This window comes from Scleropages formosus, chromosome 12, assembly GCF_900964775.1.
Source record: "Scleropages formosus chromosome 12, fSclFor1.1, whole genome shotgun sequence".
In the NCBI taxonomy this organism is placed as follows: domain Eukaryota; kingdom Metazoa; phylum Chordata; class Actinopteri; order Osteoglossiformes; family Osteoglossidae; genus Scleropages; species Scleropages formosus.
Window position 1 is genome coordinate 11,499,280 of NC_041817.1, and position 72,089 is coordinate 11,571,368.

At 45.2% G+C, this 72,089-nt stretch overlaps 2 protein-coding genes across 3 annotated transcripts; both read left to right on the forward strand.

The window, feature by feature from the left end:
- The first annotated feature begins 14,535 nt into the window (after nucleotides 1–14,535).
- On the forward strand, nucleotides 14,536–32,371 carry adrb3a (adrenoceptor beta 3a). Of its 2 annotated transcripts, XM_029256852.1 has the most exons (5): nucleotides 14,536–14,910; nucleotides 15,066–15,150; nucleotides 15,288–16,605; nucleotides 25,590–25,663; nucleotides 30,297–32,371. In XM_029256852.1, the coding sequence occupies exons 3-5, from the start codon at nucleotides 15,293–15,295 to the stop codon at nucleotides 30,341–30,343; spliced, it is 1,434 nt and encodes a 477-aa protein (XP_029112685.1). In that variant the 5' UTR covers nucleotides 14,536–14,910; nucleotides 15,066–15,150; nucleotides 15,288–15,292; the 3' UTR covers nucleotides 30,344–32,371. The 2 variants fall into 2 exon arrangements, with proteins under 2 accessions (XP_029112685.1, XP_018599679.1); XM_018744163.2 differs by lacking the exon at nucleotides 25,590–25,663 and having other exon boundaries at nucleotides 15,066–16,605.
- A 10,610-nt stretch (nucleotides 32,372–42,981) lies between these two features.
- On the forward strand, nucleotides 42,982–48,407 carry LOC108929471 (aspartate aminotransferase, cytoplasmic). Its single transcript, XM_074559713.1, is given in 9 exon segments — nucleotides 42,982–43,149; nucleotides 44,875–45,056; nucleotides 45,272–45,395; nucleotides 46,303–46,520; nucleotides 46,852–47,002; nucleotides 47,143–47,308; nucleotides 47,840–47,982; nucleotides 48,199–48,257; nucleotides 48,259–48,407. Coding segments are annotated over 9 exon segments (1,242 nt in total). The 5' UTR covers nucleotides 42,982–43,031; the 3' UTR covers nucleotides 48,340–48,407.
- The last annotated feature ends 23,682 nt before the right edge of the window (nucleotides 48,408–72,089 follow it).

Sequence of the window (72,089 nt, forward strand, 5' to 3'; positions counted from 1 at the left end):
TTGAGGTATCGGGTATGAGGTGTGATGCACACAAACACACCCTTACACACACAGTCACATACAAGGGAAGGCAGAAGCATGCAAACAAATCTTCCGCTGCCTGTAGGGAGCGCAGTGGTTAGGTATCTGGACTTGTAGCATTGCTTATTAAACGCCTGCTGTTGTACCCTCAAGAAATGCACCTACTGCAGAATTGCTTTAGACAAGAGAGGGAGACACAGATTGAAAGCTGCCTTGGCCTTACAGGCGTTTCCAGTCGCCACAGTTAAGTTATGAATTGGCTATTGTCTCGGTAAGGAATACAATGCACAGAAAATACTAGTGTTGTATTAATTACAGTTGTTTTCAGGCCCTTTTGCAGATGTGGTAATGTGTGCTATATTTCTCCTTCTCTTCCACACAGGAGATGTCAGAAAGTGTTTCTTCAAGCCTAGCAGCACGTTTGTTCTATCCTGGGCTGTTTCGTTATCAAAGTGACCCTCGTTTTTAGTTCTCTGCGGGAGCACTTTATCAGAGATAGTACGGTTGACATCTCATTCCAGAATACATTACATTCTAAGCCCAAAAACACAAAAGAAGCCTTTGCTTTATCGAAAAGCATTGTGTCTCAGTTTAAATAGCTGTGACCTTTTAAAGTGAAGTATTTTCGCAATGAAATAAAAACAGGTGGAACAGCTTAGCTCTTAGTGGTATACTTCATAGCTTTTATCATTTTGTGTATTTAAGATACATGATTTTGGATAAATGATCAAATTTGTATTTTCTACACTGGGATAGCATGGCTTTTCTGAATTCTTGCTACTTGGTGTCAGTTCCAACTAGGTTTTAGGGGATGACATCTTCCATAATGAATACTCTACTTGCACAAATATAATAAAATACAGTAATTATATTGTACATCCAAAAGAGTGACACCACAATGCAGCTCGGATGGCTGGTAAGGTAGTAGTTAGAGCTGCTACCTTTGGCCCCAAAAGTTCCAGGTTTGATTCCCACCTTTTGCTATAGTACCCTTGAGAAAGATACTTACTCTAAATTACTCCAGTAAAATTACCCAGCTGTATAAAATGGATAAATAATTCTAAATACCTTAACATTCTGTATCACATGAGAGAAAAGCATCAGCTAAATAAGTTAATGTAATGCTGGGGTTCACAGTGCTTCACTTGTCTGTTTGAGTACAGGCTAGAATCTGACTCACGGTGTGTGGAGCTGTTGGGTTCTCCCCCATTCTTGCAGTCCAAGGACACTTGTAGAAAAAGGCAATGATAGGACACTTGTGTCCTCCCTTACCACAAAACCAGACAAGTGGTCCCTATAAGTTGAACTTAACCACACATACCTTACCCTAGCCTATGTCCATAAGACATAAAGATGCTTGGTTAAAATGGCCTTCAACTGTCCTTTCTGTTTCACTTTGACAGACGCCTTCACTAAATGCCATCATGAGTGACAGCACAGAGGTGTGGTTCAGGGCTCAAGATGGTTTATCTCTCTGCTCTTAAGTCCCAGTGATCCAGTTAGGCTAAAGAACCTCATTAGCAATTATGATGATGAACACCCACAGAAGCTCAAGTGCAGGGGTGATGGATGGAGGAGTCACTGTGGAAGTACCAAACCCTACCCTCCTGTCCTCTCTCCTTCACTCTCTTCCTCTCTCCATACTTCTACTGGCGCCAGATCAGAAAAGTCTGCCCTCTCGCCTCATACTACCGTTCTTCAAAGCACTTGCTCTCCCTGAGGCATTATAGGTGGCCTGTTCCCATCAGACAGCTTGCTAAAGTCCAACCCATGCGGCAGGAAAGCCCCTGGCTGAGGAACCCCGCAAGCCAGCCAGTGGACAGGGCCTCGCTCAGAGTCATAACCTGTCCACAGAATGCAGGGCTCTGTATTAAAATTCTTTCTCTGCCTGCAAGACAGTTCTATCACCAGGGAAGGTGAAGTGTGTCTGCTTTAAGGCAGTAAAGGAGACACATAAACAACCAGCAGGCCTACGGAACAGGTACTGCTGAGCGTGGGCTTGTGCATTCATCTCCCTTGCAGTTAGTAGGTAAATGTTTATCATGGGTGAGAACAAAACATCAGTCATACATCATGATCAAAGTAATCAGCTGCACTACAGGTTGACATGGTCCATTTCCAAAATATACCCTGGTAAATCCATGTGGGCTGAAAACAACCAAAAAAAAAAAAAAAAAAAAAGAAAACACTTCAGAACCTGTAATACATCATGCTCAGATTTCACCTGAGAATGAGGACTATATCTCTGTTTCCATCTATACTAAGCACCATTTTTCACAATGTATCACCTTGCAAGCAGCACCGTTGAACCTGTTGGTTTTGTACGGTACTTCTGGCATCTGACTGATAGCTGTTTTAAGGAAGAGGGTCTTTTCCTCTACGGGGGGGTTTGGATGAAGCAAAGAAAGACAAAAAGGCAGCATCAATCACATACGATTTATTTGACGCACCAGCCCCGGAGAAACAATGCTTTCGGGCCGAGGACCCCGTTTCCTTCAGGACCTATGCCTACAGACAGCCTACTTAGCACCCCCAGACTCTCTCCCAACATGCTCCTAGGCACAGTCACCGCATCATTTCCACCAGAAGTGCCCCCAGTGGTTACACACGCTATTTACAAGTTACCCACAATGCAACTATTTAAACGAAACATCTTCCCACCTAAACACAGTAACGCGGGTCGTTACAGTACACAGCTGTAATTACAGATAGAATAATACCAAATAAAATGTTTACTGCCTTATCCTTCATTCCTTTTTATCCCATTTGCTTTTATTTTTCTTTAAATTTCTGATTTATACCCATCTCGTGTCTCCCCTGCCTTCTCTAAATGTTGACATTTAAAAGATCTCACCTGTTGAGATTTATGCAGGTGACATGCGTTCGACATGCAATGAGTAACATGGTAACACAATATGAAGATAAACTCATTGGAAGATGGTCACTGCAACATGTGACTACATAACTGTATGCCGTGGGCAACTCAGCTTCAAAGCAATACTCCACGTCCTGAGGAAAACAAAACCAATTGTTATAAAACAGAACTAACCCAGAAGTAATATTTGCTTGCTGATGAAAATATCACCTTTAACAAGGGGATGCATTCACTTGGCTGTGCTGATCAGGCATACTCACACTTACATACACAGACATGCATGAACACTGCCTTGCTGAAAACCAATAATGGGTAGCAAAACAAACCTCCAGTATGTTTGCATCTGCCCTGATGTGGTTTCAGGCTGTTAAATTATTTGTATGCATTTATCAACTATCAGGGCTTTGTGGGGTGTGGTGTTGAACAAAAGTTCATCTATTCTCATTCACAACCTCTCTGTATGGAGGTCCATGGGGGCAAGCCAGTGGCTCCTGGGGATCCACCGTCTTGCGTGGAACACACAGCCCTTACTGGAGCTGCATTATGAAGCAGCATGTGGTTGTACTCACAGAGTAATTAGGGTGATTTCCAGCACAGCTCAATAGCTGTGGAGCAGTGAGTGTTGATGCCCCACAGCGGGGTGGCAAAGCACTGGTGAGATCTGGAGGGTTGTGTGATGGGATGGAGATGGAGGAAGAGGTGGGGCAGCCTTTGCGATCTCACTCAGAACTGGATACCACTGGAGTCATTCCTCTTTGAATTCAACCTTTTCTATAGATGTATGACACAAGGATGAAGATAGGCTCTTCAGTGCTACTCCACAATAAATACCCCAGAAACAGCAAGAGACGTGCAGGCTTTCTGGAATAATCATCTGGAGAGGAGACAAAATAACAGAAACAGCACATGGAAAAATAGTTTAAAATTGAAGTCAATAAATCGCAATTACAAATTCAGCGGCAAAGGTGAGTCTTATTTGGTTGATTGACAATTAGCAGTTCGTGTCAGATAAAGAAGAAGTTTCTGACAATTACCATGTTGATATGTGAGTTTTCTGGATTAGAGTTCTACAGAGGCCAAATAGCCAATGCCTCAATTGCAGGTGCATCAGTCACAAACACTGCAAACTTACTTAATGTGTCAAGGGGAATGGTCTCAAGAATAATGAGAGCATATGCCAAACATGGAAAAACAGCATCAGTAGAGAGGAACAGTGGCTGCAAGTCAAAGTTCACCGATAGGGCTAGATGGACACTTCGCAGGATGGTTGCTAAATGCCCCAGGATTACAACTGAACTGAATCAGCAGCTCTGCAACCCAGACACACAATTGCTTGTCCCAAGCAGGGACCCAGAGAGCCAGAGCCTAATCTGGCAGCACAGGGTGCAAGGCCTGGGTGGGGAGGGGACACATCCAGGATGGGACACCAATGCACTGCAAGGCACACAAAGCAGAACTCAAACCCCAGATCCATCACAGAGGATGCCCCGGCCAAACTCGCTGCATCACTGCTCCCCCCTTGCTCTGTGACCCCTTTTCAGCAAAAACTATCTGTTGTCAGCTTTAAAAAGCTGGAATTAATGCAAGGGCTACCATTCCAAAACTGCTTGTATCCAAGACCAATGCACAAAGATGCATAACCTCTTGTGAGGAGGGCAAAATCTGAACCACTGAGTGATGGAAAAAAGTAGTATGGCCTGATGAGATCCTTCTCACTATTTCCTGTATCTAGATGGGTTTACACATGGAGAAAGCCCTCAACCCGCAACGTCTGCTGCCAGGTGCATATCCATAATGGTTTGGGCAGCCATTTTGTCATTAGTCATTATGAGGCCGTTTCAGGACCAGGTGCGCACTATGCCGCAAATACTGAATCACAATTCCCCCATGTTTCAGGAACATAATTCCCCCACACACACTGTTTAACAAATTCAAGAGTGGTTTCATGAAGACCACGATGACTCAGATGCCCTCCATGGCTTTCCTAATCACCAGGTCCTTCTTCAATAATCACAGAACCTTTATGGGAAATTCTGGAGCTGTTCTAAAGGCAAAAGGGTTTGTGTGTGTGTGTATTTTCCATTCAGTTTAGTGCTACTGCATGAAAACCTGAACTTTGAAATAGCTTGAAAAAGTATGTTTATTTTTTCAACTAAGGCCGTGATCAACGGAAGTCTTTATAGTGTAAGAAGCAACTGATAAAGAAGCAACATTTTCTTATAACCAGCTGAGCATATCTGACCTACTGTATAACTCCCACTTTACATTTAATTGTTTAGAAGATGCTTTTCTCCAAAGCAGTCTGCAACAATTATCACCCAGTATTTAGCTGACCCCTTTGTCTAAGGTGACTTATAATGTTAGAGACAACATAACTTCTTACAGTCATTAAGGGGAGCAGTGCAATGGAACACATACATACACAGACTAGGTGACCCAGAGTCATCAGTCTTCCTGAAACATGTATCTTTGGACTGTGGAAGGAAACCGGAAACCCATGTGAAAATGGTGAGAACACAAACTGAGTTGGATTCAAACCTACATCCCAACACATAACTCAGGAGCTGTGAGGCACTAGAAGTATCAGCTGTGCTACTTTAAAAGAAGTTTTTAGTTTAAACAGTATTTTTCATTTACATTTTAGTTGTTTTTTTTTTTTTTGCATTGAAATCAATTACTCTACCGTAAGGGGGTGCGGTGGCGCAGTGGGTTGGATCGCAGTCCTGCTGTCCGGTGGGTCTGGGGTTCGAGTCCCGCTTGGGGTACCTTGCGACGGACTGGCGTCCCGTCCTGGGTGTGTCCCCTTCCCCCTCCGGCCTTGCGCCCTGTGTTGCCGGGTAGGCTCCGGTTCCCCGTGACCCCGTAAGGGACGAGCGGTTCTGAAAATGTGTGTGTGTGTGTGTGTACTCTACCGTAGAAAAATCTTGTGAGATATACTGTATTTTAAATATAGAAGTCCATAGTTCCTCACAGACAAGGCAGCCTGACAGATAAACTCAAACTGTTTGCTTTCCATGCACAATGATGAAAGAGTCAAGTCCATTGACACATCACAGTTGTCCACTTCTTAGGTGATAAAGCCCTGGGCACTGTTGAGTAATATGTGACTAATGTAACTTAAAAAGCATTTAATCCATGGATTGGTCATCATTCCCTAAGGAGCAACCCTGAAAAGGAGGAAGTTCTTCTTTAGGACTTCATATACTCTCGCCTGCTGCTAAGCAAGGAATGGAGAGCCCAGCTTTCTGGAAGTCTGAGAGCCCAGGCTTGGAGGAACACTGTTAGCCTTAGGCAAGAGAGTAGGGCTGGTGGTTCCTCTGTGAGCCCATGGGATACCCACAACAGTCCTATCATGAAACCCCATGCCAAGGGAAGTGCACCAAGTAGGGGTGGGAAGCTTACTCTGTTTTCCACTGGCAGTTTCCTCCATCCCTCGTCCCCTTGATTAGCCCCTCCGGCTAATGGAGAATTTCCTGTGAAAAGAAAAAGCCTTCAGACAAAATGAGACGGGGCATTGGAAGGCTGGAGATAAGCAGCAAAGTCACGACAAGCTAGAAATACCCATGGAAGTGGGCAAAAATGGATGCCCTGTGCTACGGCTGTCCGAGGTGTTCCCACAAACTGATGGGAACATTGGCAATGGAATTCAAATGAGCTCATACCTGCTGCTGGAGGAACAGCCTGAAGTTGTTGAACAAGGCTGCCGTCACACTTGGCTGTGTTGCTGAGTTTAAGCTCCCTTTGATTTCAACATGAGAATGCAGTGCCTCTGTAGAAATACATTTAATCCAATTCAAATCAAACCCCTGTGCTCCAATTTTTAATACAAATCTCTATTTGCTATAGTTCTTGCTGCACAACTCCAACAACTTTGAAACAGTTTTGACAATCCAACACTTAACTGTCGGAACAACAATTGTTTGTGAATCCCAGTGACCCATTTTGAAGCACAGATTGAGATGAATTTTGAGTACATGTGTTTTCACCTTGCATATCACGGTCCTGTATATCCAGCATCTCATAATAGATCCATACAGTGAAAGTTAAACTGCACTGTTTCATGGACCTTTTCGACTCAGTACTTAGTTATATTTATAATCTGTACTTTCTCTCTGGAACCAGGAATGGCACAACGGAAATGAAAGACCTCAGCATGCAGATTGTACTTCTACTTTAAATTTCACATGCAGGGGACACAAATGTTTTCATGAGGTGAAATCAGGATTTCCATAGCATGCCCAGCATATATATAACAAAATGCAACAGCTGGCCTACCTCATTGTCTGAGTCTATCTTTTCTTAAGGTTAGGCTCTCATCAGCCTACTGTCAGGGCTAAGCATCATCCATGGTCAGTGAGTGAATGTTGGCAATAGATTCTTCTCATCCCAAACATTTCCATGAGTATTAAAGAAACATTCCTGAGACAAACTGGTGAAAGGTGCACGATAAACAGATCTCCTGGCATCATGCACAGGCTCCTATGTTTCAGGACCCAGCAGATGCAATTGACCAGTTCCTGTTGGGATCTGGACCCTATAAACTGCATTTCCTGCTTTGAATTGCAGGGTGGCTCATGAGCTCCAATAACACTTCCCCTTACGGGCCTCCAAGGGTCTGTTAGAAAGATGAGGAGAGGAAGAAACAGGGTTCGCAGAGTGTGCTATGACAGGAAGCCACTTTTGATGGGCACTGGAAGTTGATGTGTATGTGGATTTTCCAAAGCATGTTTGGATCAATGACTGGAATGCACATCATGGGCCCAGTTACGCTGATCTTTATTTAAAGAGTAAGCCAACAAACTAAATAAGGCCTTTGAAAATGTTCCCTTGAAGGGCTCTATGGGTGACTTTCAAACTCTTTAACAGCCATCATAAATCAATATGTACAGTCATTTAATGTTTTACATCATGTCACATAGCAAGAAATGCAGCAAAGTGATCGGTGGAGCAAAGAGAGGAGTTTTACTGCCTGTAGCTGCTCATCCATCCAGAAGGAGAAAACAGAAAATGGATGAATAGGACAGAAGACCAGATGTGTGAGGCAATATTTGTCTAGCTGACAAATCATTGTAAGGTGAATCAACATAGGGAGATACAAATTAATCACAGTCAACAGACATACTGGTATACTGCTGAAGTGTAATGCATTCAAGATTTAAAAAAATTTTAACTTAATAAAATACAACCAAGCAGAAAAAAGATATTACAAATATAGAGATAGAGAAATATCTCCTGGTATAACTTGTAGCTGTGATAGAAAAGTATATTTAAAAAAAACTAAATTTAAATGCTTTTTAAATACCTCTGGCTAGCCGTCTCTCAAACTCCATGTAGTTTAGAATTTACAGCAAAATGAAAATAAGTCCATCACCTTTAAATAACTATTTCCTTTCATGATTGGGCAAGACTGTTACAGTTACTGCACTATAAGTATCAGGAACCACTCTCGGGCTGTAGTTGCTCTCAACCCAGGGTCTCCAAGTTTATTCAGTCCTTGATAAAGCGAATCAGTGACTGGTGAGTTCGTGCACGAAACAAGAGATGGACACACAGGGCTTGGAAAGATGCTTGACACAGATGAGAAGGGAAGGGGACACAAGGGAAGTCAACACTGGGGACGTTGTAGTCTTCAGAGACTGGGACATGTGGACGCTCTCTTGAGGTTATGGAAGAAGGGTGTTGGTGCTGGGGCTGTCTGTGCTGTCCTGACTGTACTCAGGTGCAAGTGTTCACGTTGGGACCATCTCCGACAGTGTGACAAAAAGTAAATTAACAAAAGTTCAGAAGATTTAGTTTTTTATTTTTTATTTTATTGAGTGCACATTTCTACAATATATACGTACAACACACTTATAGAGGAACAAAGCATCTCAATATATCATGATTGTCTCTTCAGAAACTTTTACTTTTAATGATTCTTGATACGGGGGCACGGTGCCGCAGTGGGTTGGACCGGATCCTGCTCCCCAGTGGGTCTGGGGTTCGAGTCCCGCTTGGGGTGCCTTGTGACGGACTGGCGTCCCGTCCTGGGTGTGCCCCTCCCCCTCTGGCTTTATGCCCTGTGTTGCTGGGTAGGCTCCGGTTCCCTGCGACCCCGTATAGGGCAAGCGGTTCAGAAAATGTGTGTGTGTGATTCTTGATATATAAGGAGAAAAAAATACACTTTGCCCTCAGTTAATGGGTCTCTGTACAATGAAAAACAACTACAATGACTTATGAAGATATATCCTTTGTTCAAACAGCTGGCTTATTATGCTGTACAATGACATTTTGTCTCTGATGCGGTCATTTTACTTCTAGATCAAGTATTTTATTCTGTACAATGGCTTGTATCAGACTTTTAGAGATAAGCATGAAAGGCTTCTCTCCTCAGTGGCACCAATCTCAGCATTTTACAGACAAATCCTGCATATGAACTTCCACTACTCTGAAAACAATGGTGGTCTTCCATAACATTATACTTCCTACTTCTGACAGTTCCGGTAATGTGGTTCAGGTGACTGTATGTGGGTGTATTTTACAAGCTTATATCAGTTGTTGTGAAGTAGAAAAAGAGAAAGTAACATGCATGGCTCTCTTTCTAGATTCAGTGCTTGCTCTGAGTTGCGCAAGTGAGGCAGCATCTGCACTTTCCAACACATGTGCCAGCACAACAGCCATGCTGACTTTCTTCAGCCCTTATATTGGCTGGGTGACTAAGGCGGCTAGCTGGCACTCAGCCTGCGGACCCTGTCGCCGCCTGCGGTGGAAGAACTGCTCCGATGTGCTGAAAAGCTGAGTCCTACTCCGAGTCTCCCTCCTCCTCTGTCAGCACCTCATCCTGTTCCAGTCAATCCCTCCCTCCTCATCCACCCTGGAACATCGCCCAGCTCCTCCCCATGACACCCCATATCACGCACAAGGCAAATGACCAGCTGTTGTGCTGACAACTCTTCTGCAGCCCCCACCTTCATCCAAAAGCTCACAGTCTTGCTCTGATCTCTACCCAGCCTCCACTTCTTCTCCATGCAAACTTGCTCCGTCTCTACCTGTCTCAGCCTTGCCTCTACAATTTTTCTCTTAGTGGTCCCATCTCTACCCACATCCACTCATTCTTGGCTCCATATCAGGTCTCTATCCCAACTCTGCCTAATTTCAGTCTGACTGCACAGCCAGGTTGATCCCCTTCTGTTCCTCTGGTTTTCTTTCCATGTCACGTAAGTAGGATGTTCCATTAAGCTGCAATGGCAGGAGGCTGTCATATAAATGTACCATAATGACAGCAAGTACTTAATGCCTGATGAAATTTAAACCCAGAAGGTGCCGGTTAACTGCCCTCTAATGGGTCGCCAGTTGCCAGAACCCACTCTCTCATCACCAGCAGACGAGAACCGTGGCAAAGATCCTTATTCTTTATAGACCTTCAGTGACACCATATCTGCCAGAGTCTATTCCACTTGGGTGTCACAGTGTGATGGAGTGAGAGGCAGGGGAAAAGCAGTAGTGCGAGAGCTAAAGTGCTGGTCCTAAGGCTTGACACATGAAAGGACCCTAAGCCTGCCCACACATAGCAACTCCCTTCTAAAATAAACTGCCAGCTGTGGGTTCGTGAAACAAGCTCCGCCTCAACAGAGACAGAACTGGACAGTCACCTTCTTGGCACCCACCTCCTTAAATGTTCACCACTGATATGAGTACCAGCTGGCACACAACCCCGCGAGCTATACGTGTGTGCATCATAATCAACTTTTTCCTTCTCAGTAAATGTTTAAATTTTAAATCTTAAATCTTAAACTTATGAAATGAATAAATGAGTATGATTTACGCACCTGATTCTACTTACTTGCTTGAATTATCCAATTCAACATATTCACTTATTTTTGTACCTGCACTCTTTCCATTTTTCTACTGCACAAGTGATTTCCTCTATACCAACATATGGAATTGGTCATTATACAACTATTATGTCAGATGAGAAAGACTGCTTCTTATCTGAATAACTATTTTGTGATAAAACTAAGGGACTCAATGGGTTCATGCACTTTCAAGCAGCATTGTACATTCATGAGTGACAAAATAGCGAAATTCTCCAATTTAAAGGAGACCACTGGTGCAAGAAAAACAGCAGAAACTGCAACCAAGTTTTCATTCATTCACAGGGCAAAGACATATTTCCAAGCAAAATAATTATGCAAAACTTTGAATTCTTACATTTACATTTACGTTTAATCATTTAGCAGACTCTTTTGCCCAAAGCGACGTACATCTCAGTAAAAGTACAATTTATGCATTACATTGAGAGAAAGAGACATAGCTGCAGACATGTGACTCAAGTAAACCTAGTTTGTTCCCTACCACTTGCTGCACAGAGGTTCATCGTTCAAGTAGATGCATAAAACACAGGATAGACAAATCCTGATACCCTCCTACCAAATTTCTTTTATTTATAATATTAAGAAACACAAGCAAGCAAATAGAATGCCGGAGAAGTGGCTGACAAAAGGCTTTATCTGGTGATGCTCATGAAGTTACGGCGCATGAACATTTACACCGTACGTGAGCTGGAGAGATCTTGGGCGAAATGGGTCCGGAAAAGGCGAGTTTTCAGACCCTTCTTAAAAGTCTTCTTAAATTCTTAAAAGTCAAAACAACAAATGGCATAAATAGCTTAAGAGACAAGAAGTGGATAGCAAAGCACCTGGGCCTTTCCTGTCCATGTGTGAAGAGGGGCAGCAAGGAACATGCAAAGTGTGCTGTTGAGGAACTGTTTCAGAGGAAACCGGTTACTGCTGTGCCATGGCGATGTACAATTGTTATAGGCCACTGGCATGCAAAGTATTTGCTTGATTGTTCTTCCTCATTGTAAAGGGCCTGGCGTGAGTTTGAGAGCGATAACGATCAACAACATTTCAGCACTGGTGTTCATACACAGTGGGAGGGAGGGGATGGACCGGTTGGCGACAGGGTGTCTTGTGTGTCAGCACTTACTAGCAAGAGAGGCCGTACACTCGCTCCAAGCTTCCTTTTGCGTCCAGGCAGACGCTGACAAGAGCCAATCCGCAATCACGTTTGCCAATGACCTGTGCGGAAAAAGAATGTTGTTTTCACAGCAGCAGTCAACAGAAGCCACGGCTTCTCTACGACAGCTTATTTTTCTTTGTCCTTTGCCCACAGCACACCACGGTGTAGCAACTGTCACCGAGTATTTCTCGTTGATCTTCTGTTGCGTCGCACGCACATTTAAACAAAGTCCCTTGTGTGTTTTACTGTTTACATTTACATTAATTAGTATAGCTGACACTTTCCTCTGTTCACGTCAGAGAACAATACAAAGAGTGCATTACATCAATGGAAAGAGAGATTTGGATGCAGACACATGATTGTTGAGTACAGTCAATTTGTCACATTCCACCATAAGAATCAGTTTACATATAGTTATTATTAGTAACAAATATCTTTTATTTATTTTATTTTTACACACACACTGACTGAAACCCCTTGCCCTGAGCAGGGTCATGGCAAGCTGAAGCCTAACGCAGCAACACAGGGCGTAAAGCTGGAGGGGGAGGGGACCCACCCAGGACGGGACACCAGTCCATCGCAAGGTACCCCAAGTGGGACTCAAACCCAAGACCCACCAGAGAGCAGGCACAAGCCAAACCCACTGCACCATCGTGCCCCCCTTTATTTTGTTTTTATTTTTATTAATTTTATTTTTTTAAATACACACACACATTTTCAGAACCGCTTGTCCCATACGGGGTCACGGGGAACCGGAGCCTAACCCGGCAACTCAGGGCGGAAGGCTGGAGGGGGAGGGGACACACCCAGGACGGGATGCCAGTCCGTCGCAAGGCACCCCAAGCGGGACTTGAACCCCAGACCCACCGAAGAGCAGGACTGTGGTTCAACCCACTGCGCCACCGCACCCCCACTTTTTTTAAATATTTTATTTATTTATTTATTTATTTATTTATTTATTTATTTATCAGTAACAAATTAATTTTTTTTATTGCACTAACAGTGAGCACTGACACTGAGCACCAATGACTCTCGGCCCAGTCAGTCTGCCATTGCTATACTCTGGTCCCCAGATTGGTCCGCTTCTTCAGTCTTACTTGAACAGTTTTCTCTTTCTGGGGCTAACAACAATGACCAGGGGCTTTTAGACTACTATTATATCTACCTTTATCTGCACTGTTTTGTTGTTCCTTTTTCTGCTGGTTTTTTCCCAAACTTGGACATTTTCTACCGAGACCTCAAGGAGCAGCCCCTTCTGAAGGGGACCGCTTGATCTGAAGCTCCCAGCACAGGCCCCAAGTAGAAAAGGGCTCTGATCTGTCTTTGTGATTGCAACTTAACAAAGACCAAAAATTGCTTTGCATTCTGAGAAAGGTATGTCACATGAGTAGCTGCATAAAGGTTTGACCATTATTCAAGAATTTCTTCTGAAAATGAAACGCAAATATTTGCATGTTTATTCTGCACTTAAGAGATCAGGGCAGAAGATCTACCATGCAAAGAGCGGGAATGAAATAAAAAAAAAAAGGTTGAAATCAATAGTTTGGAGTTATAAAGGCAATAACAGAACTTTGGGTAAGATTTCCAAGTTCTTCAGCACCACCTGGGATGCTGTTCAAATAAAGGAATGTAACATTATGTACCTCATCTAATGCTTTTAATCCAAAGCATTTTATAACTTCATCCATTTCTATAAGTAGCTGTTTTACTCCACAAATTATGGTTAACCGATTTGATCATGGGTGATGGAGTAGGGCCCCATGAGGAAATGGAGAAAACAAGTTCAGTATTTCAAGGCTGTGCTCCTAATCACAATACTACCTGCCACCCTACGGTAAGAACCCTTTACAATAAGAGGTACATGTCTCATGTTCCAGGGTAAAAAGCTGTAGCAATAACTCATGTACGATACAAGTACAATACTGGTAGATGCTGGGATAAAAAAACCTGTAAAGGCAAACATCTTGGCAGAAGGCACAGCAACCCACATGAGAAGAAGGACCTGCCACTCCTGTGTGAAGATCTGTTGAGCATCGCAAACATCGCAGGACAGAACTTGCGCTTGCAAATTATTTTTGCGGCACTCTTACATAACTTTGGCAACAAGGAAAACAAGAGATGGCTATCGGTGCAAGGCGCAGAGAACTGCTCATTTGGGCTATCTCAACAAACGCTGCATGTTCAGGTGACACCCACATGGGCAGGTAAGATAACCGTCACACCAGATCCAGAAATATTGCCTACGAACCACAGCTAGCTCCGCCCTCAGCGGCTCTCAGCTCTGGGTTCGAACCACTCGGGATTATGGATACTCTCCTGTTTTACATACGCTGAGCCTGCTCGGATGAGGTTTTATTCTACAGGATACTCAGCATTCAGTCGAGTTCCTGTGAATGACGGCCACCCCGGGGCAACTGTATGCGATGTGAACAAAAGTGGGAGGGCAACCTGTGAAGTGCGGTGCTTCCCCTTTCCGCAGAGCCACAATTACAGACCACAGACCATGTCCCTCCCTTTCTTTTTATGATGCAGGATTTCTGCGTAAGGCTCCCTTCAGAGCTCCGCCCCCAGGAGGAGGGGCACGCAGACAGCACGGGCGGACAGGGCCCAGCACTGGAGTCCAGCCTTGCAGAGAGAGAGCGAGGGAGCGAGCGAGCGAGAGAGGCAGCTGATGTGTGCGCAGTCCTGGCTCGTACAGCTGTGCCACCAGTCCGCCTGTCCTGCCAGTGTCACAGCTGTCACCCGGCGTGGGGTCCTCCACTTTGAACCAGACACTGCACTACTTCACCCAGAAGAAGGGTCCACCTTAAAGAGAGCTGGAATACCCTGCAGATGACTTCTGACTCAGTTGCTCAAGTATAATCTCTCCTTTCCTCCCGAAGGACATTTGAAAAGGGAACATAAATAACCAGAACGGATTTAATTTTTCTTTTTTTTTTTTTTTGGTTAACAAACGAAATCCGCTGGTTGGATAAACATGGTGTCTCCAGACAAAAATCGGAATTCAAAAGAAGGTATGCTCATTTTTGAAAGTGAAATTAAAAAATCATTAAATATCAGTAAGTAACCATTCAATTTGCTTGTTTAAAATGCACACATTCTTTTTTACTTGATCCAGTACAAAATCAGACGTGTCACCATGTGCTGTTTAACTCTCTTTCATTTTAAGGGCACCGCTGAAGTGCGGAATAAAGAGAGAGGGCAGCTGAAGTCTCGGCAGCTTGAACTCCGCTGACCCGCAATCAGCTGGACATGTAAATAATGAGCTGACAAAAGATCGGTCATATCACCTTTTCTCTGCTTCACGTGTAGTGTAGGCTAAAAACGCTGGCGAAAATTTGAGCGCTTCCTGTGAGAACGTGCACTGATCTGCAGCATAAACTCTCTCCAGAAAAGATGGAGACCATCCCAAACAGCACTTCTGGCTACCCTCTGAACAGCACCGTGGATCACATCAACCCACCGCTGCAACCGCAGCCGCTGCTGGTGGTCATCATGGTCATCATCATCCTTACCATTGTGGTGGGGAACCTGCTGGTCATTGTCGCCATCACTCGGACATCCCAACTGCAAACCACCACCAACATCTTCATCATGTCCCTGGCCTGCGCTGACCTCATCATGGGCGTCTTGGTGGTGCCCCTGGGAGCCACCATAGTGGTGACAGGCGGTTGGCTGCTGAGTGACACCTCCTGTGAACTGTGGACCTCGGTGGATGTGCTGTGCGTGACAGCGAGCATCGAGACGCTGTGCGTAATCGCCGTGGACCGCTATGTGGCCATCACTCGGCCACTCAGGCACAAGGTGCTACTCAGCAAGTGGCGTGCACGGCTCATCGTGTGCATTGTGTGGGCTGTGTCGGCACTCATCTCCTTCGTGCCCATCATGAACCAGTACTGGCGCGCCCCTGACAACGACCCAGTGGCCCAGCAGTGCTATAACGATCCCACCTGCTGTGACTTTGTCACAAATATGACCTTTGCCATTGTCTCCTCTGTAGTGTCCTTCTACATTCCCCTGCTGATCATGATCTTTGTTTATGCCCGCGTCTTCATCATTGCCACGCGCCAGGTGCGGCTCATAGACAAAAACCGGCAGCGCTTCCAGAACGAATATCTCCCGCCACCAGCCCATCGACACCACCAGGGCAACAACAACCTTCCGGCCTGCGCCGGACCTCAGAGGAGGAAAAGCAACAAACGCAGGCCCTCGCGCCTCACTGTAGTCAAGGAACACAAGGCCCTCAAGACGCTGGGCATCATCATGGGCATCTTCACCCTCTGCTGGCTGCCATTCTTTGTGGCAAACATAATCAATGTCTTCGACCGGACTGTCTTCCTGGAGCAGGCCTGGATCTTCCGCCTGCTCAACTGGCTGGGGTACATCAACTCCGGCCTCAACCCCATCATCTATTGCCGCAGTCCAGAGTTCCGTGTTGCTTTCAAAAGCCTCCTGGGCTGCCCCTGGCTACCCACCCCACGCCTCAATGCCCTCTATAAAGAACTGAGGACCCGCTGTCCCTGCTTCCTGGGCCCGGTCGAGGCAGGGCTGGGGGCTTCCTTCCAGAAGCCCCCGGCAGCCCAGTCTGAGGGGGATGAGAGTCTGGGCAGCAGTCAGAGCAGCTATAGGAGCGAGGAGCCCTCGCCCAGACCTCCACACTCGAACGGCAGCGTGCAGTTCAGCGACTTCTCCGAGCCCGACACTGAGCAGTAAGTGTTACCCCTCATTTCCTTCAGAGCCCTTTCCTCAGTATTTTTAAAGTCTTTCCTTCCGTGGTAGCTGCCCTGCAAGAAGTAAACGTGATGTATTTCATAACTGATTAGGTTCTTCTGCAAAATACAGTTGTTTCAGCAAGCATTTTTGTATGAATGACAGAGGTTTCTACAGCAGACTTTTTACTGCTCAAAATAGCTTAATCTGCATACAGCTCAATGTACTATGCAGTCAAAATCAATGATTTCTGGCCAAGGATGGAGACAGTAGGGGATGGGGACCCAGCTGTTCATCACAAACATTCTGTTTTACGTTGATCTGTGATGACCGCACAAGTTTCACCTTTAGCCTGTCATACCAACTGCACGGCCTTTCCATCCCATGTAGCTGATGGATACAAAGCATTTTAAGCCTGTTTTCCCGTTAAAATCCTCTATTAGAGTAATATGAACGGTGGCACTTTTTCTTTTGGGTTCAGTGGGAGCACCCAGATCCATACCTCTTTGCTTCTGTCACTCGCTGATGTACTAACACTGGCAATAATAAACAGTGATAGTGCACTGAAAAAATGTGGGGAAATTACCTGCATAGCCAGTCCATATAAAGAGCAAACGGCAACAGACACAGAACTCCACACATGCATCCATCGTACTAGTTTAAACCTTCAGGAAAAATAATCAAAGGAGTTCACTGCAAAATCAACGGTTAACAGTTATTTTTCAAAATGATTGTGTAATGAAAATAAACAGCATTCAGTATTTTAAAAGATACAGTACTGAATGGAAATTAAATGGAATTTTGTTTAAATTGCATATTCGAACTCCGTAGAAATCTTAGTAAAAAATTTTTAAAAATTAGATTTCAAATGGATAGTAAACCTGTAAAACATGAAAGTACCAGTAATAAGCACAAGTCACTTCTGAGTCAATGAAGTATATTTTTCAAAACAGATGTAAAAATCAGATGTAGATCAAAACTGGATGTACAGTTACTATAAGGCATCCATGAAAATATGGAAATACGCTTGTATTTTTTGCTGTTTGAGCAGCACTTAAGTTGTGTCCAATTTTCTGAATGTGTAAATTTGTTTCTCCTAAGCCTCTGTCATTATTAATATCACAATATCACTTCAATATTAAAAAATATTGAGAATAGTTCCAGATAAATATACGTTAAAACCTAAAACTAAATTCTTCAGTTTAACATTAGCAAGGGTTTAAAAAAAATTATCTGCAAATTCAAATGTTTCCTTCTTTAGACCAATACCGAACAGCGTCACTATATCAAAAAGTACTCACAGGAAAGTTTGGTATTTTATTTTGTGTAGGAAAATGTAATTTCCTCTATGAAAAACAGGTTGTCGCTGCAAAATCTTGTGACACACCCAAAGTACTTCTAAATATTGAATAATAATTGGCTTAAATATTACGTGAAGTATAGTAAATGTCTTGACACATTTTGTATCCTTTCTAAATTTTTAATTCAAGCTGTGCAGTTTTTTTAGGGAGAAAAGCTATATATATGCTAAAGAACTTTATCTCTGAAAAGCATTTATGCCTGGTTGGTGTATCAAGCCTTGTTGCCTTGTACAGATATTTGGAAGTTCATGTTTAAGTTACTATTAATTAACACTATGTGTTGCTTAACGGGAGAGGATTTCTAACGCATCATTCTGGAGCAGTTATTACACTTAAGCTAAAAGGATGGGAAATTTAGACACTCAATGGAACTGTCAAAGAGCAGCATTTTATATGTTTTTCCATCAAAACAAGTTTCATTCACTACTTTACATTAGTGAATATTAATTATGAAAAGTAAAAAAAAAATTGAAGTATCAAGAAGAAAAACACAGTCCAAAGGACTGAACAACCGGAATTAGAAACATCTTGGAAGGTGAACAATTTTTCAAAAAATCCCTTTTACTACCCAAAGCGAAGACAGAAGACTGACCGGGCTTTATATAAAAATGTTTTGTAGAAAACACTCATTTTAGAAAGATCTTTCATCTGAAGTACCTGCACCTTTGCTGTCCCAAAATATGAAATATGGCTTGGGTGAAAACTCTACACATACCTTCAAGAACATCATCTTTTTATCTGAACCATAACTGACACCGACATTTAAAGAAATCTACAGATACATCAGCTACTCCAAAAAGCTGACAGTATTATTCTCATCATGTAGCGCAATAGTTCATTTTGGTTTAATAACTTACGGATAAATGTTCTTTATGTGACTTGCGTTCGCATACCGCGATTGCATATCAGAAGGCTACGATTTTTTACGGCTCATCAGAAAAATTTCAGACCTTAAAGTAAAACTTGAGTCACTTTTCTACAAATTATTTCAGTTGTGGTTTTATTCTGATAGAAATTCACAGATTCACTGTGTCAGCCTAAAAAAATGTATTATTGTGTGAGCGCGGCAGAGGGTCTCGAAGAAAGTTTCACAGCGAAAAAATGCATTTCAGGAAAACTGCATGGCAAAGACCAAGCCCTAAATGAAGTGTAAAGGAATACAGAATCAATCAAAATATGGGCAGTTCTTGGACGTTTTGGTATCTGAGCATTTTCTGCAAAGTCTGTGTTGCCGGAGGAGCTACGTGCTCTGTGCCGCGTGCAGTCGAGCTGCGTCCTGTTCACTGTACGCCGTGCATATGCAGGGCACTATATGCAGGGCACTATATGCAGGGCACTATACACTCTGTGCGGCGTGCTTTGTGCTGTACGCTGTGCCCAGCTGACTGTACGCCGTGCACGCCGTGTTATGCACCGTACACTGTGCTGTGCGCTGTTCAAGGCACTTTCTTCTTCAGACTGTAACACACACACACAGTTTATGTTACAGACAGGGCCCCTCTTTGGCTGGTATGACACCACCCCCCCCAGCAGCTGATAAACTTTATCATTAGGGTACCATGCTTCCGCTGTTTACGAGCTTAGCCCTAACGGGTGCCCTTCAGGAATGGCACCAGGCTGCGACACGCCTCTCACGGTCCCTCCTCCCCCACCTTCCTTTGCCCCCCGACCCCATCCACGAGCATGTGGTAGCACCCCAACTCGCACCCTCAAAGAGAGGTTGTTGGAAAAGGTTGGAACCACTGCAACTGAGGGGGTGCGTGAGCGCGATGAGCTCCGTGAGAGCAGTGTGCCGATCGCCGGGCCAGGGGCTGCAGTGTTTTCACAATCAGAATAACAACAGGGCTGTTGAATAATGCTGCCCTTTTAATAATTTACCACATGATTCAAAACATCTACCAGCAACCAGGCAGACTGACTACAATTAATGTTTTCCACTAAATAACTTGAAAAGGCCTCTTTATTTAATATGCCACCATAATCTGCCTCGAGCTATTTAGTGTGTACAGTACACTAACTATTTTGTTGAATCCAAAACGTTAGCAATAACGATGAATACCATATGATCACACATCCGTTACATTAAGAATCCCTCTAGATCCAACCACCAAATTCATGCCAGTGAATTCACCTGTGCCTGTGCTGGTGACAACCTGGTGTCAAAGAAGTTTGTTGGCTGGTATAAAATACAGCAGCCAACCTGAACGCCAGTCAGCGGTCTTTAGCTACCACCTCGAGGGTAAACCCAGTGGACAGGAAATTCAAAGTGTTTTGCAGCATATATGTGTTCAACCGGGCAATTTATTAAATTTTATTTCACATTGCAGCTCCAGCCCCACCCTGGTACCAAGCCAAGAACATTTTAAAAATAAATGCATTTAGCAAGAAGCGTCAGTTAACGCTGATAACATCCATCAGGGTCATTGAGGGGTATCCTGGTATCTCAAGCCACATGCTGGTTAGACAGCATGTCTTCAAAGGTATGGGCTTGGAGGGAAAGGGGCTTCTCTCTCTGTCACGTTTGAAGTGCGAGAGATTTCTGGCGGTGAGACATGCTTTGACTTGTCCAGAGGGCGCTCGCTGAAGGAGGCCAAGTTCAGAACATAAAAGGCTGGACCTGCTGAGCCGAGAGCCCTGGGCTTATCTGTCCACGGCAGCTTTCAGCATCGCATCAAGTGGCTGCCCTTACTTCCAGCTTGGAAAGTGTGGATCGGAGCAACTGAGGCTCATCTTATGTTTCGTGCACACCACTGGTCCCACTGGCTATTGGTTGACACATGGACCAGGCCCCTCAGGGCAGCTGGTCTCAACATCTCAAAATGCAAAAGCAGAGTGGAGGTAGGCACAGTGATCTGGGCAAGAGTTCTGGACATGAAGACTAGTGTTACCAGCACTACTCAGACATGAGAGAGGAACCAGAAGAATAGAGGAAGGGAATGAGGATGAGAGGAAGAAGGAGCGGCTGTTTTTCATGGCCTCCATAGTAAAAGGTTAAAAGCTTTCTACATTACTCACTCTTCATTCACTCATTCAGCACCCATATGTTTCACAGCAAACACTACTGCTTTAAAATGAAGTGCATGTCAGCAGGATGGACTGTGTCCAATATGTATCCAATACGCGACTCACTAATCACCGTGACTCCGTTTTTAAATCATGTTATTAATGACTGATTGTAGAGTTGAGGATGGGAACTACACTGCTATAGGAAACGTCTGAACTTTTTCATTTGAGTGCAAAAAAGTCTTCCTGGATATTGTTCGGTCTTTTCATCTTCCTCTCACGTGCAACACGCACTATGGGATGTTGACTAGACCATAATCAATCCCTCTGCAGCACATGAGACACTTTGGAGCCTTCAGAACGATTCCATAAAAGGAGTACAGTACGCTGTGGATTCATCTGTTCGAGGAGAGGGCATGTTGTTCTCATGCTGCTATGATTTAAGCTGGATTCACAGAAATGTGAGGGAGATCGTATGAGGTGCAAGTACATTTTTTTTCATTTTGTAAATTAGGTTACACTTAATGATTGGGAACTGTGCCATTCCGCCTCGGGGAACACAAAACGTGTGTGAGGAAGCGCGTGCAGCTCATTAGGAGCCAGACTTCTGGGGTTCTGCTGGACTGAGGGGTCTAAGCGAGAATGAAGGCTGATGTAGTGGCTGGTGGGAACCGGTGGGGGGGATGTAAACAGAGACCCCAAGCAGCAACGCATGAGCTCTCACTGGGTGGCCACTCAGCTAACAACAGCAGGAGGCCAGAGCATCCAAGTCTTCGCTGACCAGGTAGGAGTTGTGCGTCACGACCGCTGGCTCCTACCGCCACTCTCCTCCGTTCCGTGCAGCTCCGAGTGCAGTTCTGCACGCAGGCCGGGGGCAGCGATGCATTAGGGCTGCAGAAGGACAGGCGGGGAAATGGAAGCGGACACTTAATGATTAAAAACCACCTCCAAAAACAAAACGGAGAGAGAAGCGTTGCCGTGCCTCTGACGTTGTACGGGGTACGGAGAGAGAAAAACGACGGCTGCAGGCAATGGAATAAATCAAGGGATCAAAGGCTAACGTTCGAGGGAAAGCTACCGATGAAAAATAAACGAGCAGTTCAGGAAAGACAGATAGACGGCTGGGTAGTTTCAGAGGAGGGCGGTTTGCTACCTCTCCCAGGCGATCGCTGGTTTGTCTTGGAGGAACGCGCTGTTTTCAGACTGCATGACTGTCTGTGTTTCTCTCTGCTGTAACTGAAAGGTCTTTGGACCAGCTGAAGAAAGAAACCTTACACTGGTCTTAATGGCGATCCATGCTCATGTAGAGACCTATCCTTCGCATGACTTTTGGAAACATCTGAGCGGGGAGTTTGCCTAATGCATGAAAATTGCTTTCCAAATGCTCACTTGAAATGATTTTCATCATATCTAATTTGGTTCATTTGGGAAAAGTTTTCCAGAGGGCCGACACAGAACGTTCAGCACGGAGTCTGAAAACAGTGGCTCTGTCTGCAGCCTGCCTGGACGCTCTATTTTCATGACAAGAAATCAGGGTGTTTGAGCAATACCCGCATAAACAGGCATGGTGGCTTAGTGACTCCGTCACGTATACACCACATGGGCGTCTCCTTCCCCTTCGCTGCTCTCACTGTCCCTTCCAGCAGCGATATGGTTCAGGTGCCTACTCTACCCGGGCATTTAGTCAATTCTTTGGAATTTCAGAGGGACTCGACGTGACAGTAGCACAAATGGAAAATAGAGTTCGCAAGGCTTCGAAAACAAAAAGAAATATGAAAATTGCTTTCACTGAATTTTTAAACAGGCTGCTCAAATGAACCAATGAACACCATATGAAGCCCTGTAACCGTTGTGTACCGTTAGTGGCAGGGAACAAAGCTGTCCACAGCCAATGAAAATGAGCACTTAAAGTTCAACCGGCTGAATTCTTGCGTCTAGAATTTCATACCTCCTTCATGGCACACGCTCTACACCAGTCCAGGTTGGGCGTGATAAAGTTATGTGAACTGACAGGTCATCTGTCACTCATGCCCCTAGAGGAATGATATCTGAATTATACCTGCATTGAGTTTTTGGGAAAGGAAAACTGAGCAACCCTCTCAACAGCCCACCTAATAGACACTTTCAATTCATTTAACTCACTTCATCAACAAGGGCTAATAATGAAAAGGGAAACACGGGAGGCACTTGAGGTAGCTTGACACGACGCAGTTGAAACGAGACGGCATTCAAGGTGGTGAATATGTATGATTAAAGAGCCTCTGGAAGGAGAAGTCATTGACGGAGATGGATGAGGGACAGTACGTCAAGGACAGGCGGTTGTGGCTGGTAGCTAGAAAGGGGAAGATGGGAAGAGACTTAGAGGAGTTGGAGAGGAAGAAGGCTGCAGCCATCCGATTACATGGCACATCAAGAAAAAAAACCTTTTCCTCCGATTACAGGTCAGAGGTTACGAACCCATTACTGATATCATCTCTGTGAGTGATCTAAAAAACCCAAGTTAGGTCCACTAAAACGAATGATTTACAAGGGAGAGCACATGTTAATTTAAGTGGCATTACATCAAATTTTCAAGGTGTATTTAACAACCGGTTTAGCCCCGACATCTTCCATTTTCTCACGTATCAGAGGAATGCCTTTTTTTTAAATAGCTCTCCATCACTGATCTGTAGCTATCAACAGGTCTTACTCGATGACTGTTCGTTTTGCCAGCTCCGAGTGCCGAACATGAGGAAGAAGGCGAAACCAGAACACGCTCTTCAGTCTCCAACATGTTCTATTCTCCGTGTGTGTTACAGCGGTCCGACTGTTTTGAGTACAAGCTTTGCAACTCGTTTGCTTGCCATGCAAGGCTGAAAGACCCACAGATGATAACAAGTTGTGGCATGGCTGTTTTCCCTGGTTTCACCCTGCGCTTCAGATTTTTCAAGTGCAAAATGTCAGCACAGGGAAACAACATAATTCCTGAGTACACCACTGACGGCACCCAGGGGAGCTGGGGTAAGGGGGGGCCTTCCCTTTCCGTCCAGCCCTCAGATGTGTCACACAGACCGGTGAAGCACGCAAGGATCGGGCGGCCGATTCTCCGAATCCCAAACTGGCGCAAACAGAGTGCAGTGGGAGACCTGGGCTGGTCAGCGCCGGCGAAGAAGAGGGCTTCTCCTGGGAAAAGGCTGATGTGCACTTGCACTACCCAGGGTCATGGGAAAGGAGGGGGCTGGCTGCCTGGATGGCTGATAGAGAAAATATTGCAAAACAAGAGGTATTCACACCTCTGCTGTTGTTACAGATGGAACGGCCTTTTACACCATCAGACCTGACTGTACCATGTGGCAGCTGAGTCATACTTAAGGTATTAAAAATACCTCATGCATCCATTCTATCTGCCACCCTGGTCACAGTGAGAGTCTGGCAATGGGGCAGATGTGCTCTTCCTTGTAGAGAGATTCTGGCACAGAAGGCTTATTGATCTTATATACAGGGAAATCCACTCTTGTATTGGGGCATAGGGGGTTGTGGTGGTGCAGTGGGTTAGACTGGGTCCTACTCTCCAGTGGGTCTGGGGTTCAAGTCCCGCTTGGGGTGCCTTGCGACGGACTGGCGTCCCGTTCTGGGTGTGTCCCTTATGCCCTGAGTTGCCGGGTTGGGCTCCAGCTCCCCCCAACCCTGTATGGGACAAGCAGTTCAGAAAGTGTGCGTGTGTGCTGGGGCATGACTGCCTTATATAAGGGGCTTTAATAGTCCTCAAGATCTTGTTACTTTAGATCACAGGGCAACGCAAGCAATATACAGGGGCATGCTGGTTCTGCGCAAAGGCCTAATCCTGTTGTGTAGCACTTTCACGGGACTAATGAATTGAACCATTTATGCCAGAATAAGCTCCACATCTGTGGACAGTCATCACCCAAGTACCCAGTCCATAAATATACATGCTTCTATGTTATAACTGAGAAAGCAGGTGGCCCACTGCCTCCCGGGAAAAAGGCAAAGAGGTCATGTTTTTTTATTTATTTATTTATTTATTTAACATTAGGCTCTTGTGTCACAGACCTGGGCACTGAGTGAGGAGGCAGAAAAGATCAGTGTATTTTATTTATTTTTTTTTAAAAGAAAACTGGGTTCGCAAACACAATAACCCTACAGCCAGGTAACGTTAAGCGACTAAAACTAGAAGCTTTAGTCAAAATGTTTCTGTGAATTGTCCCATTTAGCAAAAAAAAAAAAAAATAAAGAAAGAAAATTCAAGCCCATTTTTGGGAGGCTTAGGGGAAACACTACTAATGCATGTGGAAACAGAGTGAACAATTAAAACAAACAAGACGCTGCGGAAGTGTATAAACACTGCCCTCCATGACGGCGTTTGAAGTGTACTCTGCAACAGATGCACGGGTCTGTCACTGTGCCTATTCCTTTCCATGACACACTGAAACGAGGCGCGGAGGTCTTCGCCAGGCATCCATTAACGAGGCAGTGTCACGGTTAGCATCAATTACTTTAGCAGAATGATCCTGAACACTGAAATACAATATTATCACAGTAAACTGAAATTACTGCACGGACTGTTCTCATACCTCACATTATGGAATCGGTTATTGTTTCCACTTCCATTTGTTTGGCAGGGCAGGCAGGAGAGAAAAAGAGAAGCAGATTCTGGACAGTGTCCATGATGCGGGTGGAAAAGTGTCCGTCCACAGTATGTACTAATATACGGCTGGCTCGCCGCTTAAAATTACTCCGCAAACATTTGCACACAAAAACTGTTTAATTATTCAGGGTGAGGGCTCTCAATTTTAAGGACATTACAAGCATTAAATAAGGCACCACTGTATTGTAAATGCAACAGCACAATGCGGTTTTTCAAAAATTATTATTTAGGGTGTAGTCCAGAACTGAGAAAAGCCTAATGGCAGAGCACCTTCCCTTGAAGTGATAAACCTTTCGTACATTTTACAATATACCAGGAAGGTTTTTCTTGTGTAACTGGGCAGCAGACTTCCATTTAACATAGACAATTAAAAGATTAATACGTCACTGTTCCTTCGTAGAAGCATAACTATTATATAACAGGCACACAGGATTTCCAGAAAAACATACTCAGAAATTTAGCTCAGCAGGAAATTGATACGATGACAGATGAACGAACCAAACTTTTCTATTTGGTCACATAAATCACAGCAGCCTGTGGCCATTACTCACGTTGGCACACAATACCCTGCTTTTCCTCTTAGCTGCAGCTGAAGACAAGCATTGTATGAAAAATATATGCCTTTGATTGTCCAAAATTAAACATATAAGAAAAGAAAACAAACGTCAACTTTAAATGAGTGAGGCGATTGATGGAACAGCTGAACTTAAATACACTATGAATGTACATGGATTTTAGTCCTATTTACTATGGCGCATTCAGGAGTCGCGCTGAAGATTATTTTTAGCTCTCCCTGTCCTGAAATGTTTTGTTGGCGTTCTTAAACAGGCAGCGCAATGTGTCCTTTTCATGGGCAGTCTGCCGTGACAGAGTTAATATTTCCATAAAAATGCAAACACCATTACTGACAGGGAGCTTAACATGCTGCACCCCGTGTGTGCCTCTTGTAGAAAGACGAAAGCGTCGAGCCTCAAGAAGAGCAGATGTGCTTACCAGAAGACGGAGTGCTATAATGGCACATCAGAATTTTTTTTTTTCACGCTTCTCGAAGGCCGCGACGAGTATTGCTAGTGTACGGCACTGCAAAAGGCAACGGAAAAGATCAGAGAGGGAGGGACAGAGTTGAGTAAAAATCTCATCCGAATCGATGTCGTTTACATTCATTCATTTAGCTGATGCTTTTCTCTAAAGTGACTTAGAGCGTTGAGCTACTTGCAGTTATTTACGCATTTACACAGCTGGGAAATTTTACTGGATCAATTTAGGATAAACATCTTGCTCAAGGGTACTACGGCCAGAGGTGGGATTCGAACCTGTGACCATCATGCTACCAGCCACCCCCTGTCAGCTCCTAGACAGAGGAGACCCTGTCCAAAACGCACTGTCTCATGTTTTGACTCATAAAAAAACCTGCATGTCAGGGCAAGCTCAGAGTATTTCAACCAACCAACCCACCAACCAACAACGCCAACAGCCACTTGTCCCGAGCGGGGTCGCGGCGAACCGGGGCCTTTCCAGAAGCACAGGGCTCAGGGCTGAGGGGAGAGGGGGACACATCCTGGATGGGGCGCCAGGCCATTGCAAGGCACTCCAGATAGGACTCAAACCCCAGACCCTCCACACAGCAGGCATTGGCCAAACCTGCTGTGCCAGCACACACCCCCCCCACCCCCCAGACTATACAAATATTATGTAAACAAATTAATGTAGTTAAATGTCACATAACTTTGCAATGGCTGAAAGCAAACCTGTAAAAGTTCCAGTGTTCAGATATAAATATAAATATGGCACGACTGTACGAAAAAGTTGATGGTCGGACGCGTCGCTACATAATGCTAAGAGCACATAATCTTCACATTCCTCCAGACCTTCGGGAGATGGAAGGAAGCCCCAGGGGATTGTGGGCAGTTTATAGGGAACGTGGTCATTACTGGCGGAAAGCACCGAGAACAAAGTGCATAAGTCCCATTTAGCTTTCAATTCCTTGCTGGTGAGTTCCGCAAAGTCCCTCCTGGGTTTGAAACCTGCAACTGTCCGGTCACAAGACTATTCATTCACAGCAACTGCTAACTGTTTACAAGGGAGAAACATGCCAAGCTTTTGCTCTGAGTAGCAGTAATTACAGTGCTAATATGTAACTCATGACCCGAAACACTCAGTACCATTAGTGAAATGCTTTGAAGCTCAAATGAAGCTCTGCTTGGTGTCCAGTAATACGTTTCTGCTTCTTCCAATGCTGTACTAAAATTCAGAATAAAAAATATGGTGTCGGCGTTTTTTTAATGCAGAGAAATAACATGTTCCAGGAGGTCTGTAAGCTCCGACTGCCCATTAGCACTTGATTAAAGTGTGTTTGGGAAATCACTGGCATCAATGTGTGCCCTGCATGATTCTCACCTCGACAGAATTACTAAATAAACCATCGATTTCGACAGTGTCGAGGCCCCAAAGAGGATCCGTTGTTGACCACAAATTGACCCTTTTCCTCCTATGATGAGCTCTTGTACAGAAAATACTGCATAGAGCATTAAAATGACACACACGAGCCCACGCGCTCTGTTCCCTGTCTAGCACAGCGCTCTCCGGCACACCTCCTAGACGCGTTCGGGTCTGGTCGAGTGGGAAGTTGAGTATCACGAACACAATGGTTCAGGACAAATATGGTCCCAGCCTGCAATACAGAAAGAAGCAGCGAAACGCTGCATCCGAATCCAACGCCACGCCAAGTTAAGAAATGTTTCCGTTTCCGGAAATAAGCGACGCTGACACTTGAGGAAAAATACACAATGTCATGAAAATAGGTGAAGCAGGTGCAAAAAGTCAGCAGCAGCTCCTTGTCGCGCTTGCGGGTTGTGATTAACTTGTCGTGTCAGTTTCCAAACGCCAGAGCTTGAACACCACCGATGTGGATTTCGCAAGCGGCGAGCGCGGCAGAGTCCCGGAGCAAGCGGGGTCTGTCGGCTGAGAGCAGTCCGTCGGCAGCCGCAAATAAATGCTCGTGGATCCTCTTGCGGGGCATATAAAACGCTGCCTCCTCGCGTGCAGCCCAGGGGCTTCCCAGCATGCCGCAGTCTGAGCGAAAACAGGTTAAACGACATGTCAGCATGGTCTCTGAGACAGCCTTGCGTCATTTCAGTTTTCCAGCCCCCGGTGTCATCCGATGAGCTCGGGACTTTATCTCCCCTCCGAACGGCCGCTTTTTAAACGAAGGGCCAGGTTGCAGTGCCAATTATGAGCTCTGGCTGAAAGGCACAGTCCGCTCCATCAGCCAGCAGGCCGGGACACTCTGTGCGTTTTCTGTTCTCTGTTTTGTTTTTTCCTCTTTCCAAGATAGCAAACAAAGTGGTCCGTGTTGTTTATATATTCCTGTGGAGGCATGTACAGTTCCATCGATAGGATCAGAATCTTAGGCATTTTGTACAGGAAGAGAGGTACGAGATGAGAACACGCAGGAGGTACTTTTCCCCATATAATCTACGTTAAAATGGCCAAGAAGGGGAATATTTTGTTTGCATTAAAGCAGCGAAATTCAGAGTAAACAGAATGACTCAGAGTGAATTAAGTAAGGACCGGACGTAATAACCTCATAACGTAATTGCAACGAGAGTTAAAAAAAGGCCGTAGGAGCTAGACATGTTTGTGCCCTGGAAGGTTCGAGAATATTGGTAAAAACAGAAGTAACGAGGAATATTAACTAATCAGAGAGAAATGTAAAGGAACCAAAAAAGCAAGGAACATGTTCAGAAAGCGTTACTCACAGCGGTGTTTAAATTACACCAGCGACTGGCAGGAAACCAGTCCGGTAGTTTGGAAAAACCCTGTAAAGTGTGTAAAGTCTTATTCTGTCGCGTCCTGCCCAAGTTTTACTCCAGTTCATTCGCACGTCACTAAATCCGGTCCGAAGTGAGACAGGACCTGGACAATATCACCACACATTATGTGCTTGGAGGTTTCACTTCACATCATCATCAGAAATGATAAGCATTTACATAGGTGCTACTACAAAGCTGTATTGTATCTAAATGTTTGTGTACCCTTTTTTAAAAAACAAAAAATGTAGGAAGGCGATCAGGATTCATCTACCCCGCATTTTATGCACCTACTCGAGCGATGAACATTAAGTGCATCAAGTGGACGGTAAACTAGGTTTACTTAAGAATCACGTCTGCAGCTATGTCTCTTTCTCCTAATGTAATGTACAAATTGTATTTTCTCTGAGATGTACATCGCTTTGGAGAAAAGCGTCTGCTAAATGAATAAATGTAAATATAAATGTAAATGTAGATGTAAGTGTAAACGTCCCTTTTAGTGCCCTTCAGAATGTGAGCAAGAGACCTCTTCAAATATTGTCCCTCTCACAGAGCAACTCCATTACGACACCGAAGACTTTTCAAAAACATTTTTACACACTTGTATTTCGACATCAGCCGGCACGGAAAAAAAAAATGTATCAATTTTACAATAAATCAATATTTTCTTCTAAAAAATTTAAATATTAACATTCCCAGCACATTTCAGCAGCATTTCACATGTCTATGATATTAATGCATGCCATGTTTTGATGTAAGATAAAATCTTTCCTGTAACTAAGGGTTAGCGAAAAGCTAATCCTTTGTGTAAAGGTTTAATTCTGTGCTGCTGACACAAGGCAGAAAAACTAACACCGCACATGTGTTTCCAGTTTCTCTTTGCAGGAAAAAGACTGATGAAGGGGAGCCACATAGCTGAAATCTATTACTACGAAAAGGAACGGACTGAACGGCTATCGGTGTGCCGGGCCAGCTATCGCTCCATCGAACCGATAACACTGCAGGGAGGAGTGTGAGCGGAGGCGGGCAGCGACAGGAGGCCGGTGGAGCTCATCCCGTGAGCTTCTTTCCCGGGGATTCACGCAGAGCTGGCCAGCGATCGACGGCGCCCCGGAGACAGGGTGCAAGAGTCCGACCGGCTGCGGCAGGGGGACGCGGCCTGAGCCCACCCAGGTCTCGAGGACACGAGTTTGAGCGAGGGACCCCCGGGCGCTCCCCTGGCGCGTCGAGCGGGACGGAGCGACGTGCCTCAGCCGATCCACGTCGGAGCCAGGTGGCCGGCAGGCACACGGTGTCCCGGCCTCACGCTCAGCCCTCAAACCAGCTGCTCGTTTCCACCCAGCTGTGTTGAGTACCACAGGACACTTTCATCCACCACTGTCATTAAGGAATCCATGGTAGCATTTAAAATGTGTAAGATATTCGACGTGGACTTTGTCGCTTCCAGTATGTCTATGTGGCATTTTGAGATATATTTTGTACTTAAACTTAATTTATTCTATTTATTTTCCATCCCCACTATATCTGTGAATGTACAGCTGTGGAAGCACACAGGCAATCCAGAAACCCGGTTCAGTATCAGCATGCCCCGCACACGCACCGCAGACTCACGGCGACTTGCGCACAGCCACGTTAGAGAATCCAGACTTTCGGCCTGTCTGAACTTAGGAACTCATCGCTTGACACGGGGTGTGTCACACAGCAAGACAGCAGCCTAAAAATCTCACCATTTTCGAATCTACAGAACATCTAAGAGGATTTCCATTCATGTTTTGCAAAACAATTCAGATATAAATCTAAAATTGTTCCTATCCTCATGCAGAAAAGCTTTACCGAACTTCCAACATGGAAGAAATTTTTATTTATTGAATACAAAGTCTCTTCAGAGCGTGAAGCACTTATTCGTTGTGGGATCCAGTAAAACATTATCAACACACATTTTTAGATTCGTTCTTCTTTCAAGCATTACCGTCCCACTGTAGCACAGTAGAAGTTACGTTTGGGTTTCAGTGTGGGGGGCAGGTCAAGAAAGGATCTCCGGCTGCTGCCAGCGTCCACTGGTAACGTGTTGTAGCACATTAGCTTGACCAAAGGTGGACTGGTGAAGCCTTTCGGTTTGAGCCCGAGTACTTAAATACAGAAACGTGTGAAAAGCTGTAAGCAGTCGATGTCGATTTCGGGAACGTTGTCTGGTGCAAGCGTCCTATGGCAGATTTGCGTTAACATTTCTGAAACGCTCAAGAGACAAGACAGGGGAGCTTATAGTCCAGTGTGTGTTCCCCTCTGCTGTTCTCCTTCCTTCCTCATTCATTCACTTGTGTTGCTGCTATAAAACAGTTTTGTCAGAGCTAGCAAAGATTTCAGAGAAAAGTACAATTCCATGATGCATATGAAGTCTGAAGATGTAACAGGCATGTATATTGTACACGTAATGTACAGGACACAACGCACAATATTACTTTTTGAAGACCATTTAAAATAATAAAAAAGTTGTGACATTTTTTCACTTGTCCTAGGGTTTCCATAACAAACTTCTAAGAAGTCATGCTCACAAGTCATTAATCACAAACATCCATGGCAGACTTAGACAGTGTCACCTTTTCTATTTTCTCAGCTTTCAGTTCCATTTTGGTATGACACTGTGAAAAATTTTCCGCTTAAACTATTTGCGTATGCAAGATAGTCAGTAAGTTCTAAGGCCGGCCGCTGCGTGACGCTGCTGCGGTTGCAACCCAGCAGTGATAAGAGTTCAGCGGGCAGTCTGAGAACTTATTGACCGTAACAGGTATTCTTGTATCGCTGCGCAGGAAAGTAAATTGCATGTCTTTCCTTCATATGGTGCCTGCAAGGGATTGCGATTTAATAGCAATGTCTTAAGGCCATCACATCTAAATAAACACAGAATATATTTATTATTGTACATGAGAGGCATTCTGTTCTGTTTCTAGCGGACCCCTTGCGTGTGTTGTGTTTTGTCTCATTTCCGAGGTGCATAAATAAGTACGCTTTGAGATGTTGAAACAATGTCAACGCAAACCCATTGCTCATATCATGTTAAACCGTATTCGGATGTGTTATTGAAGGAATATCTTTTACGAAGTATCAGAAAAGCTGTTTACTGAGAGTTAATTTAATGGTGTTTATCAAGAGTCAATTGACCGGCTTTTAATGCCAGTATGTACACAGCCTATTTCATTAAAAGTTAAAAGGGTAGATAAAAGAGTAATTGAGAAGTGGTTAGGGACTAATTCATTCCGTTCTCCTTCATGACGCACCTAAATGATTGCAGTACTCTGCTGACACACCTCTAACCGTTTTCTTAGACCGGCGCAAATTTGATTTTATATGACCGACAAAGTATTAATTCCTATGCAACTTGCTCAGTCAACAGATGCAATGCTGAATTAAGTGGGAACTGTGCAACCCAGCACACACAGGGCCCTGCCAGGACCAGAGCTGAGGAACTTTTGTCTACATCTATGGTCATAGCATCAGTTGGTAAATCAGTAAGTTACGTTCTGCACCAGATCTGTTTGCATATTGCAGATGAACATGGACAGTGTGGCAGTATTACACATATACATAAATCCACAAAAAATTTATTTTTCACAACATTTCCATTGGCATGTCCTAATAAGTCCACTGCACAGGGGCTATTAGGGTTTTACGGAACACGAAACGGTCTGAAAAAGCAATGGGATGAACATCGGTCTTTACTAAAAAATAGACTTTTGACTAAAACGGAACAGTTCCGACATGATTGGCTAGTAAAGGTTATCATTATTGAAACAATGCTAAGATTAGTACCTGTGTAATATAGCTCAAGACCAAGAAGTCTTCCCATCAAAAGGAAAATGACATTCATTGGGGAAAAAATTCAGCCCTTGCCATGCCCCTCATTGAGAGTAATCAATCAGGGCAGACGGTGCCTGAAATCAGGACAAGAAGAATAAACCTTATAATAAAAGCGGGGGCATTATAGAGAACAGTGTGGCAAGATGGCAAAGTGGGTAGTGCTGGTGCATCACAACTTCTGGCCCATAGTTTCAGATCTGGATGTGAACCTGGCTCAGCCTGTGTGCAGTTTGCATGTTCTTCACGTGTTCCGTGGGTTTTAAAGACATTCACAGAAGAAAACAGCAGTAAACCGCTTCAGTAGCCTCCCTTACCGTGAAAACCACACACGTGGTCGCTGTGACTCGACTTCAGCTCAACAGCACTTGGCTCCCTTACTTTAACCATAGTATTACTCAGCAGGGGGGCCGATTCCTTCTCTGCTCTATGCCCCCCACCATCCAAAATGTTTTACCACTGGAGAGTTGATGTGCTGGCCTTGGCATTCTGGAAAAGCCACGTACACTGTTACTTGTGTAGATCTCACTGTCGAACTGTGTGGCGCAGCAGCAGCTAGACCACTGAGAAACATTTTCTTGCATGGCCACTGCCGATGCACTAATTCCCTCATGAATTTTGCAAGTTCTACTGCATAACCCCCCCTGCCCCCCCGACATAATTACTTTTAAAACAAGTCTAAATTAGCAAAAAACCACAACAAAACCCAAGGATGCTTAGAGCAGTTTACCCAGTGCTGAGATGCCAATGCGGTGAATGCAAGCTGTAACGAAAGACTGTTTAAGATTAAAGCTAAAGTAGGGCAAGAAATATATATGAGATTAAACATTAAACAAAAAACTACAGGTGTTCTGTGTCTTCATTTCAATGGTCAGTTTCAGACACCGGGGAAGGAAAAAGCAAACGCACTAAGTCCAACTGTCATATGGGCAAAAGGTGTGGGAAAAAGATCTGCGGTAGGTAACGCAAAGATCGGTGCCACAATCAGGATGGATGGTAACTTATGAAAACGCAACGCTGTTCTTTATGAATATATCCATGGGAGTGTGTGAAACGGCATTGACAGTGGAACTGGCATGTTCGCTGTGGGAAACGTTCTGGACAGGCTCAGCTGTCAGCGCTGGTCTCTTAGGTTAGAAACGTCCGTGCTGCACAAACACTCTTATCAACAGCGCTCCTGTAGATGGAAACTATTAGCTGGGGTCCAACTCCAGGGGAGTTCAGCTCAACTCGATTCCTATCAGGTAATTCCTGTTACTTTTTAAAGTGTGTGTGCTGGGGGTGGAAAAGTCATGTTAATCATACATAACCATCTAAGATGGACACTGACCTCCCACAGCTCTAGGATTTGTACAAAAGGCAGTGAGATTGAAGGCAGTCGGGCTGGTCGGGTATTGCGGACGGTACACGGCTGCCCTGTTGGGTCCACGTGTCTCACAGAGGCAGTCGGAGCCAGTGTAAACGGGCCATTAAATACCAGAGGGCTGGATGGTCCATATGGCCTCTGTCCAAAGAACATTTGTTTAATGTTTCGGTAAATCCCACATCCCGCAACACGGAATACGTTGTCTTGAACGTGGTAAAAGTGGCACAAGCGCGGTTCTACGCCTCTCCAAGGATTAATAAATGGTAAAAGGGGCATTTAACAGCAGATAAAACTGTCAGCAGTTAATTGGCTGGTGCTTTTAAAAAAAATAAATAAATAAACACGTATTACTGTAGAATCCAGATTTAAAAGACCGCAACAGCGTTAAGTTACACATGCTGCGGAAGGAGAGAGGGTATTACCTTATTACGATTATTTGTGGCCACATCACAGACGTGAGGAACGAGCCACCAAGAGCGGCGCATCCAGTTTAAGTTAAGCCCAGAAAATTTTTAATTTAACACATATTTCAGAGAGAAGGCCTGCTGGCTTGGCTTCGCTGCTTGGCCACGCTGTGTAGCCAGGCATAAGGATTATTTCTGTTCTCCACCACATTTCCACATTTCCTGGCACTCTTTGCCTTGTGTTGAGAACCTCAGGTGCCAAACGGGTTCACCTTTTCTTGAGAAAGTCGTCAAAGGGCTTTGTGAGCAGCTAGCAACTGGTGATGGCTCATGTAAGGGCAGGAAAAAGACATGGAGCTGGCTGACGGGCTCCCTCCATCCAACGCAGCAGAGGAAACACGGGGCACGCTGAAAGGAAACCTGCAGAAAACAGCACTACTTGTCACCATACCCAACATCTGGACATGAACTCACCATCGCCAGTATGGCAAGATACAGACGGAACGCCCCCAAGACGAGTCATTTCGTGAAAACGTGCTCGCGGAGGTCCGGGCACTCCCTGCAGAGCATTAACGGCAGAACGAGGGCGGATGAGAGCGTGACTGGTGCAGGTCCGCTGGCCTTGAGTGCAATGATGAGATATTGCCATTAACACCGTCGCTCCACAGACACGCAACATTTGCACTGGATTATTACCAGCTGTAGGCAGATACATTGATCGTCCTTGTAATTTTCAAAATAAATAAAATCTGCCAGGAGCAAAACTGATTTTAAGCACTATACACTGCAGTATCTACGGTATGCGCCTATATGTATATAAGTAAAACACATAAGTATGTATACAAGTAAAATTACGGCGTGACTGGGATGCTGTGATGGTTTGACTGAATAGAAACTTGCTTCGGGCAACACACATTCGTGTCTTTTATGACAGCTTTGAGTCGTTAGCGTCTTTCGAGGAACGCGGAACCATTAAAATTAGGCGCGAATTCACCGGGGGAGCTGAAAAATACCATTTTACTAACAGCGTTCGAATTAGCAGCTCCGTCAACGTCGCTCACGCAGCGCGCTCGTCTGCAGGGGATGACGCGAGGATTAAAGCAAGAGGATTCGTTATCATCGCACAGAAGGAGACTGAAGATCCTTTATACTTCAGATCTCAGACGTCTGTCTAATAACAAGGCTCGCTTGAGCTAGCAGCCTCGGAGGAAAACTCGGAAATCCCGGCCCTCTGCCGACGAATCCCGACATCTTCAAATAAACACGCGCGGTCGGCGGGGAGCAGCGCAATCGAGAAACGCCGCAGGTGAAAAAATAAGGGGAGAAAAACAAGAGAAAGATCCGATTTATGTATACGGGTGCATCTGCACGCGCGCGTCTGTAGCGCGGCGCTGTAGCTAACGCGCGCGTTGCAGAGAGAGGGCCCACGCCTAGCTAGCAGTTGGCACTCCCGACAGGACACCTCTGCCCATGTCCAAGAGCCTTGTTACGGCGTAAGAAGCACAAGCGATCAAAGCTCCTTTTGTCTTTTAGAGCTCCGGCCGTAATTGGGCCCAGCCTGCTTTCCTGTGGGTTGTAACCTGGGCCTTGTGGGTAACGCTAACACTCGTAGCCTGTGGAAAATGCGCGGTACTTCGGTTCAGGGCACCGCAAACAAATAATTATCGAAGGTAAACAACACGAAGCAGGGCGGCTATTCTGTCTTCTTGACGACAAAAATGGTCATTTCATAATGACCCAAGATTTGAGAGCGCTGAGAAGCAGAGGAAAAGTGAGCAGTCAAAGGTCATGTTGGACCAGCGCCAGGGTTGTGTAACAGTTGCGCAGATTTGCTAAGGAAAGGGCGAATTAACGGTCTGATGGCGAGCGCGGGACATGCGAATCAGTAAGGAAGGCGCTCTGACGGCCTCCTAGGGGCCTCCTCGCGCTAACGTCACCGAACGGTCCCAAAGCAGTGCACCGCCACCGAGTGGCCGTTTTCGGCACTGACTCGCTTACGGCTCTTTGCGCGGCACAAAACAGGAAGTTGGCACTTGATTAAAATAAAATACTTACCCTTTTATCCGTGTTAAAACAGCTATTTTAATCATAATAATTGCTTGATATTCACCGAAATCTCACCTGAAAGGAATAAAATTTGCAATTAACAGACTGCTGCGGCAAAGATGTGTCTTTATAATTGAGGAATTTGTCTTTTGTGTTTTTTTACCTCCCTCCTCTCCTTTACACATTCTCCAGCACTGACTACTTGAGGAGTGAGGCAGAAACACTTATGACACAAAATAATTTTAAGTCGGACAACCACGCTGTTAAAAACGCGTGAAATGAGCAAATTGGCCCGGGGTTCCGTCCTGAGGAATGGGCCTAGAGAAATGGTGACACTGGGACCAGTCTATTTATATTCTTTGTATATTTCTATGCGGGCAAGTTAAAAACAATTGCCCACAGTCTGTATTTTAATGTACGGTTTGTTTCTTGTTCCCTTTCGTCCTCCGACAGTCGATGCGATAGTGAGCTGATGTGGGAAATCCATCGCTGGCTTTTCTTGTCTCCACAAACCACATGCACTGCCCTCCAAAAGGAATATTTACCAACGAAATGCTTTATAATGAGCACAAGTTTCCTGCTTACTCACATCTTTAAAATATGTTCACATCAGAAATTCCAGTGCAAGGTCCTGGTGGTCTGGAGACTATCCTGGAAGTACAGGGCGCAAGGCAGGTACACAATAGACAGGACTGTAGTCCATGGCAGGGCAAATATCTCTCTTTCTCACAGACACCTAATGGGTGCTTTACATTGCCCAGTTCACCTGACACACCTGTTTTTGGACTGTGGGAGATACCCATGTTAACATACAGGACATGCAGACTTCACACACAAAGCTGGTTCAAACCCAAAACCAAACACACATCCTGGGCCTGTGAGACACCAACGTTACCTGCTGCACCACTGTGCCGCACTCAAAATAAGTGAATATCACTCATTTTGCCACATAGTAGGGGGTGCGGTGGCGCGGTGGCGCAGTGGGTTGGACCACAGTCCTGTTCTCCGGTGAGTCTGAGGTTCGAGTCCTGTTTGGAGTGCCTTGTGACGGACTGGCGTCCCGTCCTGGGTATGTCCCCTCCCCCTCCGGCCTTACGCCCTGTGTTACGGGGTTGGCTCTGGTTCCCCGCAACCCTGTGTGGGACAAGTAGTTCTGAAAATGTGTGTGTGTTAAAGCAGTAATCTGTAGCACAGACGGAGTGCAGTGTGTATGTATGTATGTATGTATGTATGTATGTATGTATGTATGTATGTGATAGTAGTTTTTGAGCTGTACCCAGCAAAGAGCAACCCTAAACCCATCTTTCCTCACTAGTTGAACTCTGAGAAGAAGGGGTGTAACACAAGTGGTGACAGCTGGGTGGCGAGGAAGACTCCCGACTAATGGACGCTTTCAGTGAAACCTCCAAGCCTGCTGTGTTGGGCTTCATTTGTGCAAAGTAGGCTGAGATGTGTCACCGTGTCATGTCATAGTTGTTTGAGTTCTTTAAGTAAAGAAGAATTAAATAAACGTTCTCACTGTTCTCTACGGTGTGCTTCTTCAGTGCATGATCTATGGCTGCAGATCGTGTTGAGCATGCTGAAATTTATTTAATGCACATCCACCTGTCCGTTATCAATACCCAGCTGTCCAATGCAGGGTCATCGTGGTCAAGAGCCTATCCTGGAAGCTTAAGGCATGAGACAGGGTACACCTGAAACGGGACGGCAGTCGGTAAGTGCACACACAGTTATTCACACACACACACTACGTGGACTCCTCAGTTCACTAGAAACGTGTGCCTTTGGACTCCAGTGCACCTGGGAAAGCCACATAAACTCGGAGGGAGCATGCAAACCCATTCAAACCCATGGACAAACACATCACACAGATGCTGGGACGCACCACCAGCTTGCCGAACAACGAATCCTGGCTTCTTCTGGACTTTTAGTGTAGAGTTCTTTAAAATCAGTTGATTGAGGGGGAGGGGACACACCCAGGACGGGACACCAGTCCGTCGCAAGGCACCCCAAGCGGGACTCGAACCCCAGACCCACTGGAGAGCAGGACCCGGGCCATCCCACTGCAGTTGATTTCAATATTGAAAAATGAGTCATGCGATGGGGACTGTACTTGCTTAATATGGCCTTTGCATGGTGCTTCCACACCAGTATTTCTCAGCCTCCCAAACTCTTGGTGGTATCAAGTTAAAATTCCTTTTTCATTACTCCTCAGCTTCAGAGCCCCACAAATGGAAGTCTTGCATTCCAGCAGCATATTATACTGTAGTTTCTATGAGGCATTAGGAGGGAAAACCAAAGGCATAGTGTGAGCTGCTGAGGGTCTCAGTGTCAGTGGGCTGCGAGCTGAACGGCACAGAAACGCCGCACTGTCTGATGTGGAGGACGACCTTCTCAAGCACCACTTCTTTGCCCAGATGATAATTCTGGGCTGCAACACCCCCCCACTCTCAACAAACATAGCCATACAATCAAAGTTCTAAACTAAGAGTGGGAGTTCTGTGCATTGCTAGAGTCAAACTCAGTGAAACAAAGAGTGGTGATTACAGTCCAGGAACTTAACTTCCCCTGAACTGGATTTTTTCCTGATTCTGCAATGTCTTATTTGGCATATTTATAAGAATAATGACATTTTCACCAGTTGCCTGTTGCCTCCAGCTGTTGAGATGTGCCTTGGTGCTGAGGTCAGAGAGAAAGTGGATGGGGTGTAGGTGAATGACAAAGCTGTGAGCTGCCGCTACCCTCTATCCGACCTGCCTGCCATGGTTAATCATTTGCATTTTTTACATTTATTCATACCCTGCGATGCACTGGCATCACATCTAGGGTGTACCACCCCCAGCCTTGCTAGATGAGAATAACTCACTGCAGTCATTCACTCATCTATACAGCAGGCCAACACAGACACACACACACGCATCCGTTTGGAGTCACCAGTTCACCTGAAATACTTGTCTTCGGGCTGTGAGAGGAAACCAGAGCACCCACTCGAGACACAGGGAGAACATACAAACTGCACACAGGCTGAGTGAGGACTGAACCCACATCCAGTATGGGGGAACATTTCTGAAGCCATCCCCATTTTAGATTGGTACAGTGAGTCTTGCAGTTGAAGTTCTCATTTCTCAGTTGTTACTAATTCAGTGATGAACATGAGTAAAATTGAAATGGAACATCCCATACTCATCTAATATTATCTAGTGAAATCTGAACATCCTTTTATCATAGCCAGTATATTTTTATCAGATGATACACTTACATCTCAGTTTCAGATTTGACTTGAACGCAATGTACAATAAAGACACCTCTAAATTTATACTCTATGTCTGGGTTCAAAAGCTTTCCTTCCAGCACCTGCACACCTGCCAGCAAACATGGGGACTGGTGATTAGTTGGGAAAACAGTATAGAGGGGTAATGTTCACATGTGCAGGATAGATGGGGCTCTCCATGGAGAGGTTCAACCTTCTCTCTACATCACTCCACACACAGGAAACTGGCAGGACGAGGACTGAGAACCACTGATTTGACCGAATTAGAGCAAGAGCACTTTGTCAGTCTAGAGCAGGTCTAATCAAATCAGTGTCCGTAAGGGATAAGTCCAGCACGTCTACAGCTTACTTTAGACATGTAAGAGCTTAGAAAGGGAATTTCATGGGCCCAGTCCAGATGGTAAGTTGAATCAGAGGGTTTACTGCTAGACTGAAAAGTCCATTGAGTTTGTCACCAAGGCAGTAGTTGGGCGGTCTGAGCCAAATGGCTGCTACTATTCCTGGCTTTGATAAATTAGTACTTATGTTCCCTGTGATGCTTTTGTTTTGTTCTTTTAAATAATTGATTTAATGTATTTTTGACAAAGATATTAGCGTCTACCGGAGGCCAGATTTACTTTACTTACTTAAGAGCAGCTTGAGCCCCCAGCGAAGTGTTTCACTAGGAGCACTACTGAAAATGTACATACAAGTGTTTGGAAATTTACATTTACATTCACTCATTTAGCTGATGCCTATCTCCAAAGCAACTTAAATTGTTAAGTTACCTAGTTATTTACCCTTTTATAGAGTTGGGTAATTTTTTTTTTCCTAGAACAATTAAAGGTAAGTACCTTGTTCAGGGGTACTACAGCTGGAGGTGGGATTCAAACCTGCAACCTTTGAGTCCAAAGGCAGCAGCTCTAACTACTGTGCTACCAGCTATAGATGAAAACTGAAAAAATAAAAAAGCCAATGTGTAAGAAATTAAGTTGTTGCATGGAAATTCTTTACAGCAGAAATGTTACAAATACCCCTTTAAATGAGTATGTGTAAAGAAGTTTCCAAGTACTGTAACAATTTGAAACAGTTAATATTTTTTACAGTTTAAGTTGTATTCAATAGTGTTCTGAACTGCAAGTATTTCAAGTTACAGAAGACTCCATCAATAATTTAATAGTGATATGACCAAGGGGATGAAACTGCTCCTGATCCTCAATCCCGTTAATGTCAGAGTCTCATCTGTGCTATGTGAATGTTCCAGATGCTGGTTCAGGTTTTGTTGTTTCACCAGAAAACCACTCTGCACCTCTGTGCTCAGCAATCACATATATAGTCTGCAGTCCTTTTCACTGCAGCCTGCAAAAGAATGGAGGCCAGGATTATTTATACTTTATTTTAATCACTCATTGACAGTCAATCACAAAAGGCTAAAAATCCTGAATTTGTAGTTTTCTCATGGACTCCTCCTTGTCTGCTGAAGTCAATGACTACAGTCTTGGTCTTGCTGACACTTCTAGAAAATGATCCTGTCCACATCTACGAAGCGTGCCGTGCCGAGAGGTCCTTAACGCTAAATTCAGAATAATCACTTTCGTTGTGAGAAACCTTGAAATGATTGGTAGAGACTGAAAAAACAAGAAGACAAGAAGAACACAACCATTCCCTGGGGTCCCCAGTGGAAATAAACCACACTGCGCTGCCAGATTACTTTTTCCTTTCAGATCTCCAAGAAAACGAATCAGCAAGTAATTTGCAGATATTTTTGGTGCTCAGATATTAAATTATGCCTAATTCTATAAAGAGCGGGTCAAAAAAAGCTTCCAATTTCAAGATGCACATAGTTACAGTTAAAGCTGCTCACTGGAATTTGCACGCCACCCGAGCATTGCTTGTGAACGTGCAGATCTCCACCTGGAGGCCCCGAGTCACGAGCACAAACTTCTCCCGTTGCTGTCACTGGGATGTCGAATTGCGCTCATCATGTGAGACGCGCCGCTACAGCGAGCGCACGCGGGACTTGCGGAGCAGCGCCACCTGGTGGACGTTTCGTGCATCATTTGCAGGCTCACCGACGGCCGCCGCCGTGCTCCTCTGGCTCGCGAGCTCGTCCATCTCACAGGGCCGAAAGGTTCGGTTCGGCATTATTTCCAGCTTTATTTGCACCGCAAGAGCGAACAACAAAAAAAACGATAAGAATAGATTTCATCAAGGCTGTAAATCAGTCAGGAGTTTTCCGCGCAGGTCACGGACGGAGGTCCGGAGCCGAGAGCGGATTCGCCCCCATACCTGAATCCATACCATATACTCTGATTATATAAGTGCTGCTCTTCTTACGGTTATTTTTATGACATGTCCATCATGATGTTGTTGGTATTTGAGCTTTTGGTATTATTTGTGACTTCTCACACACTGGGTTGCGTTTTAAATTCGTTAGTTAGAGCGATGTCACCCAAAAACACGGTAACTGCAACAGAGAACAGTTGCAGAATTTGCCCATTTATTCCAAACACCGGAGCGAAACAGAAATAGGTCGGTCTTTATTAAACCGTGGCGTATCACTATCAGGAACGTTGCTAAGCGACGGCTGGATGCTGTATCTTAGCAACGGGCGGCACAAACAAACGCGCGAAGGCGCTTCCAGGCGCGCTCCCCTCCGCTGCGCTGCGCTGCGCTGCTTTGCGAGCCCATGGCGACCCCGTCCGTGTTCTGCGACACCCCCACGGTGCCGCTGAGCGCACGAAGCAGACTACTGGCCGCCTTCAGGAAAGATCCGCAGCCCGACAGAGTGTTTCTGGCGGGAAGCGGTGAGTCCGGCGCAGCGATCGAGCACATCATATGGCGCCATTGGGACACCAACCGCGCCGCAGTGGGCTCAGTCTCACCGCGCGTTCAAAAGCCCAAAATGCCTTTTCAGATTTCTTCTCTTGTTCATGACTGTGTACAGGGCGGTGATCCAGGGGGCCTGAAGTGTCCCTCCAATATTTGTTATTCCGTTCAGTGCTGTTGCTCATGGCATGCGGTGCTGCTTCTTCATTCTCTTGGAAAATATTAGAATAAATACATGCATAAAATCTAAATCTTACACTTATAAACGGAATAGATGATTATGATTTACACACTGGATTCGACTTACCTACTTGGTTTAACCATGCAGCAGTTCCCAATTTGGGGTTCACTTATTTTTGTACCTTCACTCTTCCAGTTTTTCTGCTACACACACGATTTCCTCTAAAGCAACATATGGAACTGGTCTTCACACACCTATTGTGTCAGATGAGAAATCCTGCTTCTCATTAAATAACCATTTTGTGGTAAAAGTAAGGGACACAAGGGCTTCACAGACTTTCAAACAGCACTGTATTTTTACAGCCCTCAGTACCTCAACAGCCGTTTACACTAATAATGTACTATAGTATACTGTACTGAATTATAGGTGTATGCAGAAAAGTGTGTGTCTGGCATGATTTCTCGTGGATCGGGTTGGGAACGCAAGGGCAGAGTTGCAAACGACAGATGGAGCCGACACACACGGGGCTGCTGTCACTTTTTCTGAGGGTTCTGGAAAAGGAAGACTCAGGGTGGATCTTTGTGAGATGGACACATGGACAAGGTAAGGGTTATCGTGGTGGGAATGGTCTCAGCTGTGATCCAGGTTTGATACGAAGAGGTGGTCATGCTCAGAAAAGCAAGGCTCTTCATGGGGAGAAGCAGAAACTAGGCAAAGCACAACGAAGGGCGTGTGCGCGCAACGAGATTCCGCTTCGCCTCTGTCTAATCGAGACCTGTGTGGTGGAATTTTTGTCGAAAATGTATTGCAATAACTCAGAAAAATAAGTAAGAAATTGTACAGAAACATACAGCAATGCATATCATACGCTGTACAGTTCCATACATAATAGCTGGGCATCGTTCAGCCCAAAATACTTTCTTCTGCAAAAAACAATTAAAAACAACAAGCAGCACTTAAATGGAACTCTGTGTACTTTAATCACCTACATTTAGCAACAGAAATTTTTCATTTATTCAGCAGACACTTTTCTCCAAAGCAACTTACAATGAACTCTATGTAGTGTTACCAGCCCACACACCTTATTCACCACGGTGACTTACACTGCTAGATACACTACTAACAATGGGTCACTCATCCATACATCAGTGACACACTATGGGGGACCTAAACAGCAAGTCTTTGGACTGTGGGAGGAAACCCATGCAGACATGGGGCAAATATGCAAACTCCACACAGACTGAGTGGGGATCAAACCCACATCCTCTTGTACCACCCAGGCACTGTGAAGCAGCTGTGCTACTCACTGTAACATCATGCCACCCTCGTTCTGTGCCCCCTAAGAGCACCGTGTCCTTCTCGTGAAGGTCACTGCAGTCACTTTGCTGCGTTGCTCTGCCCCGTGTGTAGTGTACACTGTGTGAGTGCACTCAGTGTGCGGCGTCGGATAGGCGAGTAAACGCATCAGTTATAATATGCAGTTACTCTTTCGTCTCGCTGTCGTGTGTCGCCCTTTGTCTAGAGCATCAGCGTGAGGACGGCCACGCCTTAGTGCCGCCTCTCATATGGAAGATAAAGCAGCAGATCAGCACGGACCCCACCCTCCATGCAGATTTCGCACCAGCCCTAGGCCTCCCGGAATTCACCAGGAGAGCGACGGAGCTGGCCCTGGGGAGAGAATGCCGCGCTGTCGTGGAAAACAGGGTAAATTTTAAATGCACTGATGCGGTTGTATTGCTCTCAGCAGGCACACACATCGACCGTAAGGGTTTCTTAGAGGTGTTTCAATGACCACAACCCCACACATATAACATGTGCAACGCCTCTAAGTCAAAGGGTACAGGTCGTCAGTTAGCATAACAGTTAGACATGGATTCCCATAATGCACCTGGTGCTTATACTGTGTGTGGCGTGTGCAGGTTCTGGGCATCCAGACGGTGGGCTGCACAGGAGCCGTTCGACTGGGGGCCCAGTTGTTGAGGTGCTGGTACAACAGGAGCACAGGATGGCGTGGACCCGTGTACATCCCCTCACCCTTCTATGGTAGGTTGGCATGTAGGTGGCGCTGCAGCAGGAAAGGCTTCAGCAGAGCTGAGTGCAGGTGGAAAAATTGGAAGTGTTCCGGAAGTTCAGAGTTTCGTATTGAATGAATAATGTTTGAAAACAGGAGCTCTGACTGTGACTGAAGCTGAACTTTCATACTCCAGATATTAATAATGTGAGAAGTTTCAAGTGATGCACTAGAGCACTTTAATTTATTTCAGCACAAATGTTTCATGCGCACGTTTTTTTTCCCCAGTTTTGTTATTAATTCTTTTTTAGATTTTACCTTGGATTTTAATAGAAAGCAGCATAGAAACGGGTCATATTATGCAGTGGAAAAGTTCACTGATGCGGTACAGGTTAATCACATATTCAAGGATGTACTGCCTTTTCTTCTCCTGCGTTTTAATCCTTTGGCCTTTTCGGTTTAAGAGCAGCATCTGGCATCGTCTGCCTCTGAGACATGAATGAACCAACAAGCAAAAAAACAAGCAAACCATTATTCATTGCAGAGGGAAATTCCGCTTGGTTATAGAAGTATACATACTTACATATATTCATACATGCACAAATTCATACATACATACATTCATTCATTCATACATATATTCATACATGCATACATTCATTCATACTGTATATACATGCATACATATATATATAACTACATATATAATATAAATATACACATACATAGAGTGCCAAAAGAGAGATAAGGGGATAGATAATAAATCATAAATATAAGTAAATAAGCAGATGAATAAGTACATGAGCATATAGACAGGGCTCAGTCAGCAGGGGAAAGAGCATCTGCACACCCCGCACACCCCGCACACCCCGCGCACCTTACATGGTACGGACCCTTAGACCTGGACCCCAGCGGACATGTCCCCCCGTCTCTGTGCAGACTCTCTGACAGCCGTGTTCCAGGCAGCGGGGCTTCCCGACGTGCGCCAGTACCGCTGCTGGGAGGCAGGGCAGTGGGCGGCGTCGGAGGGGCACGTGCTGGAGGACCTGCGGGCGGCCCCGGAGCAGGCTGTGGTGGTGCTCTGTGCCACTGCCTACTGCCCCGTGGCCACTGACCTCTCCCAGAAGCACTGGAAGCATCTCGCACATGTCCTGGAGGTACACCGGTGTAATTCGTGCACATTTGCACGGTTTTTTGCCTGTTCGGAACGCAAGAATCATTTTCACACTGCTAAAATGTAATTGCTACTGGCGGTTTACGTGGCTTTAATGGGACGTCGGTGAAGCAACTGATAGGATTTATGTGGCTTTTTCATAACTCCTTCTGCTTCTCACAGCTAATAGTTGATACCCGGGGCACTTGCTGCTGGGATGTGTCTCAGGGGCTCTGTCGCAGACACCGAGTCGTTCTTTCATCTTCCCACTTGAGTCTTCGCACGGTCCGCTTGTCACGTACACAGACGTGTCTTTCTCCGTGTCCCACGCTCAGAGGCGCAAGCTCTTCCCCTTCTTCTTGATGCTGGGGCAGGGTCTGTGCCTGGGGGACCCAGAGCAGGATGCGTGGCCCCTGCGGCACTGTGTCTCCTTGGGGTTGGAGCTCTTCTGTGCGCAGTCCTTCTCCCACAGCTTCGGCCTGTACGGTGAGCCCACTGGGGACCCCTCGTGTTCCTCTAGCCGTCACATGCCGGGTTTCACTCCTTCCATGAGTCGTGCAGGGCAGCACCGTCTTAGCGCTGAGACCCTCTTGCCGACCGGATGCGGTTTTCCTGTGTCGCACCAGGGGAGCGAGTCGGACATCTCCTGCTTGTGCTGAAGCAGAACACCTTGCTTCTGGCGCTACAGTCGCAGGCCGAGAGTGCGGTGCGTTCGCTGTGGTCCCGCCCAGCCACACTGGGCGCCCGCGTGGTCGCTACGGTGCTCAGTAACCCCGCAAACCTGGCCGAGTGGTGAGTGACTTCTTGAAAAACATGACACTGAAAAAGTTGGAATGTAGAATTAGCACGGGGCAGCTGGTAGTGTAGCGGTTCGAGCTGCTGCTGTTGGCCCCAAAGGATGTGGGTTCACATCCCACCTCCAGCTGTAGTACCCTTGAGCAAAGTACTTACCCTAAAGTGCTCCAGTAAAATTTCTCAACTGTGTAAATGTATTTAGATCAACACTGTAAGTTGCTAGGGGGATGTGGTGGCGCAGTGGGTTGGACCTGGTCCTGTTCTCCGGTGGGGCTGGGGTTTAAGTCCTGCTTGGGGTGCCTTGTGATGGACTGGCGTCCTGTCCTGGGTGTGTCCCCTCCCCCTCCGGCCTTACGCCCTGTGTTGCCGGGTAGGCTCTGGTTCCCCGCAACCCCGTCTGGGACGAGCAGTTCAGAAAGTGTGTGTGTGTGTAAGTTGCTTTAGAGAAAAGCTTTAGCTAAATTAATAAATGCAAATGTACTCTGAGCCTGCTGTGTGTAAATGGCTGGGTCGCAATGTGCCACATAGGCGCGAGGGTGTAAGAAGCGCAGCCGAGCGGTGCGTGCTGATAAGGGAACGGCTACGAGAGAAGCTGAGGCTTCTGGGAGCTCCTGGGTCCTGGGATCACCTGACACAGCAGGGTGGACTGTACTGTTGCACAGGCCTGAGCGGTGAGTTTGCTGCCTGTCTCGAACCATCGGTCATGCGTCTTCGTGATCGCTCTCAGCGTGCTGCAGAAACGACCGACTAATTGCTGTTTTGCAGCTTAAACGTGCGATAGAAGGGAGCTGACACTGGCAGAATGTGTCCCTCCTTTATCTGGGTAGATCCTCGTTAAATGAGATTGCTTTTGTACCTCTTTGTCTCTTGTCCCAACCCCTCATTAGCCGAACAGGTGGCTTTCCTTGCCAAGAGCAGACACGTGTACCTGCTGCCGGGGGGGGCGTCTCAACGTGACTGCAATAAACAGCTGCAACATGGATTACGTGGCTGAATCCATACACCTGGCCTTGACCTCTCCCCTCTGACCTCAGTAGCTTAGCAGGCACATTCCCTGAATGTCTCCATAAGCTTTCAGCACTTGCGACTCCGTGTTTCATACTGAAGTAACTCGCTTTTTTTCTTCATGTCTTTTTAACTTTGCCCGGTAAATACATAACTGCATCATTTTTTTAGGGAAGCAAGCAGCATGTATAGCATCTCAAACCATTTGATATAATATTTGGAAATCATTCATGCTGGCATATTGCTATTTATTGTTGGAATATTGGCGTACTGGCATATAGGCATAATTCATATCACTGCAGATGGAGTCAGCCTCTGAGGAAGGTGCCCCAGGGACCGGAAATGAACGTGAGATTATATCGGCAAATTTTGTACTGGAGCAGTGACTCTATGTGTGTGATCCTGAAAGGGGACTGTGCAGACGTTGGAGACCCACCGTCTCGGCTGGTGTTTAACGTACGCTCCATAGGTACCAGCGCAGCAAACATAAGAAAGATTTCATTTGAAAAGGCAATTGTGTCCTTTATTCTTCCCTGCAATAAATTGTCATAAAAAATGCTCCGTGTAATATTTGTGCAGTATAACTGTAGAAATTATGCTATGTCCTAATTTGTGTAATTATATAGGAAATTATTATTTACCCAATATTGCCGAGTTTTACATTTGTAATGTGGGATGACAATTCCAAACTGTATAACTGTAAAATCTGCAGTTTTGAAAAAATGTTTTTCTTATGGTGTGGCTTAAGGTAAAACTGTGGGTAGCAAATAGCCATCAAACTGTTTTTGGCAGTGAAGGTAGAGAAAGGAATATGAATTTATGAAAACAGCTACTTTATATGAACTAGTATAGAAAAGTATGGTGATACCCAACATGGTATGGTATTTACTGTATACACTATGTGCTATGTTTCTTGTCATTCGCAACTGAACAGTCTATCCGTGTGGTGGCGCTATTATGTTAAATTAGTTTTTAATATTTAGTTTTCAAATCTTTAAATGCAGTTCTTAAAATAGAATCTACATTAAAATGGGAATGTACTGTTTTTCACATCTGTACTCTATATAAACACTTGCTTGGCCATGTGTCAGCTTCTCAGACAAGTTTTAGATAATCATATTTCATCAAGCATTATAATCCATACCAGTGTGCAACGTTTAAAATTACATGAATGCATCAGTATGATAGTGTCAAACTAATGCGTTTCTGTATACAGTATCTTCTCACGTAACTGGTATTGCTGATTATTGAAATACTGAGACTGTACATAATTACCATACATTTCTGATGCAAGAATTCCGTAAGGATCTCAATATTGTTCATTCCATGAAGTGACTGCAATCTAACACAGTAGAAAAAAAGTAGTTGGTAGTGTAGTGCTTAGAGCTGCTGTTTCTGCACCCAAAGGCTGCAGGTTCAGCTTCCCCCCTCTACCTTTGGCCGCCTTGAGCAAAGTACTTACCAGAAAATTTCCTTGTTGTATAATGGGTTAATATTTGTAGGTAGATTAACAATGTAAGTTACTGTAGAGAAATGCACCAGCTAAATAAGTAAATATAAAAAACACAGTTTCATTGACCATTCAGTCTTTTTTCTCTTAAACCACGCTATCTTATCTAAATACAACACTGTCTTCTGCTCAGAATGCAACAGCGTTCCTCTATGTCCATCCCTTTCCTCCGCAATGTCACAAAACATAGTAAGCCTTCCTTCTAGCACATCAGCTCTTTATCTTGCACTCATGTGTTCTTGCAGCATTTTTCTTAGCATGTCACAAGTAGCTTGTGTATGTATCTATACACTCATGGAGCACTTTATTAGGAAACACCTGTACACCTGCTTATTCATGCAATTATCTGATCAGCCAGTCATGTGGCAGCAGCACAACGCATAAAATTTTGCAGATACAGGTCAGGAGCTTCAATTAATGTTCACATCAAACACCAGAATGGGGGAAAAATGTCATCTCTGTGATTTTGACCGTAGCATGATTGTTGGTGCCAGACGGGCTGGTTTGAGTGTTTCTGTAACCGCTGATCTCCTGGGATTTTCACACACAACAGTCTCTAGAGTTTACTCAGAATGGTGTGAAAAACAGAAAACATCAAGTGAGCTTGTCGATGAGAGAGGTCAGAGGAAAAGGGACGGACTGGTTCGAGCTGATAGAAAGGCTACAGTAACTCAGATAACCACTCTTTACAACTGTGGTGAACAGAAAAGCATCTCAGAATGCACAACATATCGAACCTTGGGTTCTGCTCCTGTCAGCCAGGAACGGAAAGCTGAGGCTGGAGTGAACACAGGAGCACCAAAACTGCACAGCTGAAGACTAGAAAAATGTAGCCTGGACGGATGAATCTCGATTTCTGCTGAGGCACGCAGATGGCGTTGTCAGAATTTGGCATCAACAGCATGAATCCATGGATCTGACCTACCTTGTGCTAACAGTCCAGGCTGGTGGTGGTGGGGGTGTAATGGTGTGGGGAATATTTTTTTTGGCACACTTTGGGCCTGTTAATACCTATCAATCATTGCTTGAATGCCACAGCCAACCTGAGTATTGTGGCTGACAATGTGTACCCCTTCATGGCCACAATTTACCCATCTTCTAAAGGCTACTTCCAGCATGATAGTGCACCATGTGGCAAAGCAAAAGCCGTCTCAAACTGGTTTCATGAACATGACAATGAGTTCAATGTTCTTCGGTGGGCTTCCCAGTCATCGGATCTGAATCCAATGGAATGCTTTTGGGTTGTGGTGGAACGGGAGAGTCGCAGTGTGAATGTGCAGCTGACAAATCTGCAGAAATTGCATGATGCAATTGTGTCAACATGGACCAGAATATCAAATGAATCATTCCAACATTTTGTGGAATCCATGCCACGAAGAACTGAGGCCGTTCTGAGAGCCAAGGGAGGCCCTACCCACTATTAGTATACTGTTCCTAATGAAGTGCTTCCTGGGTTGTGTACAAGGATTGTTTATTTTAATAATATGCCAAATAGCTCAGGTTGTAGTCATTCAGGTTCATCTGTCCTTAGATATTTATGTCACTTTGGAGAAAAGTGTCAGCTGAATGAATAAATGGAAATAAATCTTATCACATACTGCATTTCGACATGCGGTTTGCATGAAGTGCTTTTGACAGCTTGTCAAGAATTGCATTTAAAAAAAAATTTCCCAAATAAAAGAAGGTGGGTGTGTTTTGCTATCACTCAGTCAGCACTGTCGCATTGAAGACATTCGACTGCTGGAAGTAACCAGAGAGCTGCAGTCACTTTAAAGCAGCGTTATGAAATATGGGTGTGAGAGAGTGGGCTGGGATTTCCTCAGCATGATTTCCTCAGGTGTGAAAAGCAAGACACGTTCGCTCTCTGGGAGACGCTTCAGTATCTCTCCTTCCCGTCTTCCAGCGTGAGCTCCTGGGATGCAGGGACTGGAAGAAGAATATGAAGAGGAATATTGCCAGCCCTGCCCTTGTGCGCACACACACACACACACACACACACACAAGAACCACATACATACAAATTTATATCGTCCCTTCAGATCCTCCAATTCCCATCTCCTCCACAGCTGGATGCCTTCAAGGCAGTGTTCCTACCAAGCCACTTGCCTTCTTTACCAAGTGCGACTGGGATAAGGAACATTAGTGGAATTGCACCACCTCCAGCCTTCTGGTCCCTGTCAACCCGCAGGAGCCTGATAGACCTGCAGGAGAAGAAGAAATGGAAAAACGACCGGACAACAGCTGGATTCACGTTCCACTGTCTGAGCTGGAACACTGCAGCGCGCTTGAGGATGCATGCAGTGTGTGCTTTCCAGCTGACTGTCAGAAGACTGCGTATATGAGAGGAACAAGACCGTGGGATGTCCAATCTCGTTATGGTGGTTTGCTTGGGTGCATTAAAAATGCATTTTTTAGCACTCGTTTACAGATGTCATGGAAACATGTTGTTTCAGTGGGTCTTCTGAGTGATTGTCCTTTTCCTTTATTATTTAGCCTTTCTTATAGTCGTTATCACCATTTTAAAGTGTTCCTCAAGTCATTTTTGTGCAACACTGCCACAGCCTCCATCACCAATGAGGCAGCTAGAATAATTGTTTTCTAAAAAGGGCTCCAGTTTTCCGTCCCTGCTGCATTCAGGCTAAATCCTGGGTTCGTGTGACAGGCAGGCTCTGATGCTGCTTGAGGGGCTGAGCAGGGTATGGTCAAAGTGAGAATAACCTACGATGTTCTCATGGCAATATCAGAGAAATCGTTATTGGTTGAAGTGTTTGATTTTATTGTTTACATTAAGAAAGATGCTATACCAAACATAAAGAATCATGCACACACAATTAATATAAAAAAATACATTTACTTCGAACTTCTGTGTGTAAATCTCTGTACTTTGTCATAAACCAGAATAAACTGTCTGATAATCAGCATTAATCTTCCAAGTTACGGGATGTGAAATCATGAAATGTGTAATTATTCAGACATTTCTGTTTCAAAGCGAAATATTTTTGCGATCAAAATGACGAACGCTTAAAATGATGGCAATGAATATTTCACGGTTGTTCTAATGAACTGACAGACCATTTGTTAATAAATTTAATGACTTGTGGCTCTGCCTGTCTAAAACAATGGCACAATCCTAACAACATTTATCGTTTATTTCTCTGTACCTTTTACTCCTTTATTTTAGTGCTTAATTAGATTCTAAGGATCAGCAATAAAGTACTAGTTATCGAAGCCCAAACAGAGTTTAGAAAAACAAAGAAATAAACAAATCTGAAATTTCAGCTTTCCTGAGGCTTCCTGATATGATCGGATACATGAAGCATATGCAGACAAAGCCCTTGCGACCGGAAACAAAGGGCCTCTTTCTAAAAACAAAAATGGCTCATTTTCCCATCGCTCCAGAGACGACATTTCTGCTCGGGCTGCTTATGTACCGCTAAGCAGAGAAGGTGCACTAATGGGGGATGTGTGTTTGTCCGCGATTCGGCCTCTCCAGAGCTGCGGGTTGCGCCGTCCTCGTGCCTCCCCCGCAGAGCCGACCAAAGCGCCCGATGTTTCCCTGCAATTTACCTCCCGATTCGGCAGCTTGGGCAGGGGGGCTTGCGGGATGGGTAATAAACAGCTCGAAGCGGCATGGCCAGATAACTGCAAGCTGTGCAAATCGCCGCTGGAAGCGCTGACGTTATAGCGAGCGCTGATCCTTCTCCTCTGGATCAGTTTAGAAAAGAAACTTCGAAACGAGCGTCGAAACAGCGCAGATAAATCCAGACAGAGCACGTATTTGCATTTATATTAAACAGGAGTCAACCATTTATTTAGAGTCTAATTAAGCTGTCGGTGCAGCGAAAAGCAGCGTCCCCTCCATCGCGAGCCTTCCTCCTTCTTCTTCACAGAGGAAATGACTCCGTTAACTGCGTGCAGCCGTACTGCGCCGCCGCCGCCGAAGAGGGCGCGAGGGGGGACGGCCCAGACGCCGGAGAGGCCATTTATCACGTAGCGGAGAGCCTCGGCCCCTCTCTGGGGGGAGACAACGCAACGGCGGGGAGATAAGTGTTGGGGAAGCGCGCGCTTTGCTGGGTAAACTGACCCCGGCTGCCCGGAGACCACAGCTGTCGATCCTGAGGCCAAAGATGCCGCCCACGCCCGTGCGATGAGAGCATCTGCAGGAGGCGCACAAAAGCCGCCGGCTGTGTACACAGCAGATTGCAGCCTCCTCTTGACAGCGCAGCCACGTGCGCAAGCCCGGTTCTCCTGTCGCGCTGATGGAAGCATTCCGTCTTGTCTCGCGCACAATATCACGGCCACAAAGAAGCAGGCATTGTCAACACTAATAATCAGGGCTATTTTTTAAAGATAAGTCTGTCCAAAGATGGGCGTGGAAGCATAAAATACACTCAGGCACAAAGGCGTGTGTTCCGTTTCGCTGTTCATTCATCGATTCGACGTCGGTTCTTGCGTGCGCTCGTCAGTTTCGTTTAGACTTGACACGTGCGACACAAGTTATTTCTCCAGAGTGTTACTCCTCTAGGGGTGTGGTGGCACAGTGGGTTGGACCACAACCCTCCTCTCCGGTGGGTCTGGGGTTCGAGTCCCGCTGGGGGTGCCTTGCGACGGACTGGCGTCCCGTCCTGGGTGTGTCCCCTCCCCCTCTGGCCTTACGCCCTGAGTTGCCGGGTAGACTTCGGTTCCCTGGGACAAGTGGTTCTGAAAATGTGTGTGTGTTACTCCTCCACTATCCCAAGGTGCAGCAAAGGCCACCCTTTTCACTGCTCAGTTGGCTGCAGGGGTCATCCTCCTGAACCTCAAGGTTTCATGCTTTGCTCCGCTGGAAAATGTGGCTCTTCCACTTGGAAAGCGTCCACTGCGCACAGGACCGGTTCCGGCTGTTATTGAGGCCACCCTCTCAAACGCAGTTATATTCATTCGCACCTGCATTTGCTTCGCTTTTCTCGGCTGTCGTTCGTGTGCAGTAAGTGGAAAATCTGGCACATCTGGTACGGTGATGACGCACAGCAACGAGAGAAAGAATATTCACCGTACTCACTTTTACCTCAGAGTGCATTAATTGTGTTAGCTCATGTTCGCACAGACGCGGCCAAAGTTTCTACTTCTACCAGACACTCTTACATTACGTTTATTCTTTTGGCAGACGCTTTTCTCCAAAGCAACTTCCAGTGAACTCCATGTAGTGTTATGAGCCCACACCCTTATGGTGACTTACATTGCTAGATATGCTACTTACAATGGGTCACTCATCCATACATCAGTGGAACACACTCTCTTTCACTCACACACTATGGGGGAACCTCAACAGCATGTCTTTGGAGTGTGGGAGGAAACCAGAGCACTCGGAGGAAACCCACACAGATACAGGGAGAACATGCAAACTCCACACAGACTGAACAGGGGTAGAACCCATGTCCTCTCCCACCACCCAGGAGAGGCAGTCGTGAGACATTCATACACCTGTGTAATTTTACTACAGCAATTCAGCAGAAGTACCTTGCTCAAGGGTGTTACAGCTGGAAATGGGATTCAAACCTACAACCTTTGGGTCCAAGAGTATCAGCTGCACCTCTGCACTACCAGTCACCCCCAGCTTTTCTCCAAAGCGACATGCGTCTCGGAGAAAGCAGACAGAGAACCGCGGTACACAGACACTGATGCACACGCAGTAACAAAACACACGGGTACGAATACACACGGCGCCCTGCCTCGGAGGAGAGGGTCACGTTCCGTGAGCACAAAGGCGCTAAGAGGGGCTCGGCGCTCATCGCAGTTAAGAGGCCGACCAGCAGAGGGATAAACAAGCTCCTCTCCTGCTTCCTGGACCGTTATTGCCTGACCAGCACTTCACCCCACACTCAGATGCAATAAACAGGAATCTTGAGAAGAAAGAGCATTTGAAAACACACTGGCGTTGCCATTGTGCCTGTGTCTGCGCAGGTGACTCGGCGTCAAACGCTTCTTCACAAGCAGCCCGGTGGAGACGCCGGCTGCGCTCGAGCACGGCCGCAGGCCCATCACCGCCTTCCCTTCCCTTCCCTTTCCTGGATAAATAAGGCGCTCTTCCGCTTCAAAACTCCCAGGTACGTTTCCGGGACTCAATAAAATCACTTTCATGTCAGGGCAAAGAAAGAAAAGCCCTTTGGTGTCAAGCTGAGAGCGCCTCTTTTTTCATGCAGATGACTTTCACGAAGCCTTGCGCCGTGCTGAACGCGGAGAACTGATTCTGCATTTGCACCAAAGAACAGACACGGAGCCTCGACCCGATCGTCTCTCTCGCGACGGGCGATGCGTTCCGCATCGCATCCCGGCGTGCGACGAAGAGCCGCACGCTTCCCGATGAGGGATCCTTAAAAAAAAAAAAACGCTCAGAAAGTTAGTCAGTTTCCATCTCCTCCCTTTCACGTGTCGTCCCGGACAGATGAGAAGAGCAGAGGTTGCTGTAAAAAGCTGCGGTGCCTACAAAAGGCAGCGGGCCCATTTCCCTCAGCGCGGCGACCGCATGAACAATACCGGTAATTAACACTGGACGCGGCAGGAGGCCATTAGCAATCTCTAAAGAGCTTTTTCATTTGCTCCCTCTACTCCTAAATAGGCTAAACAGAGCAGTAAGAGCATCTTTGTGTGGCACATATGTGTGTTCCCTTCCCGCGTTACACGCAACAAAGTGCTTTTAATGGACGCTGAAAAGAGCCCGAGGGAGGAGAGGGGTTCCGCGGGTCAAGGCCAGCGGTCATTCTGATTACTAATTAGTGCAGAGGCATTACTGCACGGGCGTCCGGCCCACCTTTGCGGGGAGGGGGGAGGGGGGAGGACAGCGGGCCGCCCCGGGCTCGTCCGCACGCTGCGCCTCAGGGACACTCGCGGAGGAACAGGCAAGCGGGCCGAGCGGCGGACGCGCGCGGGATCGAGTTTGCTTTTAATCAGCAGAGCGAGGGAGGCGAGGACGGCTCCCGCTCACACTTATTAGCCAAGCGAGCAAGGGCGAGGAGAGCGGAGCACGGCCTGTCCGCATGGGGGGGGACACACACTGACACGCAGATGTGTTGTCACACACAGGTGCACAGCGCACGCTTGCATGCATATTATCATATTCGTCACCCCGAAAAGGGAAACGTGCGGAAACGGTACACAGAAATAGACGCGCACTCACAAACACAGAGAAGCAAGGTGCAGCCCCACGCATACACACACGCTGGCACGCGTGCGCAAACACACCGTTACATGTACAAGCAAGTACAGTACATGCAGGGATCCTGCAAGTATTTGCAGAAGTACACATTTCTGCAGAAGTAAATGTTCACCTAAAAAATACACCTGTGCATCGATTAGACAGCCTGCGGGTGCACACTCACACACACACACACACACACACACACACACACACACACACACACACACACACACACACACACACTGTGGTTCGGCACCTTAAAGAGTACCTGAAATCCAGTGCATTCCACTGAGACGTTTTCACTCCATTCTCCTCCACAGGGGCTTTTTTCAAAGTCCTCTGCTAAGGGCCTGTAGCAATTACTCTCTGTCAAGTGTGTGTTGGTAAAGCTGTTCTCACAGGGACGCGTTTGAAGTAAAGTAGTTATGAGGGCTGTATGTACCATCAGGAAGATGGGCACATAACTGGTGTCTTCTCTACATTACTTACGGAAAGTTCACACGTAGCCATACAAGCACCTTCCAAGCAACGGCAGATTAATCAATATCTATAGCAATATTTATTAAACACCTGCAAGTGGTGAGCAGGTATTACAGGAGTGCACACACACACACATTTTCTGAACCGCTTGTCCCAGACGGGGTCACGGGGAACCGGAGCCTACCCGGCCACACAGGGCGTAAGGCCGGAGGGGGAGGGGACAAACCCAGGACGCGACGCCAGTCCGTCGGAAGGCGCCCCAAGCGGGACTCGAACCCTAGACCCACTGGAGAGCAGGACCCGGTCCGACCCACCGCGCCCCATTACAGGAGTGTTTTATGTTATTATGTAGCTTTATACAACGCTAGCTCTTGTATGCATATGAGTCAGTCTGGCTGTAGCAGTGGTTTTGTAGTATTTCATAAAACAAAACATGAATGTCAGATTTAGTGCTATTAAAGTGAAAGGATAAAACATCCCAACATGACTTTATTCACAGCAGCAGGAATTACACAGGCTGTTACTCTTCAGGATATGTGGATCTTAAGAAGAGATCTAAATAAATCATAATTTTGATCAGCTTAATAAAAGGAACCAATGTATAGGATATGAAACAAGGCTCACTGAAAACAACTTGTTATTCCTGTGTAGACAGTGCGGCTGCTTCGGTAATGTTTCCTTGACACAGAAAAAACAGACTTCATAAGTAAAGTGTAAATTCACAATTTCCACCTTTGAATTTTAAAGGGGAAATAATATTTTAAAACAATATTCACTTGAACCCAGAGCAGAATTTAAATGGTCTTATTGAGGATGTTACTCCCAGTAATATTTCAATCAATCAATCAATCAAACTATTGCTGACCACATGGGTTTCAAATCTCATAGATGTTTATATTCTGAATGTGACCTTAAACTGTAGCATTTTAGTTAGCGGAATGGTTATACAACTCGACAACTTGACAACTCGACCAAGATGCCGAAACCAGAAGGGCGCCATGCTGTACTCTGCAGCAAATGAGATGCAGGAGGTCCGTCGACAACAATTTCACTCACCTAATCCTTCATCTTTGTGATCAAGAGACTCCTAAAAACTGTCAGAGAAGAAATTGGTACTCCTCTGAGATGCTGAAACATGTTTACTCGTGTCAGCCAGCCCAATGAATTTGTACGTTCAAGACATTCATGTTTTATGATTTTTATGTAAAAATTCTAATTATGGAGAAGCAGCAGACTCCAGCCAGCATCATGTCACCAAAGCCAAGCAAACCTTCCTTATTAAAAATGTGCTGTAGATCTGACCAACTTCCAGGTTCAATGTCACCTTTTTAAGACTCTCTGCAGTCCTGTTATTAAAAAAAAAAAAAAAAGAAACCCTTCTGTTCCCATGGGCTGCAATACTAAATTAAGCTTGCCAAGTCCAATGGCACCAGTTCTGCCATTTGCAAATTGTGTCTTCCATGAGGCCTCAGCAGAGAAAAGCTTGTTTGAGTGGCATTGTGTTCTGCACTGACTTCCTAGTCCATGCAGTATTTGGGCCCTCTCCAGAAAATAAATTTTTAGTCTTTCTTAGCCGGTATGGATGTCATGATAGAAAACTATTTGATTCATTTTACTGTAATTCATTTTACTTATTCATATTTACTTCATACATTAAATTTTTCTCAAGTATACAGTTTAATTAAATTCATGTCTTGCCAGGAATAGAACATCATTGCAAGAGGTCTTCCTTTTCATACACAACAGAGTAACTCCGGAGGAGACTGATGTTTACGTTTACATTTACATTTATTCATTTAACAGAAGCTTTTGTCCAAAGCGACGTACATCTCAGCAAGAGTACAATTTGTGCATTACATTGAGAGGAGACATAGCTGCAGACTTGAAAGTCTCAAGCAAACTAGTTTGTTCCCTACCACTTGCTGTACCGCAGTTCAGCATTCGAGTAGGTGCATAAAACACAGGATAGACAAATCCCGATACCTTCCCACCATTTTTTTTTTTAAATATTATAAGATACACAAATAAGCAAGTACAATGCCAGAGTAGTGGCTGAATAAAGGTTGTATCTGGGGATGCTTATGGAGTTACAATGCGTGAACAGTTACCCGTAAATGAGCTGGAGAGATCTCGGGCAAAGTGGATCTGGAAAAGGTGAGTTTTCAGACCCTTCTTGAAAGTAGACAGAGTTTCTGCAGTTCTGAGTGACAGGGGAAGGTCATTCCACCACAACGGACCCAGAACCGAGAACCTCCAAGCTTTACCTTTCATGCGCGGGACCACCAAGCGAGCAGAAGTAGACGAGTGAAGGGGCCTGGCTGGGGTGTACCGGTTGATCAAGTCCTGTAAATAGCCGGGAGCAGTTCTATTGATGCATTTGTACACAGTAACCAGGGTTTTGAATTTGATTTGGGCAGCTATAGGAAGCCAGTGCAGAGAAATGAGTAGAGGAGATACATGGGAACGATTTGGCAAATCAAACACAACTCGTGTACCAGCATTCTGTAGAAGCTGCAGAGGTTTGATGGCATTAGCAGGAAGGCCACACAGAAGAGAGTTGCAGTAATCCAGATGGGAAGGCACCATAGCCTGGACAAGTAGTTGGGTGGAGTCAGTAGTGAGGTAGGGATGGATCCTACGAATATTATGCAGGATGTATCTGCAGGACCGGGTTGTGGCTTCGATATGTTGAGAGAATGACAGACTTGCATAAATCGTTATTCCCAGACTCTTAGCGAAGGAGCTAGGCGAAATGAGTGAGTTGTTCACTTTGATCAACAGGTCGTGACAGGAGGACAGGCCAGCAGGGAGGTAAAGAATCTCTGTTTTGGAGAGGTTGAGTTGGAGGTGGTGATCATACATCCATGGAGAGATGTCCGACACGCAGGCAGCAATGCGTGCGGAGATGTCTGACGCACCAGGTGGAAAGGAAAGGAAGACCTGAGTATCACCAGCATAGCAGTGGTATTTGAATCCATGGTAGGCTATGACTGGACCGAGGGAGGAGGTGTAGGTGGAAAAAAGAAGAGGACCCAATACCGAGCCCTGCAGAACACCGGTTGACAGAGGCAGAGGAAAAGAACGAGAGCTCCACCAGACCACTTGATAGGATCTGTCAGAGAGGTAGGACTCAAACCATCTTAGTGCTACATGTTTGATCCCAAGCTGGTTAAGAGAGGAGAGTAGAATCCAGTGATTAACATTGTCAAACACTGCAGACAGACCGAGGATAGGGAGGCAGCTCTAGCAGCTTGGAGAACATCAGATACCGCCAGAAGGGCGGTCTCAGTGGAGCGACCACCTTTGAAACCAGACTGATAACCATCGAGGAGATGGTTCCGGGTGAGGAAATCAGACAGTTGATCACAGGCTGCCCGCTCTAGGGTTTTAGACAGGAAAGAGAGGAGAGAGACCAGTCTGTAATTTTCAACCTGATTGGGGTCCAGGGAGAATTTTTTTAGCAGAGGTGAAATTAGAGTGGTTTTGAAGGCAGATGGGAAACAGCCAGAGGAGAGTGAGGAGTTGATGATTGTACAGATGAAGGAGGAGAGTTGTGGGGAAATGTTCTGAAGGAGTGATGATGGGATCGGATCAAGCGAGCAGGTGGTGGCTTTGTGCAATATCAGGAGGTCAGCGACTTCAGATTCGAAGAGCAGCTTGATGTACACACTGTATGGACGCACTGCGTATTAATTTACATATAAACTTGGCATTCAAGTCAAGACCATCTTATACTATTAGGGAACAATTTAAAGAATTAAAGAGTCCACTGCATGTAATGTTCAACTACAAAACAATACAACAGTGTGAAATAAGTGGACTTAAAACTCAGTTTGGCAGTTTGTAGTCAATGTATACCAGTACTACACACTGTGGACGTTCTAGGCTCCTCTGCCTGGTTAAACGACTTGAGTCTCAGATAATGGAATGATTCACAGGAATCTTTTTATTCCCTGCACTTTTATGCCATTTTTACTCACGACTCAGAATTTCTGTGCGCATTGCTCTTATTTCTTTATTTTTATATGTGCTTGCTACATTAAGAAATGCCTTCCTAGTTGGAAGTAGAAGGAAATTTGTGCCTGCATGCTCTGAATACACAAGAAAGACAGTAATTTACTGTGCTCAAAAGAAAATGCCTTCATTAACTAACAAAAGTATTACTGCTGATCCATCTGCAGCAGAGCTTTGGCATTCATAAGACATCACTTACCACACTAGTAATACTTGATCAGACCTTTTAGTCCATCTATTTCTGCTGGTTTTTTTCTTTTCTTTTTTTAAACTGCCGTTCCACAGTGTTTTCCTTAACGTCCCAGCTTCCCCTTCCTGCCCTCCTCCTTTGCTCAAGCAGCAGTTAGTACAACTAAAGGGCTATAATCACTCTCTAATTCAGATGTCACCTGATGGAGGGAACACTGTAGGTAAAGTCACTAATTGCTGTAGGGGCGGGAGAGCATGGATAAGTCTCAGCAAACCTTTCAGGAGTTCAACAATGAAAAGCCTGACGCTACAAGAGGAAGTTGCTGAACTCGGTGCACATGCTCATCTCAGCCGCACCACGCGCTGCCCCAACAACCTCACTCTGCATAAAAGAACAGAAAAAGCACAAATAGAGAGAAAGACCAAAGAACCACATCAGGCCAAACAATGAGGCTGTCAGTCTTCTGGATTCACATTCTGCTGGTGCATGAAATGGATGAGCTTCTCACCCTAGATGTCTGAATTGTCACACTGTTTTGCTATAAAGGCGTGATTAACAGATGAATCAGTGCATAAAAGGTCAAGTCCAAAACTTGCATTGCAGATCTGGGTCCCCTTTATCAGGAAGACTCCTCTTTGACTTCAGGATGCTTGAGTGATTCACAAGAGACAAACTGTAAATGAACCGATGTTCCATTAGCAATGTTTGTGCAGGTCTGCATTTAAGATTATTAATTTCAGCTCAAAGATCACTGCAGGATTTGAGCGTCACAGTCTTACGCAAAGCAATTATCTAATGGATTTCCTTTTGTGTTATTTCAACATTTGCACATTTATCAAATGCATTGTCACCGAGCTGATTTTACTAAGAGTTTTTTTTAAATGAGCACCTGAAAGACTGAAAAATATGAGAATAAATTCATGCAGATATTCATATGGCAAAAGTTTATGCTCTAGGAAGATTTAATATTTAATTTAAGACATCAGAACTTAACCTTGAAGAAATATTTATAGGAAAACGTTCTAACTGTGAAGCTTTAACTGCAGGCTAAATAAAATTCAACACACAGCCCAAATTCTGGGCTAGCCAGGAGAGCACAGAGCACACCAACTGCTATAAAGGGGTGAGGAAACAAAAACATACCAGATCTCCACAGGCCCAACCAGAATTATCTGCCTTTAAAACAGCATCTTATTTATGAAACGAGATTCTTTTGGCTGGAGCAGCATTTTCATTGCAGCAGCATACAGTATATGATTTATAGACACATATACTGTACATTGTGTATGTGTATTGAAATTAATAAAGTTTCATTCATTCATTCATTCATTCATTCATTCATTCATTAAAAGGCCAAAAAATTTAAACACTAGACTTGCTAGCACTACAGGAAAATACAGAGGATTGCTCCAGTGCGCCTCTTGTCAACCTTCCTTGGTTGACCAACCATGGGCTCATCCTGAAAGGTCAACTTATCCCCTTCTTACGTGTTTTATGGTTGTACAGAGATTTGTGTTGTTGCTGACACATTTGAGCTGCACATTCCCACTTACCACAAATGAGGTGTTGACACAGAAAAAGATGCGCAACCTCAGTTGACCCGGTGACCACAAAAGAGGAGAAATGTAACCAGATGAGAAAGGGGCAAAAACAAAATGTTCCCAACTATGAACAGCAGCTGCGAACTTAATGCTGAATCCAGTCATGAGGTTAGATTTGCAAATGATCAATTTAAAAAAGTACAACCCATCAGCATTCAGTTGGAAAAATAGCTTTGTGGCATGGGGGTCGCAACTACGTACATTCTAATTGAGCAATCTGTGAATCCCTTGTTTCTAGTAGGAATACCATTTCTGAGCTATAAATACATGTAGGAATATGAAGTATGGACGCTGAAGGTCTCAACTCATCTCCTCGCCTGTATAATTTTAAAATAGCAATGACAGCCTCAATTTCCCAAAAGAAAACAAAAGAATAATGGTAGAAAATTAGAGATATTTTAACAAAAAGTTATTTGAACTGTGTAATAACAGTTTCACAAAATGATTGCGGGTGACTGCTGTAACAATTCTGAAAACCCTGCAAACCTACTTGTACATAATCGCCCATGTTGGCAAAGCCAATAACTAATTTTCACATTTATATTTTTACATAATATTTCCCTGCTGAGCCAGAAGTTTTTAAAAAGTTGCTTCAAAGAAAAATGTAAGATGAAAAATGAAAGATGTTTGAAAAGATTTTCTCGAGCATTAAAGTAGTTGTCTGTGCTGCACTGAGTTTTGTAAAAAATTGTATAGAGTACTGCCTGCCATCACAGCACTGGAGAGAACTCTCAAACCCAAGAATGGAGGGTTGGGACTGGGGCTGGGGTTGGGGTTGGGGCTGTGGTTGGGGCTGTGGTTGGGGCTGGGGCTAGGGCTGGGGTTGGAACTGGGGCTGGGGTTAGGGTTGTGGTTGGGGTTGGGGCTGGGGTTGGGACTGGGAAAGGTGGCAGCATGAAGTGCGGTGGCTAGACCTGCTGCTCTCAGCCTGAAGAGCCGAGGCTCAAATCCTACTTCTTGCTATAGTACCATTGATCAAGGTACCTAAAATTGCTCCAGTAAATATTCCCAGCTGAGTAACTGAATGAATGAAACCTTTTAAATCTTAGAATGAAATATAATTCAGTTGCAGCAAAAGAAATGGATAAATCACTGTAGGAAGTGTCACATTCTAAGTCCCTTTGGAAAAAAGCATCAGCTAAATGAATAAATGTAAATGCATGCAGGGACTGGGGAAGGTGAATTGACTGCTATGCGTACTGCTCTTTACTGCCAAAGTGGGGTAGAAACAGCGGCAAAAACTGCCACCCAGTGGTTTGGAAGAAAGCTGACAATATAAATGTTGAACTTTGAATGAATAGTCAACCACTGTATATGTCCTACACACCTTTGTCACCCCTCCCACATAGATCACTGAAACATACTGAAACAACAAACATCCACTGCTCCTGAATTAATAACTGCTTGTCCAGTGCAGGGTCACCATGGTCCAAAGCATAGGGTAGTGAGGCAGGACACACACTCCTTCACTTACAAATGCAAACCTGTTCACCTGTAAGACGTCTTTGGACTGTGTGAGGAAACCTGAACAAACACAGAGAGAATGTGCAAACATTGCACAGAATGAAACAAATTCAAACCCATGTCCAAACTCACGGGCCAAGAGCTATGTGGCCCCAGCATTAACCGCTTTGCCGTTGTGCTGCCCATGGTGGACACGATTCACTGAAGTTGCGAGAAGAAAAATCATAAAATAAAGAACTTTTTCCCATATCACAGTAAGTGAAGAGCTTCAGAGGATTCTTCTCTGTTTTACCAGCTTCACGGAAACATGATCCTCAGCCAACAGAAAACAAATCCTGCTTTGATTGTAATAGTGAAGTCAAGCGCACAGTCATGGGGGCCCAGGATCCTCACCGCAAAGGTGGCAACAGAAACTACATGAGAACCACCAAACACACCTAGCCTGTTCCTGGCTTGATCGGTCTGACCAGATTGTGACCAGCTGAGCCAGCATCAGGTCCACAAGGAAAGAAAGTGAACTCAACAAATGATGATGCCTACCATGACACCACCATACCTGTGACAGTGTGACTCCGCAGCGCTGGAACAACCTGCACACACACAACCTTGACAAATCCATTACATGTCACACTGTATCAACATTCTACGACGCATTAGTGCCCCTCTATGTGTTAATGGATGTATAAGGAATCCAGTGCGATATTCAGAAGTCAGGTAGTAAAACCTTACTTAACCGTATGTCACTGACTTGAGAACATTAAGACAGCGAAAGCAAATTTGAATGTATTTCTAAAAAAAAAAATCAGGAAATAATGAGTGTGGAACTGTGGTTACAGGGAACTGGGCACAAACTTTTTCTCAGTATCACAGTGTGGTATTCACCCATCTTGGTCTAACCAGTTTCTAGGTAAAATCTTAGTAAAAATGCACAAAGGGACCAAGGTTCCCTCAAACAAAATGCAGCTCCAGATGTTCCCATCTCTACTTCAACACAGCAAAGAGACCTTCAACACAGCCCTCTAGTCAGACCATTATGTGCCACTTTTCCTTGCTTCCCTCGCTCAGCCCGCTGCAGACGAAGCTCACACTGCTCCCGGACAGAACAGGACACTCATTATATGTGTGTTATGGGTCTTAAAGACAGCAGTCCGGTTCAGGCTGTCAGTACTGAAGTAAGCAGCGGCGTTGCTTCCAGCACCTCGAGGGTAACTGAGGACAGAACGTATTATTCCAGCATTTTCCATTCTCATGTTTTCATCTATTCATATGTTGATTTGTGCTGATTATTCTTACTGTCCTTATTTATTTGTTGACTCTATCCTTTTACTTTGCAATAACAGTACACCCGGTACTTCATTTTAGTCTACTGACTAAGAATATCGAAGACATTTACTTAAACCTACATGTACAAAAACAATTTTTATTGTAATACATGTAATATAAAAAGCATGGGTGAGTGGGTAGGATGTGGATGATTTGGGGTCCAGCAACACTTTTTAAATCATGCCGTATCAGATACTGAACAATAAGTTGCTACATAAATGATAATCACTGGGGAGCCAAATAAACAACTGATGGGGAGTGAAGGGTGTCTTTAATTTTAGATATTTTCATTTATTTTCTTGCTTTTACTCATTTTTTTGCGTTCACACAAGGAGATTGGGAAGTGTCTTGACAACTCCACCGTTGCGAATCATACCAAGTTATTTGCTTTTAAATGTTACACACAATGCCCTGAATCTAATGAGCGTTGGACTCCTGCAACGCTTATGTTTACCCACATACCGTGTTCAGACAGACCTCCCTGTTCCTGCCCAACTCATGTAGGTAATTGCTGAAGCAATCTAATCAGACAAAGTGGATGAGTGGATTGTCAAGGAGACGCATACTCCAGGGTCTGACTGTGAATTGATAGCCAAATGAGATTAATATATTTTACCACCATTGTGCTGATGTGCTGGTTTATGACTGGCATTAATAGGAGGACCTGCCAGTCCTGCGCCTTCTCTTTTCAATGCTGCCACGACGGCAGCGACCGCAGTACTCGCGCAAGGCAGGGGTTCGGAGACAAGACACCAATAAATTTCTTTCATTGGCATCAACAAGGTTATTTACCTTGTGTCTGAACTAAAGCAAGCTACGCAGATCGCAGTTTTACCCTTTAATTTTACAGTTGGACATTAGGCTGGAACAGCTCAGGTTAAGTACCTGATAGCAACAAGACTGTTCTGTCTCTAACCACTGACCAAGCTGATCACATTTGTTTTCTTTTATTTAAATAGCGATCTGAAAATGTTTCAAGCCAGTTCATAAAAATACAGCTGCAGCTGACTTTAGAGCTGCCAGTTGCCTTGGAGAACAGTTCTCTAGAACTGCAAACTGACCTACTATACAAAATCTGACTTGAGAGATCACTCTGTTGCTAAGGAGGGTGCAATCACTATCTGATGTTTACTGTTTTGGATCAGAGCTCAGTTTAGATAAATATTATCTGTGTGTCTGTGTGTATGTACAGCTAATGCCTAGATTATATGAATTAACGTTTATCGATTTCTGATACGGGGGGTGTGGTGGCACAGCGGGTTTGGCCGGTGCCCTCTGTGTGGCAGGTCCAGCATTCGAGTCCTGTTTGGGGTGCCTTGCGATGGATTGTGTCCCATCCAGGGTCTATCTCCTCCCCCTTCAGCCTTGCGCCCTGTGTTTCCTGGACAAGTGTTTACTACTTGACCAGGCCATGGTGACTTCCCGTCTGGACTACTGCAACTCCCTCCTGTGTGGCCTTCCTGCTACTCCCATCAAACGTCTGCAGCTTCTACAGAATGCTGCTGCACGAGTTGTGTTTGATTTGCCAAAGTGCCCGAATCAAATTCAAGACTCTGGTTATTGCCTACAAATGCATCAATAGATCTGCTCCCTGCTATCTATAGGACTGGATCATTCACTACACGTCAACCAGACCCCTACGCTCTTCCACATCTGCCCGCTTGGTGGTCCCACGCACGAAAGGTAAAGTGCGGAGATTCTTGGTTCTGGTTCCATCGTGGTGGAACGACCTCCCCCTCTCACTCAGAACTGCTGAATCTTTGTCTACATTTTAAAAGGATCTTAAAACTCATCTCTTCCGGACTCACTTCGCCCATGATCTCTTAAGTTCATGTAAGTTAGAAATGTTTATCATAATGCTCAGATCAGTCCATTACAGAGCCACTCCTGCAATGTAACGTAACTGTTTATATGTATCTCAAAAAAAATTACTTGGAAGGTGATTAGGAATTGTCGATATTCTGGTAAAGTTTTATGCAGCTACCTGTGTGATGAACATCGGTGCATATGGCGAAGGAAACAAATTAACTGTACTTAAGAATCACACGTCTGCAGCTATGTCTTTTTCTGCTAATGTAATGGGCAAATTGTATTTTCTATGACATATACATCACTTTGGAGAAAAGTGTCTGCCAAATGAATAAATGTAAATGTTTTCGGGATAGGCTCCGGCCTGCTGCGACCCCGCTCCAGACAAGCGATTGTTGGCATTGGTTGGTTGGTTGGTTCCTGACAAGATGAACCACAGAAAACAAAAAATTTATATATAGTTTCGGATGTGAAAGACTGGCTTTTTCAGTTCTCATGGAAAGACTGGTGGCTACAGACCTGTTGGCCCTACTGATGTTTGTTTAGGAACTACGGAGTTCTACATGCTGAAAACCCGTCCACCTGTTCCCTTGAAAATACTCTGTAAAAATTGGCTTTCAAATCTTTTCCACTGAAATAATAGTAAACAAACGCACAAGGACACCTACACACAAGTTTATCTATTTGTGAAACCTCATTTGTAATGAGTTCACCCAAGTAATCAATATCAGCAAAGAGCCAAGGAACAGGGCAGGTCGAGAGTGTAATAAATCACTTGTTTTCTGCCTTCTGCTTACTGAACACTTGACTCATTACTTATAGAAAATTCTTATCAGAAATCCTTTCCATTTCTCGCCATGATATTTACCATAACTGATATTTTATTCTATGAAAACGGCCACATTTCTGTGTGTGGCAGAAGGCCAAAGAAGCATTTTGTCCAATCAAACAGTGTTAGAGGTTGTTTGCTTAATGGAAGTTGCTGTTGTTGGGATTATCCAACTATTCTGTAGCAGGGCAGCTAGTAGCATAGTGGTTTGAGCTGCTGCTTTCAAATCCACAGGTTTGAAATCTCACCTCCAGCCACCATTCCCTTGAGCAAGACAATTACCCTCCATTGATATTACCCACTTGTATAAATGGGTAAATAATTGTAAATTGCTTTAGAGAAAAGTGTCAGCTAAACAAATTAAAGTAATTTGAATGGCTGGTAAACAAGATAAAATGCCTCCTTCATTTACGTTCATACCCAGTTTAACATTCATTATTCGTCTACAGCAAAAATAAAGACTCCTCGGTGGGAAATGCATCTAAATCATTCCATCGTTGCTCATCCAAATTAAATAACTTTGAGATGACTGCAGCAGTTTATGGGGAAAAGGTTTTATCTCAATGCCAAAGGATATGCTTATCTCCAAATTTTAATAGCCTGCATTTCCAAAAATGCCTCAGCAACTACAAAAAGTCTGGTTTAAAAAATAGCTGCCTGAAACACATTTTAGTATTTTAGAACTGTTTTCAAAGCGTTTCTTAAGACCTGACTTTAAAGTGACTCCGTGCTTTAAAAGTACTCCGAGTTATATATTTTAATTCAGTTTAATGCAGAAGTCAACATAAGAACATGTTTCATCATGTATTAATAATCCTACGATTGATCGGCATCTTGTCTAGGGTGTAGGCTCTGGATTGGATGTATTAACAATATTCAAAACAACTATTTATATCAAAACTAGGGGCGCGGTGGCGCAGTGGGTTGGACCAGGTCCTGTTCTCTGGTGGGTCTGGGGTTTGAGTCCCGCTGGGGGTGCCTTGTGATGGACTGGCATCCTGTCCTGGGTGTGTCCCCTCCCCCTCCAGCCTTAGGCCCTGAGTTGCCGGGTTAGGCTCCGGTTCCCCGCGACCCCGTATGGGACAAGTGGTTCAGAAAATGTGTGTGTGTATTTACATCAATAACTCACTGCACTGAAAAGACATACCTGATTGTTACACTTTTAAAATGAATCAGTGACACAGGGAACTTCTCAACACACACACACTGTCTGAAGTCGCTTGTCCCAAGCAGGGTTGCAGTGAGCTGGAGCCTAACCCAGCAACACAGGGTGTAAGGCTGGAGGGGGAGGGGACACACCCAGGACAGGATGCCAGCCTGTTGCAAGGCACCTTAAGCAGGACTCGAACCCCAGTCCCACCAGAGAGCAGGCACAGGCCAAATCCACTGCGCCACCAATCCCCCCTACTTCTCTATAACTTCAGGAAAAATATTAGGGTAAAAATTTGCTCAGGTAACTTTTAAACAACCGGCCCCAGGTGACTTTGCACACTGCTGCATAAATCATGTCAAAAGGCTCAGTAAGTAACAATGTGGCAATAAGCAGACAATGTTTTCCCACCTCATGGAGAATGTTTAACAAAGCAACATCACTCAAACTGGTTGAATAAATTTAGAAAACATGCTAGTATTTTTTTTTTTTTTTTTTGTCAGAAACCATCCTGACCTTTGTTTCCACTTGGAGAATCCAGTTTTTCTTCCATATAAAGAAAATGCTCACTTTAAGAGGACCTAGCGAGACTGGGTTTTACTGGTATTTCTCTCATATGTTTTGTGCCTGACCTGTTGCTGTGCGACCTTCACATCAGTGACAGGGTAAAACAAGAAGATGTTTTCAAAGCGGTCCAGGGTTCGAGTCGCTCGAGACACGACACGCGTCTCACCGCAGAGCAACAGCAGCAGCGTCTCGGCGAGATTTAAAGAATGAGAAAGACTAGAGCTCCGCCGTGAGAAAGTTCTTCCGAAATCCAGCCTCCTCTCCAGCAGCCGTGCAGTCCAGGCTCTGGGGGGCATGTTCGGCTCATAGGGACGGAGCACGAGCGTCAATCACCGTGGTGGGACTCCACCTTCTTCATCATCATGAGCATCACCTCCCCCTGCTTCTGCTGGAGGAGCTGAGATGTCAGATGATGCTGGAGATGCTGCAGGGCACTGGCTGCGCTGGGACGTCGGAGCGCTAGAACGGAGCAGGGAGCCAGAACCCGAGCCCTTATGAAAGGGGTGGAGGGGGGGGAGGGGGGAGGTCCAGCTTCGCGGAAACTGAGGGAGACCCGCGCCACGCTCGCGCCCAAGCCGGTGAGCCGAATCCAACAAGTGCGGCGCGCGCCCGCTTCGCCAGCAGCGACACACGCGAACGCACACACTGGCGTTCCGACCATCTACACCAGTGACCCATACGGATATGCTGCAGTCAGGTACATGCGAGGCACTTCATTTGCTGCCGCGCGCATCTTTTTGCGTTTTCTTTGGGTCGTCTTGTCTGCGGGAAATTTGCTTCCTCCCTTCGCTTCGTGGTGTATCGGGTTAAGCGCGTGTAGCCGAAAGTATCCCGACCGATGGAGAGCTGTGCGCTACATTTACATTTACTAGATTGATTTATTCAGCAGACGCTTTTCTCCAACTAAGCAACTTCCAATGAACTCTACGTAGTGTTATGAGCCCACACACGTTATTCACCGCAGTGACTTACACTGCTAGATACACTACTTACAATGGGTCACTCATCCATACATCAGTGAAACACACTCTTCTCTTCTCTCTGTGTCATTCACACGCGCTACTGGGATACTGTGTACTGTACTCCCCACTGGGCAAGTGGTTGCATCTTGTGTTTCACTTACACTGTACTCAGTGTATATACTGGACGGGTTCGCAACCGGAGCCCGGGCTTCCCTGTGATTCAACATGCAGAACGTGTGGAGCCGCCTGTCCGCTTCATCTCTGTTATTTACTGGCATTTATTATCAACAGTGTTGCGATGACAGATATCATGAGTTGAGAAAAAGAAGGTCCAACAGGTGGCGCCCTGTGCTGTCGGGTTAGGCTCCGGCTCCCCGCGACCCCGCATGGGACGAGCGGTTTCAGATGATGCGTGTGATGTGAGGTGGCGAGTCCGAACTGCCTCAACCTATTGGATAACAACAACAACAACAATAATAATAATAATAATAATAATAAAAGAAAAAACGTGTTGAATAAGATGAATGTTAAAGAGGCTTGAAGAACGACGTGTTCGTTTTGGCGCTGAACGAAGATCCGTCTCTTCCGCAGCTTCTTTTCTCTTCTCTCTCTTCTCTCCCAGGACCCAGTGACACTGTAACTGTAAAGCGGCAAAACATCCTAATCGGCAGCTGTATTCAGAAAAAAAAAGATCAAT

What these genes read in the sequence shown, in the direction of transcription:
- adrb3a (XM_029256852.1), top strand. Translation starts at nt 15,293, where the DNA reads ATGGAGACCATCCCAAACAGCACTTCTGGCTACCCTCTGAACAGCACC. An exon ending in TCCGAGCCCGACACTGAGCA is followed by an intron (nt 16,606 to 25,589) that starts GTAAGTGTTACC and finishes TTTGTTTGGCAG; the next exon opens with GGCAGGCAGGAGAGAAAAAG. An exon ending in TGGAAAAGTGTCCGTCCACA is followed by an intron (nt 25,664 to 30,296) that starts GTATGTACTAAT and finishes ATGTGTTTCCAG; the next exon opens with TTTCTCTTTGCAGGAAAAAG.